The sequence below is a fragment of the Megascapheus bottae genome, chromosome 3, assembly GCF_031878675.1.
Source record: "Megascapheus bottae isolate mThoBot1 chromosome 3, mThoBot2.hap1, whole genome shotgun sequence".
NCBI lineage: Eukaryota > Metazoa > Chordata > Mammalia > Rodentia > Geomyidae > Megascapheus > Megascapheus bottae.
This window is the reverse complement of record NC_143511.1, coordinates 27,262,113-27,330,486: the sequence shown is the minus strand read 5'-3', so window position 1 is coordinate 27,330,486 and position 68,374 is coordinate 27,262,113. Positions and strand designations below refer to the sequence as shown.

The 68,374-nt window shown below is 38.9% G+C and overlaps 1 long non-coding RNA gene across 1 annotated transcript; it reads left to right on the top strand.

Moving 5' to 3' along the window:
• Positions 1 to 23,754: 23,754 nt before the first annotated feature.
• LOC150065101 (uncharacterized) lies at positions 23,755 to 64,092 on the top strand. The gene is made up of 5 exons (XR_016534742.1): positions 23,755 to 23,849; positions 27,582 to 27,710; positions 29,048 to 29,185; positions 60,886 to 60,925; positions 64,042 to 64,092. It is a non-coding gene; the product is annotated as an uncharacterized LOC150065101 (long non-coding RNA).
• The last annotated feature ends 4,282 nt before the right edge of the window (positions 64,093 to 68,374 follow it).

The following is a 68,374-nucleotide window of genomic DNA, read 5'->3' as shown; positions in this document are numbered from 1 at the left end:
GGGAGGGGGCGGGAGGGGGAGTGGTCAGCGGGGGGCGGGGGCGCGGCGGCCTCCGCCCTCCTCCTCCTCCTCCTCCTACACGCGTCCCGGGTGTCCCCGTGTGTGTGCCGGTGTGAGCGCGCGTGCCTGAGCGGCGGACACCGTGGCCGCCGCCGCCGCCGCCATCCGGACGGTTCCCGGGGCCCGGCTGGCTCCCCGCGCGCGTCCGCCCCGGGGCTCACGGGGGGCCCGGGGCCGCCTCTGGTTGGCTCGCGCTCCGCCCTCGCCTCCAATCCCCGGTGCCCGTCCTAATTTCCTGATCCAGGGAACCTGCCGCCGCCGCGGAGGCCACCGCGGCCCGCGTGGCTCGCCGGTCCCGCGGGGTTCGCCAGCTGGTGGGAGCCGGGGGGGGGGGGGAGGAGCGGGGGGGGGCTTGGTGTGCGGTGGGGGGGGGCGCAGCCAGCATCTCTCACCCGCCCTCTCCAGGGCCCCTCGGGTGGGGGGGTTAGCACGGTCCTGGGACCTCTTCTCCCCACCTGGGAAGTCAGGGAAGAAGGGACGGGGAGGGGGCGGGGGGGTATGGGGGGGTGGGAGGGTACCCCGCTTTGGGGCCGGCCCTGGATGTGGAGTTGTTCGGATGCCCGTGTCCGTTTGCGCGACGAGGTGCCATTTTGTTAAACATTAAATGTGCGTGTTTCTTTTAAAGTGTGCGAGAGAGAAAGAGAAACAGAAGGAGGAGAGGGAGGGAGGGAGAGGGGAGGGAGAGGGAGTCGGTGAGGTTGTGGCTTCTCTTCTGCCCTAGGAGACGACGAAAATAACTCCATCTGGGAGGAGGAAGAGGAGGGGGGGGGAATGCTAGTGCGGCTCTGCATTCTGTCATCAGCGATGATAGTTAACTGCTCATTGTAGTTGGGGGGGGGACTGTAATTAAAAGCCTAACCTTTTCTGGTTCGGAGGATGGGACCCCCCCCTCAAAATTCCCCCCCCCGCCCCAGTGGATTTACTCTTCTTGATAATACTTTGTAACATTTCAATTATAAGGAAAAGGAAAAAGAAGCAATGTCAACACTCTGAAAGGACTGATCTTTGTCCTTTCCCTGCACTACACATCTTATGATGCATCTGTGTGTGTGTGTGTGTGTGTGTGTGTGTGTGTGCACACGCGCTTCAGTTTTCTTGCACAGTTATTTCCCTTGTATGAGGTGCATCGCTTCCATGGTGCTTCTGTTTTGTCATCACCTGGAAGAGGGAGAGCAGGGCTGACTGAGCAGTTTCACCTTTTCTATTAGTTTGTATACATTTGTAAAAAAAAAAAAAGTCTTATGTTTTAATCTTGAATGACTTAAACTTGGCAGGTCGCAATGATATCATATCCTGGCTCTATTTTATTTGTGGTTTGCGAAGTCATGGCTTTAGTTCTCCTGGGCATTTGTCAAGGCTAGCCAATCAGCAGGGAGTCACTGATGTAGGAACTTTCTAGAGCCAGGAGACAGCCAGGTAAGGGAGATTTCCGAGGGTACATTTTGATGGATCAGAATGTATCCAGATGGTAAGTGATAACTTCTGTGCAGGTACAGTCTTGTGTGAGAGCTCACGTTGAATACTATTTTGCCCGCTCTTTGGTTAGGTGATGCCTACAAATTCTGCTGACACACGTTGCATGGGAAAAACAATTGAAATTCATGCTGTTTATTATGGCAGGGGCATACTGATGTCTCTCCCTGGGCCTGTGATAAGATGGATAGTCAGACCTTAGATGCATGGTGTCTTGAGTTCTTGACGTCATGGGTAGAATCCATACGATGAGAAACACAGTGTTAATGAACAGTCGTGTGTGTGTGTGTATGTGTGTGTGTTTAATGTTTTACTCAAGAAAGAAATGTACAATGCAAGCTAAACATTGATATGGTACAGTAAGGCTTACCCTTTGACAAACATACATTGTGCTTTCTAGAATAAATAAACTGTTGGTGAGCTTTCTTTGGTGGACTCATCAGACTCTCCTTTCTGATTGGCTGATAACTTCAGAAACCTACTGGCTTATTCTGACTGCAACATATATAATACCAACTCGTGTCCTGGTGCAAAGCATTGGGTTTTTTTAGATGGAAAAGGTCACAAAGGAATATATTTGATTAATCTAGGAAGTAACTAGAAATGAGTTGATTGTGAACGTAGACGGATAGGATTGAATTGACTGGGCTCAGAGAAGTGGATACTACCTGCTTTCAGAGGCTTTCAGGGTTCTTCAGCAACCCTCTTTCCACCTTTGCCACAACCTGCCACATTTGCTTATTTGTTGAAGCAGCAGATACTGAACAACCCAGGGAGCCAAGTTCTAGGCAAGGCAGTGGGTAGGGGTAGGGTGGGAGAGAGAAAAGTCAGCAATTGTGCTATAGCCTATGTATATCACTTTAGCCCAGAGATGACCAAGATTGGGCTGAAAGGTCAGTAAAACTAGGGAACATGGCTCAAATCTGTCCAGCAGCCTGTTTTGAATGATCCATAAATTTGAAAAAGGAAGAACAGGTAATAAGAACTGAATGTGGGAGCAAGGGAAGACAGACAAGGACAGAAAAAGAAAACTTGTCAATCTATGACATAGAGAAAGTGAGAAATAAATCTTTATTATCTTCATCTATAGACATTTTGCCCCCTAAACCTCTAGCACAGCTCTAACCTGACCTGACGTGAGAAAGAGGAAAGCTCATAGTGAGCAGAGAGATTTAAGGCCCAAGGGAAGCAGCATGATTTGAAAACTGTCTCATTAAATAAAATCCCAAAGATCCTAAACTTCATCAAAACTGAATCAGTTTGGGCAATGAGCTTACTGTTTAAATCCAATCACTGTGATCATGGAAAGCCATATGCTGGTTGGTCTTGGTCCTGAACCAATCATTTTTCTTGGTGGAAAAAGTTATGTGTACAGGTGAAGTGGTTCTCGAAGTATGTCCTCTGACTGCAGGCTTCCCTGTTCCAAGGGAACCTATTGGAAATGTAAATTCTTGGTCTATTCTGGAACTTACTCAATCAAAAACATCAGCAACAGTATCAGTGATACTGATAGAAGCTACAATTTTTAACAAACTGGTTTAGACCATCATATCCTACCCATGGAATCTAGAGAAATGGATGATCTATTTCCTTGGATGGTCACACAATTGGAAAATATCGGAATGTAGGACTTCAAAAATGGCATCACAACACTTGAGAAGGTGATACTTTCCCCCATATCCTTCCAGTGCTGCGGCCTCACCTGTATACGAGAGGTACTCTGCTCATGGAGGTTTTGTGTGGTGTAAGGCCAGAACTGGTTTTTGCTTGCCAATTTCCATATGAAGGAATCTAATTTGAAGATGAGCAGACTCTTGAAGAAGAGAAAGCTGAAAGACTCAGAAGCAGAACCCAGACTTGGGAGTCAATGTGCAAATTAGCTTGTTTCCAAAGCCACTGTTCTGTGGAACATCTTGATTATCTGAGCTAATAAATTTCACTTATATCTAACCATACAGGTGACTTTCCTAACTTTACTAACTTTTGCACATTATTTGTATGTTCATCCCAAAGCAGTTAGTCAGCAAGTACATGTTTTGTATCAAATATAATAAAACTGAATATGTATGTTCATAATACAATTGCAAGAGGATTTTTTTCTGCTCAGGATCCAGAGGGCACCCACTGGGTATCTGAAAACCTCCTTGCATTGTATGAATGCAGAGAAAGTGGTGTAGGTCAGTGGTTAAGAGAGTAAGTGATGGGGTTCAAAGCTTGTCCCTTCATTTACTAGTGATGAAAACTTAGTTAAATTATCTAGTCTCTTTCTCTTAATAAGAAAACCTACTTTATCTAAAGATTAAGTGCATTCACAGGATTAAAACCCTTAGAACAGTGACTGACATGGAAGCGAGCCCAGTCATTGTTAGGTATCATTAAGAATTACAATGACATTTTTTGTTGCTCTTGTGATGACCATTATGATCAATAGTTCCAATGTTCAATGATTGGTGAGGAGATCACAGATATGGGCCTAGGATTTGAACAGTGTAAGGAAATGGTTTTCCATCATGACTGCATGTTAAAGTCCCATGTAGAATTTCGAAGGCTGTTAACACTGGTGCTCTTCTCTAGTAATAACAACATTTGGGTATTTGAGAGTGGATCCTGGCAATGAGCATTTTGAGGCTGTGCAGGCGAATCTAATGTATCTGTGGACTGAGCCCCAACTCTACATTCAGCTTGGAGTTCAGTCTTGGAACAGCATAGCAGAAACCAGGATGTCAAAATTTGAGTAAGATGTCACCTTCAGGAAGTCATGGATTTTGTGTTGGCTGTTGCCTGAAAAGCAAGAGCAAATCCCTTGCCAGTGCTCCAGCCCTTGATGCGTGCATCCTTCTCTTGGCACAGCATCTCATGTCCAGCTAGACTTGTCAGCTACATGACAGCCAACGACCCTGGGAGGTCAGAAGCCGGGCATAGCCAGAAACCCAGATGGCATCATCAGTCTCATGCTTCTGTGAATTAATCTAACAACAAGGATGTGTGGGATGCTTTCTGTGGGACCAGAAACATGCCAGGTAACTGGAGGGCATCAGCAAGATAGTCTTTGTGGCTGCTGTGGAAGAAAAGGTTGCTATTGTTTTGTCTGCCTTTTTGACAGGAGCCAGCTTGGGCTTGTGAAGTGGTCATTGACAGTACTTTCTTCTAAGGAAGTTTCTCTCGGATTTGCTGCCAATAGGAAGCGTATTATTTCTGAGGACTATAGCATTCATTTATTGAGTGCCCACTCAATTAGAAGGCATGACAGAGTTGGCCACTTAATGATTCCTAGAGTCAGAAGTCTGGAATAAATAGATAGACGGATCATAGAGTTAAGGGGATTGTGTTGTAATTGGAGATGCCCTTTTGGAAGGAACTGCTTCTTCCACTGACGTCTTAAAGGAGCTTTTTAAGTTTGCTGTTTGTTTTGCTAATGCATGATGACAAAAGTTAGTAGAAACTGGAATTCTCTGTGGAGCACTAAGAGTTACCCTACTATTCCCCAGCCTACTAGAAAAAGTATATAAATCTGATGGATTACTTTTTCTGGGTTGTGTTATTTTCCTATAAGTAACATCGTTCTTTGGGAGACATTACTTTATGGTTGAAAATTCATGGTTATTGACCCAAATTGAAGTATAATTTATGATTAATGACCCATATCAGATTTCCTTCTCTTCCTTCCTTCCTTCTTCCCTCCTTCTCTCCTTCCCCTCCTGCCAGTCCTGGGGCTTGAACTCAGGTGCTGTTCTTGAGCTTTCTCAAGGCTAGCACTCTACCACATGAGCTGCAGTATGTGGTATCGAGGAATCAAACCCAGGGCTTCTTGCATGCTAGGCAAGCACTCGACCACTAGGCCACACTCCTGGCCCTCAACTTGGGTTTCTTTGTGGAAGAAAACTGGAGGCTATTTGGCAGCACAGCTGAGCGGGCAGTGATGAGACAGAACAGTTTGGAAAGTGAGACATGCACCTAAGATTTCTATTACTACTGATGCTCATCTTTCTCTTTCTTAACCACAACACCCCAACATCACTCATGTTCCTCTTTGCAATAAAAATTTAGTCCTTTTCTGCTACAAGATGTGTAAATCTTGAGAGCAAAAACTTGTGATAAAATATATTTTGGATGGATTGAATGAAAAATATGGGAAGAAATTCGGGTTCTCTGTGTGTGAATTTCAGAAATGCTTCTTATTCAAGGCCTAAATGATAGCAAAAAAGCAGTGTTATTGCTAAGTCTTTTCTCTGTACATTTTTGTTGTTGTCTTTTTGTTCACTTTGCCAGGGTCTAAATGGGGACCAAGAAATGTGAAAGGGTATCAATGTATGTGAATTAATGCACCTTCTATCTGGCAAATATCATGTAACCCTTTTATTAATTACAATAAAAATATTTAAAAAAAGAAAGAACAAGAAAGAGAGAGTCAGGATTGGCTGGCATAAAGACTACTCAAAGCACTCCATAGACCGACTAAGAAGGTTCTCTTCCCTCTGTCTCTGTCTGTCTGTCTGTCTGTCTGTCTGTCTGTCTGTCTCTCTGTCTATCTCTCTGTCTTTCTCTCTCTGTCTCTGTCTGTCTGTCTGTCTCTCTCTCTCTCTCTCTCTCTCATGACTTTATAGAACTGGACTGGATGAATGGGACAGTTTCTGACATGTGAAACAACAACAGGACAAAAATTGATAGCTATGTATTTCTTTTATCATGTGAGAAGGATATTTTGAATTGATGTGTTGCCTTTAGAATCGGTTGGAAGCTCTTATACACAGAACATCATTATTCCCTGGGAATAGATTGTGGGCTGCATCTAAGGAGAATAATCCTTTGTCACCAATTTGGAGAAGCTCAGTCGCTATTAAGATCCTCAGTAAGTTTATGGAAAGTACCCCCCCACACACACATACTAATAGGAGAAAAGCCTTATGGCTTAATTTAGCTAGATGAAGTGCAGGCTTAACTATTTGGTAAACTCTCTCTACTGTAAGAAAGTACACTTTTATATAGATTTTGAAAATATAGCTTTCTATGATTTTTTTCCTAAATAGTCATTCTTGAAACTCATGTTATTCTAATAACTCCCTCCCCACACCCTTCCTCACACACATGGCAAACAAATAATGCAAACAGAATGAGAGGAGGTAGCAAGTTGTATTTATGTTACCTTGACTGAGAGCCAAATTGGATCCTCTCAGGTTAAACATAGAGTGTTAAGGATTCACTGAGGAGGAAAATAAAATGATCATTACTCCCTCTGCTATGCTGATTATGACCATATAGTTAAATTATGATCTTGAAAGGGGAACAGAGAAAAGGGGAGGGAGAATATGCAGTAGTTATGACATGTGATCAGATAGATCGTATAGAAATAAAACCAGGGACAGTAAAAAACTCAAAAGGACAAGTTATTTGGAAGTAAAAGGATAACTGTGAAAAAAAAGCTGCAGAAACTATCTGGAGAGAGTATTAGAGAAGAGTCTAATGTCATGACCTCAGATGGTGTTTTTTACAGTACAGGGATATTCCCATTTATTCTCCCTCCAGTACTTTGCACTGATTGTTTGATGTGTGTCCATGGCTCTTTTCATTGGTTGGATAGGCACCAAGGGCATTATGGGAAAAAGAAGCATTTGAACAGGAGCCTAAGGCCCTATGGGAACAAGAAATGGCATGATGGGATTCATGTTATCTTCCCATGGGCTTATGTCTGTTGCTTTTTATTCCCATCTACCTAACAGTTCCTCCTTTGTCCTTCAGCTTTCCATGTGTTCACAAAAATTAAGCCATATCCGATAAAGTGATTTAGTTTCTCCTTTTAAAATTCCCCGTACCCTGCCTTCTGTTTCACTGTCTTAAGAGCTTCAAAAGGTGCTGGCCATGGAAAAATTCATAGAATAGGAGGAGAAAGCTGGCTGGGTGGGATGGGACTGGAAGAGATGTCTTCTTGTGGATATGATATCATTTCCTCTAACCGAGTTCATTTCAGGAGATGATGCACTGGAGAATTATCAACAATATTGCACCAGGGATTATCTGGAAATTGAAGGTAAAAACAGGAACTATTTCATCAGGTCAAATTCTCTTTCAATTTCTTCTGCCTCTGATCTGAGCTGCCTTGAATTTGTCTAATTTTAGATAGACCTGATATCCTGTTTATTAGATAGAATTGCTATTCCATTAAGATCTCTGCTCTTTTAAAAATGTCTTTGGTATCATAAAAAAATAAAGATTTTATTTTCAAATGGTTTCTTTGTTTTATAAATTTTTATTGGAAAAACCTCCTAATTGTATAACCTATGGGTGTAATGTAATGTGTAGGTGATGTGACAGGATGAAATTGAGCTAGTTAGCACATTATCACTTCATTTGCATATAATTTTAAATGGTGATATTCTGACATGTAGAATATATTTTTTCTGGTACTAGCCACTGTTGTGCAGTATTTCATGAAACATATACTTGCTGTCTACCTGAAACTTTGTATCCATCAGAATTTTTATTTTTGTAATTACCAAAGTATCTCTGGTAAGAAACATGACTGGCCATGTAAATATTGCTCAGCTAAAAATACATGTACTGTATTTAGACTTGGCAGTGAATATCATGGCTTTGCAATCAAAGCAGCAAGTTGACAGTTAACTTTCATACACTTACTTGGGTTTGGGGAGAACTCTTGGTGTTTTTCTCTCCAAATGCTCCTTTATTAATTAAAAAACTCTCTTTACAGATATGGAGACCATATTTTATTTATTGGACTTGAACAAGAAACTGTGATATTTGGTGTCATGTCTTTATAATTGCACTGCCAATTCATCTGCTCACCTTTTTCCTGTTGTACATGTTTTTCTTGCAGAGAAAGTTTTAAAATCTTTTCTTTCCCCCCCCCACCTTTTTTAATTGAAAAGGTGATGAGCAGGGAGGTTACAGTTACATAAGGTAATGAGTGTATTTGTCTTTTTAATATATTTTTATTGTAATTAATAGAAGGGTTACATTATATTCACCAGATAGAAGGTGCATTACTTCACAAACATTGCTACCCTTTCTCATGTTTTTGTCCCCATTTCCCTCCCCCCATGTGCATTTGTTTTTGAACACTCACTCCACTCACTCCATCCTTTATTTTTACCCACTTGCCCCTCCTTAATTCCCTCCCCCACCCCCGCAAGAGTCAAGTGAGTATCAACCCTGGGGTTCATTCATCCTTTGTCCTGCTGTTCCTGTGGTTCCTTTTCCCATCCACGTATCGAATAATCTTGTATACAAAACACAGAAAACTAAGAGAAATCATAAAAAAGAAGAAAATAAAAGTACATACAGGACATAAAAAGAACCTCTTATTTCCATATCTGGGAGTTCATGTTGATATGCTTTCATTACATATGGTATGTACTGACCAATTGGGTTATTGAGATTTCCTGTTAAAAATATCATAGACATATTCTAGTTTTTTTTTATGGCCACACCACCTTGAACTTGTCTGATCTCATCAGCATCTTTTTTTTTTAAATGAGTATACTTTAAAAAAATTATGGTAATATATAGAGGGCTTACAGTTACATTTGCCAGATTGTAGGTACATTACTTCTCACACATTGATATCCCTTTTCATGTTTTTTCCCCATTTCCTTCCCTCCTACCCCCTCCCGATCATCTTGTTTTCCTCCCTCCCTTTCCTTTCCTATTAGCAACTTTTCTTTCAAAGGCTCAACAATCTCCAAGCACGGGCATAGAAATCCTCTTTGCCTTCACCCATGTCTATTCCTGATCCCCTGACCTGCATAGACCCTTTTCTGTACTCACCCTAGTAGCATGCAAGAGAGGACTAACTGTGAAACTGTAGCTATTGTGAATGCACACACACACACACACACTCACACACACACATACACACTATACATATACATATATATATATATATATATCTGTATACTTCTTGATGGTTATTTAGACATACAAGTCTCAAGGACTTTCCTACATGGAAAGGACTGCTTTGAACAGCAGTCCTCCATCTCCTGAATAGCTAGAACTACTAGTGTTAGCAATTTTTACAAAGAATAAAATAAAAATAAAAACTAAAGGGAAAAGGGAAAGCAAGGTTATGTAGAGTAAATGTGTACCTGTTTAGTAAAACTTTGGCTGGGAGCTTCCTAGTAACCAGAGCAAATCTCTTTGGGTTATATGGCTTAAAAAGTTTCTTTGGCTGGGAGCGTGGCCTAGAGGCAAGGTGCTTGCCTAGCATGCGTGAAGCCTTGGGTTCAATTCTACCACATAAAAAGCTGGGAATGGTGCTGTGGCTCAAGTGGTAGCATGCTAGCCTTGAGAAAGCTCAAGAATAGAACCCAGGTCCTGAGTTCAAGCCAAAGGACTGCCAAAAAGGAGAATAGTTTCTAAAGAGAAACACAATTATCACTGGCACAGAGAAAAGAAGTTGTTTTCCTCAGTTACTCACAAAAAGTGTATGACTAGCTCGAATGATAGAGTTCCCCAAATGTCCACAGTGACTGCTATCAAACCACCGAGGACTGATTTGTACAACGTCTCTCATTGTCAGCATTCTGTCAAAGTCTAATTGTATAAAGGAAAAGAAATAGCCTCCAGGCAATTGTGCTTTTATTGTACTCATTTTCCACTGAACTTTTGCAGAACATGGAGCAGCACAGAGCTAGAGGTTGCATCTGATGAGCCGCTAAAAGGTAACTTGTCTGCAGATGCAGAAGTGCAAAGCCCCAGGCTTGAAACAGTTCTCTCAGCAGGGCAGAGAGGGCTGTTTCCTTACCAATAGTAAAAGGAACCAAAAAGTATGGGGTCAAAGAGAAAGTCACTCAACTTTGCCAGGTATAGGATAAGTGTATCATGGGGGAATGCAGAGAATTTAAGGAAGGGGGGAAATTAGAGATAATTTCATATATGTCCTCCTCTTCCTCTGCTCTTTTTTTTCATCTTTCTTCTTCATCATCTCCTCATGGGTAATGTTAACACAATCAAGACATGCATACAGGTTCATATCATTTTTCATGTAACTAAGCAGTATAAAATAGGTCATTGTATTTCATGTCATTGAAGTGGACAGACTGCTGTGATACTGTCCTTTCCATAGCTTCAGACCTTCCATAAAGCTGTGTTATCTGGCACATAACCTGAACACGTGGTACTTTAGGAAATCAGGGGAAAGGGCTACCTGAAGTGTTAGGGAATAAATAAAAGGACCGGAGGAGTGATGGAAGGTGAACTTATTTTGATGGAAGCTATGTGACCTCTTTGAGGTTCCCTGCTGAATGTGGGAATGAGAACTCAATTTATGTGTATTTCAAGACAGAACCTATGTGCCTTCTGAAATGAACAAACAAAAACAAATGTGTATATCAGCCCTTTCCTTAAAAGGGGACAAAATAGAACATATGAAAGGACATAATTAGGTGGTACAATTTGACAAGATGATGATGATGATGATGATTATTTCTATTCTTTGCAAAGCACCTTTTCCCGAAATCATTTAAAACTAGTGTAGCCAAGATTTTGTTCTTTTTATTTGTGGAGGCAGAGGGAATTTGTTCATCTGTTAATTACAAAGGAAAACACTAGTGTTTACATTTGAACAAGTCCCTTAGTATAAACACTTCTTATAAATTCACCTTTTACTTTGCTCCCTTTTGTGTTTCTCTCTTTTAGAATTAAAACATTTTGGATCCTCAATAAACCATAGGTAGTTTTAAGTGACCTCTAGAACCTGATACTCCTATTGTTTTTGACCTTGTATGCATTTTTCTGTACCTTTACTATTTTGCTCTGAAATGTATTACTTTTTCTTTGCTCCTTTGTATTATGTGAGATACCAGTAGGAATGGATAAATGAATTTTTCCTAAATTCTGGTAGCTTTCTGCTGTCCAGATGCTGTGGTAGAATTCTATCTTCTCCAGGGACTGTATTCTCCAGGGGCGAATCTTGCTTTTTGTTGTTGTTGTTGTTGTTGTTGTTTTAAATCATTTATAGCTTAGAGATATCAGTCATAGTGTGATTGCTTTGCTCTTTGGCATCCTTAAAAAAGGAGGAAAGAATCAGCTAGAGAATTTTCTTAAACAATTCTTTTTTTTTTTTTTTTTTTTTTTTTTTTTTTTGCCAGTCCTGGGCTTGGGCTGAGGGCCTGAGCACTGTCCTTGGACTTTCTCAAGTCTAGAGCTCTACCACTTGAGCCTCAGCAACACTTCCAGCATTTTTCTATGCATGTGGTACCGAGGAATCGAACCTGGGTTTTCGTGCATGCTAGGCAAGCACTCTACCACTAGACCAAATTCCCGGCCCCAAACAATCCCTTTTGTAATATGATATTATTTCTTCCTAAGCCATTCAGAATCCAATGTTACTTTTACCATCTCAAATCTTCCCTTTCTGATGAATGAATGTCTCTGAAAAGGCACAGTGAAATTAGAGACTTTTCTGTTGACCTAAGGAAGCAGCGGGATCTGAGAGGCTGTTTTCTGCCTATAGTTAGGAAAGCTTCTGCATTACCTACAATTCAATTAATGAAAGGAAACAATCAGAACATGCATGTTTGGAATTTTTTTCCTCCTCTCCAACACTGTGAATTATCTAAATTGCTAGTTTCACTACTTAATATTAAACTAATCTAGGAAACTCTTTGATTTGATGGACATGGCTGTTGGTGCTTCAGTTCCAACAGGCAATCAGTCACCAAGAGGGGTGTTTACAGGTGTTCCAGAAATGTACAGGCAGGGGCCGGGAGTTTGGCCTAGTGGTTAAAGTGCTTGCCTAGCATGCATGAAGACCGAGGTTCAATTCCTCGGTACCACATATAGAAAAAAAGCCGGAAGTGGTGCTGAGGCTCAAGTGGTAGAGCTCTAGCCTTGAGAAAGTCCAAGGACAGTGCTCAGGCCCTGAGCTCAAGCCCAGGACTGGCAAAAAAAAAAAAATGTACAGGCAGTTCAGGCATCCTGTCATGCAGAAGGTCAGTTTCCTCATAAACCAACTCAGAATTTAAGTAATGGTAAAATGTGCTCTCATTTCTCAACAACTTTCATTTTAACGCTCCAGAAACACTTCAGTGATAGACTTTATGAATCCATTTAAAGTAACTGATGGGTGATCAAGTTCTTGTGATCCTGTGAATATCAGAATTCACCTACTGACTGTAATTATCTCCTCTCCTTCGGAGAGCTGGTGGTACCATTTCTCCAATAACTTCTCTAGATTCTAAGACTTTCTGTTTCTCATTTATGGCGTTTGAAACTATTATTGTTATTCTTCTTTTAGCTCCAATACTTAGAACCTTTCAAAGAAGGGGGCTGTGTAGCCCTTTACTAATGGCTCACAAAAAACCCCCAGTGCTTTCTTTTCCTCCTTCATGATCTCACCCCTTCCTTACTTCAGATGTAGCCCTTCTACCTTCCATCCTTCTCATCATTATTTTATTTGCAACTTTTGGCTTATTTTTGATGGACACAAATCTAGAAAAAAACCATACAATCAACATTATAAACATTCAGCTTTTGTTTGTGATGAAAAATGCAAGCACTCTTAGATAAAATTAGTGTTTCTGATGTTTAGATCCTGCCCTCTTGTCTTTTCTAGAGGTAATCCCTAATGAAAAATCTGAGAAGGCCAAATCTCACAGAAGGCTCTGGGACATTGATTTTATTAGACAAGTTTAGCATCCCTAATTCAAAGGTTCACCACCCAAAATGCTCTGGAATAGACAACATTCCTAGTCCCAAGAATTTTGCTTCCCAAGCATAACTCAGCCTGTGTTGTTGAAGGGGCTGTGTGCTAAATCTGGGGCATAGATTGTACAGAGGCCGATTTAATAAACATATCTTATCCAAATTGCAAGGGAAAGTGAACAGATTGGGCACTTTGCAGGGGTAAATGTGTGAAGAAGAATCAAGTGTAGGAAATCTTTACTGACAGTGATTCAGAAGGAGACTGGCAGTTGTGAGCTAATGCAGTAATGTGGAGTACTTCCTCAACTGGCTCTAACGCCTTTATTATAAGTGTAGTCATTAATTTACAGTCCTGTTTATGAGCATCATCCTGTTTAGATCCTTCTAGCCTTCTTTAGCTTCTTACCATTATTTGTTTTTCTTTCTCTTTTTGCCTTGAGTTATAGGTCTACTCGGCATTGTTTCTCATGCAGTATCCGGTCATCTTGTTCTCTCTGCTGGTGAATTGTAGTGCGACATAAATGGGGAAATGGAAAATATTGATCATCCTTGTATGAAGCCTGCCAAAATTTTTCTCCAGCCCTTCTCACTTTCATCAAATACTGGGGAAATAATATGGTGTGTAATAAACTCCAACGGGCATAGAAGATGCAGGGTTCGTGCTCTGGATTGTATTTGCTGGCAGCAGGGGGGACTCAATTTTGACTCTGAAATGATGTTTTGAAGAACAACTCTCTATTCTCATGTATTCCAGTTTTAGCTTTCTTAGTTTTGCAAGCCCACAGTGATTAAATTTGTGATTGGTGACAAAGAGTCATCGCTTTTCTAAGTTAGGTTTAGAGTACCTGAGGACTGTTTATTTCCTCTCCCTTTCAAGATGTTTTTTTGTGGGTCATGGGGCTTGAACTCTGGACTTGGGCGTTGTCCCTGAGCTCTTCAGCTCAAGGGTACTACCCTACCCCTGAAGCCACAGCTCTACTTCTCATTTCCTAGAGATTAATTGGAGATAAGAATCTCATGTTTTTTGTGCCAGGGCTGGCTTTGAACAAAGATCCTCATATCTCAGCCTCTTGAGCAGCTAGGATTACAGGTGTGAGCCACACGGCCCAGCTCTCAAGACTTTTTTAGAGGAAAAAAATCATCCAAATAATATAAATAAAACCATCCAAACAAAACAAGGCCAATATAAAATTCTTCCTCACCCTCCTGATAATGAAAAGATACTCAAATTTCCAGCCAGCCTGTTTGGTAAGTGCCTCATTCTAATAGTGGCAAGAATATTGGGCCAAATGTCATATCTGGACATCTGGACATCTGGACACTATATTAACTCCAACACCTACTAGCTGGAAGGAGAATCATTCAGTTACTATACACTTCACTTTCTTTATGTGCAAAAGTAGGCTTGATGAAACAACTGTATTTGAGGTGTTGAGATAAGTAGATCTAGGGTTGTAAAACGTGTCTAGTAGATGTGGTGGGCTGTAGTTGCTATTTTTCCTCTGCCTCTTCTTCTTTGCCCACCCTTTGCCTTTTCCTTCCATAGTGGTTAATAACAGCCCTAAGAAGGCTCTTTGGGTTTGACCTTGGCCTCACTTATTCTTGTAATGTCGCCCAGGACAAACCCTGCTACCCGATGAGGTTGTTTCTGAGAACTGATGGTATCAGTGGTATCCACGTTCATTTAAACATTTAGCATGATGCCACAAGGATAGTGCATGTCCAGTGATTCTTTGACATTCTAGCACGATGAGTAAAACTTTCTCAAGGATCAAAGTCTTTGATCTCCACTGAATTTGGATGAAGCTGATAGAGTTAAGCAAGGGTAAGGTCAAATACTGAGGAACTTCATAAACTTCAGATGTGTAATTGGTGTGTGTTTGTTTGTTTTCCGAGAAGACATACTGTCTCAACCTATTCATTTAATCCAAGTGGAGTCTTACTCCAGTTCTGAGATCCCTTTCTTCGTAAAGGCACAGGCCCTCAGTTTCCCAGGATGAACAGATAGAGGTGCTCTAGACTCTTCATGAAGCAGCAGCTAAGTGGGCTGGGAGGAAGAGTGTGATGCTCCTGAAAGACACTAGCAGGTTCTTCCCCCTCCCCCACCCTCACCCCAACTTCTTATACTCTTCTCTTCTCTCCCTCCAAAGTAAAAATTGACTCAAGAGGAATCACTGCTTGGGGTATAATCCAAGTTGTTTTAGGCTTGGTGGAAATTAGCTGATAATTGTTGGAAATCAAAAATAGGACTTGGTGGGATGGTGCTAGGGAAAAACCAGAGTTTAAAGCAAATGAGACATGCTCAGAGACAAATGGTTCATTTCAGTAAGTTTGCTGAGATAATTTTCACTTAGCTCCTTTGCTAAGACTTCCTAGGATCCAATCAATACCGAATCTATTGGTTTTGCCCTTAACAAATGGGGACTCTCTAATCACCCTGGCTCTTAGTTTGACTTCTTTCTATACTAATTAGGCTGAGCCTAATTAATACAAGTGACTATTCTTCTGTGTGTCCCATGGAAATGATTCCATCCCTTTCCTCTTGTGTATTTGAGCTTCATGATTGAACAGCCAAAGCTCAAGGCTGGCTATCCCAAACCATTGAGCAAGCGTCTCTCTGCGGTACCCATGGCAAAAAGCAAGAGGTTCTTACCCCACAGAACTAACAGCAGCATGATCAGGGTCTCTTCCTAAATCAGAAAAGAAGTGAAGGCTTTTTTTCCCCTCTTCTGTCTTTTCTGTAACAGCTAGACTCTTGTTCATGACCAACTGCTCATTACTGCGCATTTTTGGAAACACTTTAAATTAGGAGGTTATAGAGTCATTATCCCCAGTCACCAAAATAGCAATTAACTCAATAACCATGACATCAAGCCTACTTCTTTCCTTGAGGAATGTAAAATTGCAAATCAGTGTTCAGTGTGTTTGGCTCAGCCATGAGCTGCCACGAAACAAACTTAAATATTGCAAGTGTAAAAACCATGACTGTTACAGGTCAGGGAAGAAATGAACTCTTTTTGAAGAAGATCATAGAGAAAAAGAAAAAGAAGGAGAAACAAAAAGTGTCCATGTGGGGAGATTATCTTTGCAAATGAAAATCTACAATTTTTCTATGCTGTTTATTGTATCATGGATTACTTAGTATATTTAAATATACCAAAAAAACATTTATGGATAAATTTTTCCTATGAGATTAACAGTTTTGCAACTACAGAATAGAAAATTGGCCCAATGTTGTTACAAACACTGATTATAGTCATACTCCTTTAAAAATTACATAACCAGAATTAAATTATATCTTGTGTAGATATAAGAGCTAATTTTATGAAAGAGCGACAGAAACTGTTTTAAAAAAATATTGTGAGCCCAGTGCTGATGGCTTATACCTGTAATCCTAGCTACTTAGGAGACAAAGATCTGAGGAACATGATTTGAAGCCAGACTAGCCAGGAAAGTCTATGAGATTCTTCTCTCTAGTTAACCACCAAAAAACAAGAAAGTGGAGTTGTGGCTCAAGTAGTAGAGGCCCAGCCTTGAGAACAAAAGCTCAGGGACATGACAAGGCCCTGAGTTCAAGCCCCAGGAGGGAGGTGGGGGGAGGGGAAAGAGAGAGAGAGAGAGAGAGAGAGACAGAGAGAGAGAGACAGAGAGACAGAGAGAGACAGACACAGAGACAGAGACACAGAGACAGACACAGAGTCACAGAGAGAAACTAAATTTGGGGCCAATGTCACTGAAATGTGGATTAAAATTTACATTTTCCCTCAAACTAGAAGTTCTTCTACTCATTTAACATGGAGCAATTAAGCTAGGATTTTCTAATCAAACGGGGACCCACAAATGCTAGTCAGAAAGTTTTGGAAAGGAATATTTACTGATCAAATAATTAATTGGCATAGAGATAATTTGTGAAATGCATTAAAGTATAAAGGTGAACCTTGGGTCTTGGAGTGTGGCCTAGTGGTAGAGTGCTTGTCTAGCATGCAGAAAAGCCTGGATTCGATTCCTTGGTACCACATACACAGAAAAAGCTGGAAGTGATTATATGGCTCAAGAATAGTTAAGGCTAGTGCCCAGGCCCTGAGTTCAAGTCACAGGACTGGCAAAAAAATGAACCGTTCTTCTGTAACCCCAGTCTGCTATTACTATTATGGGAAGAGAGAGCTTTAATGTATTTATTTATTCTTCTGTATGTTTGCCTCTCTCACATAATTTGACTTAATGCCATAAAATAGACCTTTGTATCCTACTTTTATTTCAACCTTATTGGGGGTTTCTCATTTTTGAAATTTTTCTTTTTTTCATATATTTTATTGTAATTAATAGAAGGGTTACATTATATTCACCAGATAGAAGGTGCATTACTTCACAAACATTGATAACCTTTCTCATGTCTTGGTCCCTGTTTCCCTCCCCACACCCCCTCCCCTCACCTTATTTTCCCCCCTTCCCTATCCTATTTCAAATAACCAAGTAAACATATATATAATATATCAGATAACAAGGTAAAATACTGTAACCATATAAGATAACCAAGGGGCAGCAAAAGAGATGAGAGATAATATAGTACATTAAGGACAACAATCACTATATGGCTTTTGTTTCTATATCCTGGAGGTCCTTTCATTTAACATCATACTATATAGCCTTATGTATCTAGGTTTTGCTCTATTGCAAATCTCTGCTAGGAGAGTCCAAGGTTTCTACTGATTATGACAAATGAGGGAAACCATTGAGCCTATGTTCCTTTGAGTTTGGCTTACTTTACTTAATATGATTTTTTCCAAGTCTTTCCATTTCCTTACAAATGGGGCGATGTCATTCTTTCTGACAACAGCATAGAATTCCATTGTGTATAGATACCACATCTTGTTGATCCATTCAACTGAGGGGCATCTGGGTTGGTTCCATACCTTTGCTGTGGCAAATAGTGCCACAATGAACATTGTTGTGCTAGTGGATTTAGTATGTCCTTGTTTCTGGATGATTGGGTAAATGCCAAGTAGTGGAATTGCTGGGTCATAGGGGAGCTCTATGTTTAGTCTTTTGAGGCACTGCCATACTGCTTTCCATAGTGGTTGAATGAGTTTGCACTCCCACCAACAGTGTAGTAGTGATCCCTCCTGGCCACATCCCCTCCAGCATCTGTTATTAGTTTTCTTGATCCTGGCCATTCTAACTGGAGTGAGGTGGAATCTTAGAGTTGTTTTGAGAAATTTTTCTTTGAATTTCTTTTTCAGGTACTGGGGGTTGAATTCAGGGCCTCAAGCTTGATAGGCAATCACTCTACCATTTGAGCTACACCCTCGTTCTTGATTTTTATTTTGTTTTTCAAATAAGACCTTATATTCAGTTGCCCTAGGTTGACTCTCAGCTGTGATCCTACTACATTTGCCTCCCAAGTAACTCGAGTTACAAGTTTATACAACCAGCCAGGTGCCAGTGGCTCATGCCTGTAATCCTAGCGACTTGGGATGCTGAGATCTGAGGGTTGTGATTCAAAGCCAGTCAGAGCAGAGACCTTTATCTCCAATAAACTACTCAGAAGTGGTGCTGTGGCTCAGGAAGTTCAGGGACAGTGCCCAGGCTTTGAGCTTAAGCCCCAGGAATGACAGAAAAAATAGGTACATAATCATGCAGGTTGTGTGTGTGTGTGTGTGTGTGTGTGTGTGTGTGTGTGTGTGGTATGTTCACTCACTGCACACAGGTATAGCAATTCTAAATTTTTGACTTAGGACTTGTAATGTTTGCTAGGCTTTGAGTTTATGGTTGACACTTAGCATTTAAGTCATACCTCTATTCTGGCATTCTCTGGTTGATTGGAAACACCATCTGGTAGACTGTTTTGTGTGGGCGGACTTCAAATTCTGATCCTCCAGGTCTCAGCTTCTTGAGTAGCTAAGATTACAGACTTTGAGCCACTAGTTCTTGATCTAGGTCCCACTCTGAAAAGATTTTAACAATGTGTCAGACTATTTAATTATGCTCTTATTATTGGATTTTTTGACTAATAGCTGATATTTCCATTGAATATTTTAGTATATTAGCCTTTGAATCTCTGCCAATTTCTTTAAGATATATTCTTAGAAAGGGAATCAATTTATTTAGCCCTCTGTCATATTGCCAAATGTAGTTTAGACAAATAATATTAACTTTCCCTCAGTAGTATTAATGTGTACTCCAATCCTGAATTTTTCTTTAGTTTTACATTGGAATCAACACAGAGGGTATAAACAAACAAATAAGCCATTTCTACCCTAAGACAATTACATTGGATTTACTGGGAAATTAAAGGAGTCAAGGTAGCTGTAAGTTTAAAAGCACCCAAATGAGTCTAGCAGATATAAAAGGTTCAGAACCACTCCTTAATTGAATAAATGAAAACTATCCTACTTAAAATCCCTTTTGGTATCAAGGCACATTTCAATTTAAGTAGTATATATTTGGTTTATTAGCATTAAAAAACTTACCATAAGATTATAACCTTGGCCAAAATACTTTGACTCGGTTGGGTTTTCAGATAGAGCTGAACTTGTGTATCCATTATGGGTTGGTTCCATCATAACCCCAGGATGATTATCAAGTCCCTTATATACCATAGTTCACTATTTCCATATAATCTTTGCACAGCTCTAAATTTTAAGTCATCTCTAGATTATAATGCCTAACACAATCTAACTATGTATACATTGCTGCTATCCTATACTATTTAATGAGTCATGACTGCCCTCTTTCCTAATGTGTACATGATTAGTAAAGAGGATATATATGTATATACATGTATGTATATATATATATATATATATATATATATATATATAATGTTGCCAGTCCTGGGGCTTGGACTCAGGGCCTGAGCACTGCCCTTGCCCTCTCTCAAGGCTAGATCTCTACCCTTGAGCCACAACACCACTTCTAGCCTTTTCTATGTATGTGGTACAGAGGAACCCAACCCAGAGCTTCATGCATGCTAGGTGAGCACTCTACCACTGGGCCAGGCTCCTGGCCCTTTCTCTGAACATCTGTCATGGAATGATGGTTGTTTTGCTAAAGTGGTTCCCCTAGATATTGAGGCATGATGACTATACCTGTGTAAAAGTCATTCCTGTTCAAAAATAGCATTCCCTCTTTACCAGCTTACCAATTTGTTTTTAGAAAAAGCATTTTAGGGCCTTTTACATTTAAAATTTTTCATTTATTAGCTTTAAAGCTGAAGTTCTTTCAGAGACAGTGACTTTCAACTGGCTTGCTTCTCTTGACACTATTCATTTACTTATCAAATATTTCTTTTATTAATTTTCATTATCAAGACATATATTGGGGTTTCTTCTAGATCTTAGGAATGGCATCTTCTTTAGCTTTGTTTTCTATAAAAAAAGCTTTGAGTTCTATAACTTCTTTGGTAAATAAATGTACTGAAAAAAAAACTGTACATAGCCCAGCAGTTTTGATAAAATGTTCACTGATACTCCCATCATGCTTTGGTCTTGCTTTAGGTTGAATTATTTCAGAGAAACGCTGTCCATCCCACCATTATTATAAGTTGATGTGCAGTTCTATCTCAGGCCAGGTGCTGGTGGCTCCCATCTATAATCCTGGCCACTCAGGAGGCTGAGGCATGAGGAACATAGTTCTAAGCCAGCCCAGGCTGAAAAGTGTGTGAGATTTTTACCACTAATAAATTACTCAGGAAAAGCTGGAAGTGATGTTTTGGCTCAAATGGTAGAGAACTAGCAAAAGAAACTCTTGAACAGTATTCATGCCCTGAGTTCATAATAGGTGAAGAAGAAAAAGAAGAAGACGAAGAAGACGAAAAAGACGGAGAGGAAGGAGAGGAAGGAGAAGGAGAAGAAGAGGAAGAAGAAGAGGAGGAGGAAGGAGAAGAAGGAGAGGAAGAAGAGGAAGAGGAAGGAGAAGGAGAAGGAGAAGAAGGGAAGAAGAGGAAGAAGAAGAAGAAGAAGAAGAAGAAGAAGAAGAAGAAGAAGAAGAAGAAGAAGAAGAAGAAGAAGAAGAAGAAGAAGAAGAGGAGGAGGAGGAGGAAAGAGGAGGAGGGGGAGGAGGAAAGAGGAGAGGAGGAGGAGGAGGAGGAGGAGGAGGAGGAGGAGGAGGAGGAGGAGGGGGCAACAACAGCAACAACAACTTAGCAACAATTTAGGTTCTTGTGCATGCTAGGCAAGTCCTCTACTATTAAGCGACATTACTAGGCCTTGGATGTTTTTTTAAACACAGCCTCCCTATGTACTTTACACTGACTTTAAACGTGTAATTCTCTTGCTTCTTCCTCCCGAGTACTAGAATTACAGTTGTGAACAACCAACCCTGCCATTCCTGGAAATATTTTCCCATGTATGTAAAGTAAGAGAAGACAATATTTCCTTCTGTAAGTGATTCTGCCTCAAAATTGGTTGTTGGCTATTCATTAATATGTTCTTAAAGGCTATTGCTTATTTCTTTTTCTCCTATTCACCTCTTCTCTTTCATAGTAACTCTGCATCTACCTCTCCAAATACTCAAGATCTCATATTCTTTTGAAGCCAACAATATAATATGGTAAAATTCTTTCTACTTATACATAATCTAAATTCTGTTGAGGGCTTTGGGAAAGAGGTTCATGTGCTGTGATGCTAGAATCCACTTTCCTAACTTGTTACCTTGAACGAATTTTGTGGCCTTATTACCATGAGGAAAGGTACATGATGAAAAAATTAACTGGAGTGGGTTCTGTCCTTTATGAGCTGTTAAACCACACTAATCATTGACCACATACAGACTTCTTGTCTGAGGATATGCACCCTTACTTAAGTCTATGTTAGAAGAGTTGAGTTTTTTTTTTTTCCTTTGCGCTGAAAACATTCCTAGCTCACCTGAGTTCTGGTCAATGTTTTACAATTAGCCATTGACTCCAACTGACTCCCTGTAAGGACTTAATTATAAAGGTAAATGCTAAGTAGGACAAGGCTCAAACATCTTCTTTCCCTTTCCTTGTCTTTGCCCTTGTGAAGGTGGTCAGAATTGAAGAATACCTGGGCTAAGAGCTGGAGAAAATCATTGTTTGTTCTTGTGAGTACATTTCTGACTTACACGAATAGGTCAACTTACTTCAGCCTACATCTACTTACCTTTGATGTAATTAGAAACAAATAGGGTCATTGTCCGTACCAGATTCTTCAAACTTTCAACTTTGAATTGGGAACCATCAAGCTCACATCGCAATAGTTATTTGTTTCCCAGAGTCATTTTTTGTAGATTTCTCTTCTTTATAATTCTGATAAGATGAAGCATTGGTAACTATTGCCACTTAAACACTGTTTTATTAAGAAAATATAATACTGGCTTATTTTCTAATACAGTATCATATTAGATTCTAAAATTAAAACATTATACGATTCCAATTTGTATACGATTTCCCTCTCCCTTAATGACTGAAATAGTTAAGGTAATGAATGTGATCTGAGGTTACGTATATTTATTCCAGGCTTCCAAAGGCTATGCTAGTGCCTTAATTGGTTCTGTTAGAGTGAGCTTGGAGCACTGAGTATGCAAAGCAATTAAAACCTTGTGGCATTTTGTATCCATCACTGAAGCACCATAAATTTTTGATTGGCTATGTGATGTTCATATTTACCGAATACAAGCAGTTATGATTTATTTGTTCATCTGGGGCCTGGCCAAGAAAATGCAGATACTCTGAGGTTAAAGACAAATATATCAAATGTTCAGTCAGTGCCACAATAGCTATGTGTTGAACCAAGTTTTACAGCAAAGATAAATTTAGCCTTTTACATCTGTATAAACAACTTCAGCTTTATCTATTTCATGATTTTTGCTGACAAAATTCAGATGGGTTTCACATTGTTTTCTGTCTGTTCACTTTTACTCTTACACCATAAAGGAATTTATAGAACTTCTTAGTCTCTTGCCAGTGCATATTTCCCAGTCATCCTAAATGTGTGGAACTGAAATTCTGAAACAAAGGCTTGGTTTATTTGCAGTCCCAAATCCCTTAGTCTATCTCCTTGTCCAAGTGTAATGTGCGCCAGAGTATAGAGGCAGTATGAAAAAGAGCCTTCCTGAGAGGTAACTAATATTACTTACCCATTGAGGCAGCCTTTACATTGGCTTGTTATATGAGTCTAGTTCCTTCTATTGGAACTGAGAATGAGCATGGGAAGAAGGGAGCCTTGTACAATGTTACTTCCTCGCAGAGTGCCCAGACAAAAGCTGCAAAGGAAAATCTGATCAAACCTTTGCAAAGCATCATATGAGATTTAGTGGTCAGCTTTTCTGGAGAGAGTGCTTACTTGTAAGAATCTTTACCTTCAATTCAGCTTCCTTTATGGAAGACAGCTGGGTACAATCTTCAGACTGCTATCTTAAAAAAAAAAAAGTTGTGTACCAAACTTGGAGTTTGGATGCTGTCCTTTAGCTCTTTTGCTTAAGGCTGGCTCTCTATCACTTCAGCCACAGCTTTGCCTTTTTGCTGTTCAACTGGTGATGAAACATCTCACAAACTTTTCTTCCTAGGTTGATTTCAAACCAAGATTCTCAGATCACAGACTACCGAGTAGCTTGGCATGAGCCATGGGTGCCTATCTTAGCCCGCCATCTTGATTTTTAATACAGAAGAGCTTTGTGTGTTACATTCTGCACCCAAACTTGTAGGTATATGCCAGGCATGCGTAGGGCTAAGGAATAGACCAGGTCTCTGAAGCATCATGATGTGGGTAGAGAACATGCCCCTTCTTGACTCTTCCTAATTTTCTATAGATGTTTTGATTGGATTGAATTATTCAGAGGTGAAGTTTTTTTTTTTAACACAGACTTGATTCTAGAAACCAGCTTTAAAACCCTGAAAAAGATCCAATCTTTGAAATAACAATACTCCAGTAGCAAAGGGTTGTATTCTTTCATGCCCATGTCTAGGTCTTGAATACAGTTCTCTCTGCTACTATTGGCACAGACAACCCAGTGTGTGATAAGGCTCAATAAAACCTACATAGGCCTCAAGCGATGAGAAAAAAAAAAAAACTAGGAAAATAAAACCCTACAACCCAACAACCCTTCAGCCATAGAAGCTAATTGTTGCTTTTAGTTAATTGGGCCAATTAATTCCACTCTTTTCAGTTATACAACTATATAACAATGTCAGCTGAGCTGCTTCTGGAACTGTAAACTGCTGTAACGGTCAGGTACTCATAAATTAAAACTCGCATTGTGCACAATTAGCATCTCTTCATGATCTCATGGCAGCCCTGGAGAGTGGGTAAGGCCTTCCTGCCCCTATGATGAATGCTACTATTCATTCCCATTCCCAACATTTTGATAGCACAAACATTTAACAAATTTTGATGTCATTTTTATTGTAAAGGTGATATATAGAGGCATTATCTGGGTTGATTCCATATCTTGGTGATGATAAAATGCACTTGGAGCTCAAAAATTTAATCCCCAAATCATTAAACAACAATCCAATTAATAAAGGGGTAAAGACTGAAGAGAGACTTCAAAGAAGAAGCAAGAATGGCCAATAGACTCATGAAGAGATGTTCAGTATCTCTGGCCATAAAAGAAATGCAAATCAAAACAGCATCAAGATTCCACCTCACCCCGTTTAGAATGGTCATTATCAAGAAAACAATAACAGATGCTGGCAAGGATGTGGCTAAAAGAGAATGCTACAACACTATTGGTGGGACTGTAAACTTGTTCAGATACTTTGGATAGCAGTATGGCAGTTACTCAAACGACTAAACCTTATGACTAAACCTTAATGACTAAACCTTATGACCCAGCAATCCCGCTCCTGGGTATTTATCTAATCCACCACAAACCAGGCCACATTAAAGTCACCAGTGTAACCATTTTATTATAGAGAAAGGTAAATTATCTAAAAATAGTTTGAAATGACTTGGTCCTTACCTTTTACTTTTTTTTCCTTCAATTTTGATATACAATTAATAGAGCAGTAGATGGTATGTAGTTAAGATCTTGGGAAAAACGATGTTCTAACATCTCAGTTAAGCACTTCAGAAATGTCTTTGATGTTATAGTCATGAATATTCGTGATGAGTGTATTTCTTCATTCTTTACAGAAGAAAGAATGTTCTTGGGAGGTCCTTGTGTTTTTGAGTGCAGGACTTCCAACTTAGTAGGGAGCATGCCTAATGCTTGAGCCAGAACTCCAGCCCTTTTTGTATGTTTAAGGTAGGGTTTCTCTTGTTTTATTTTTTTCCTGAACTCACCTGTACTATGATTTTCCTATTTACCCTTTCTGACTTGGAATGGCAGGCATGTACTGCTATGAGTGGCTTTTTCTGATGGTATTGGGTCTCATGAATGTTTGCCTATTGTGAGGTTTATTATAACCCTCTCCATCTTCACATCAGTAGTTAGGATTACAAATGTGAGCAACTAGTTCCTGCTGATAGCCAAATTTCTTTAGAATGCTATAAGAAATATGTTAGACTAGTTTAAGCTGTAAGCATAAGACATATATTTAGCTTTTTCCTTCTGAAGACTAAAATTTTTATGATATAATAAAGTTTATTTTGAAAGGAGTTAGGACAGTATAATTATAAAATAATTCGAATTTTTCCTATAATAATTTTAAATTTAATTTTTTTCTCTTTAATTTTGTTTTCAGTGGCTTTACCATGTCTTGCTTAAGAAGTATATTTTTTATCTTGCTCAGAGCTCAGAGATGGCCTTGAACGTATAATTTGTTGATTTTTCATTATTTTGGAAAAGTCTCAGCTTTAGTGTCTTTCTTTCCTTTGCCTCCACTATTTTACAAGAATCTTTTCTTTTCCCTACCTTCCTACCATTTTTTTCCTACTCTTTTGTCTCTTTGTGCTTTATGCTGAGATTTTAAAATTTTCTCTGATCTTCTCCAATAGTTGTAGCTCCCCAAATCTCTTTATCTGAGCATAAATTACTCTAAACTGATTCAAATCTTAATTCTGGTTACTTGATTTTCTCAATTACAGATTTTTTTCTTAGTTCTTTTCCAGTTTCCTTAAAATAATTGCTATAATGAGCCAAATTTATAAGCTGTCTTTCCTTTGTAGAAGTGAACAAAGTTTTGTTTCCATGTTATCCATTTATCCTTGATAGTCATGCCATACTAATGAACATTTGAGAAACTCAAGAGCCAACTAAGATTCACTTTGGATTGGTATAGACTCCTTTTTTTCATATCAAATAATTATGTCATTTCTTTTTTTCTGTTTTTATTTATTTGTTTATTTATTGCCAATCCTGGGGCTTGAACTCAAGGCCTGATCACTATCTTGGACTTTCTCAAGGCTAGAGCTCTACCACTTGAGCCACAGCACCATTTCTGGCTTTTTCTATGTATGTGGTTTGGAGGGATCGAACCTGGGTCTTCATGTATGCTAGGCAAGCAAGCACTCTACCACTAGGCCAAGCTCCCGGACCCTGTCGTGTTTCTTAGTAAAGGAAAAAAGTGTAGGAGCCCACAAGTCCCACCATTTAACAATCAGAGTTATTTAAAGTTTATGCCTGGTTGTTCAATATCTGTATTCATTCTGGCTCTATTTCCACTACCTGCTATTTCTGCTGTCTTTGTTCTTGTCTGCTTGCTACTATTTTATTGTGTTTCAGGGATTATGCTGAAAAGTCATTTATAGAAATAATTTGATGCCCAGCATAATTTCTTCATGCAGAGAGGGTTTCTGTTTTCTTTAAATTGCCTAGTGGCTCTTGCATCAGGAATCACCATAATCCAATTTCAAGGATAAAGATCACTCAAACCTGAATTTCTACAAGAGCCAATCTACTTCTCATTGACACATGTCAGGGTGACCCTGGCACTTATACCGAACTCAAAATACAATGTTCATGTTTTGGTCCCCCCTGACACTGCCAAAAGTGTTGTTTACCCATTTGGCTGCCTTTTCTTGAACAGATAAAAGCTCCCTGAGGAAAAACTCAAACCCTAAACCTTCACTTCTGTGGCCCAGTTTACAATGTGGTTGGGTACTTTCTCAGAGCAACCCAGTGGTGTGATAACATTGCAACTTCCAACCTAGCCCTGCTTGGCATAGAATATCTTCACATAGTTGCTGGAAATAGCAATGGTTTTGGATGCCAATCCAAATTAATGGTCTCATTTTGGTCTTTTATAGCTATTTAATACTAGGCAAAAAGCTTCATGACGTTTGTCTTCCTTATCAAGTCAAAGGACTTTTTGAGTTTTGTCTTCTGAATCTAGGTAAAGAATTTAATGAGTTTTGCTTTCCTTGTTTAGAATTTAACAAGAATAGTGCAGTGTTTCTCAGGAGGCTATGAACATTGAGATGAGTGTGTTTAGGAAGCTGTCTTACTTGCACTAACATTTCCTCCACTCAACTCTTCCCTTTAACTCCTAGACTTTCCTTGCACAAACATTTCCTCAACTGGATCTAAGCATCTATGATTGAACAGGCTATAAAACTTTCTAGGGAGATAGAAGACATCTAACTACACTTCTACCTGGGAGCTTTATGCTGATAAGACAGGTAAAAGAGTCATGACATTTTTCTTTCTTGTTTACTGTTTTTATGTTTCACTTTCCAATTGTCACTCTGACGTTCTGGCAGCTAGCCCATACAATATCTGTATTTGCGATACGTATTACCATACATGACGCATGTGGCTGGGCTCCAAAGGTGGAAGTTGAAATGAGTAAATGGTTCCTTTATTTGTCTTATTACCTAATTTCCATTCTCTTTCCTTTCGGACATCCTGGAACCCTAGAACAGAACTCCTCTCTCTCTCTCTCTCTCTCTCTCTCTCTCTCTCTCTCTCTCTCTCTCTCTATATATATATATATATATATATATATATAGATAGATAGATAGATAGATAGACAGATAGATAGATAGATCTATCTGTCTGTCTGTCTATCTATATCTGTGTGTGTGTGTGTGTGTGTGTGTGTGTGTGTGTGTGTACATGAAATGACAAGTGCCTCATCAGAGCCTTATTCACAATGAAAAATCTTTAAAACTTCATCTTCTAGGACTGGGAATGTGCCTTAGTGGTAGAGTACTTCCTAGCATACATGAAACTCTGCAATTCATTCCTCAGTACCACATAAACAGCTGGAAGTGGTGCTGTGGCTCAAGTGGTATAGTGCTAGCTGTGAGCAAAAGAAGCTCAAGGACAGTGCCCAGTTCCTGAGTTCAAGACTTAGAACTGGCAAAAAGGAAAGGAAAGGAAAAGAAGGAGAGGAGAGGAGCCTGCATCTTCTAATCGGGACCTTCAATAGATATTTTTGAATCCATTCTACTAAGTGCCTTACAAGCCATTGTTAAGCTATGGGCTAAAAACAATAGAAAAATTGCTCATGGTTTCCCCATAAGCTCTTAGCTTCCCATACCTAAAGCAAATGCTGAAATTGGTTAGGAGTCACATTATTTACTCTGAGGATAATACTCTTTGCAGTTTATGCTTATCTTGTCACCCAAACACAATAATAATGGTTGATGTGAGCTGCATACTAATTACTTTTATTATTTCAGAGGTTTTATTAGCAACAGTTCTCGTCTGCTCTCAAATCCTCTCATACTCGGAGAAAGGACTAACATCTAAAAATGTCATCTTAACTATATCCCTAAAGACAAAAACGAATAATATAATAGGCATTTCTGAATGCTCGCCCCCACCAAATCTTTTAACTGTTTATATCATAGCATCAAAATTTCTAAAGGGAGCCCTTGTCTCTTTAGATTTAAGAGGACTGTAAGATTTGTGACTTATTTAGATGTGAGGGAAAATTGAACACCTTTCTTCTCCTTTTTCTTAAAGGAAACAGATTATGCCTGCATTGTTAATTTTGTTAAATAATTTTCAGGTATCAGCAGTCTAGAAAATTTCCAAATGCCAAAATTGAACTTGGAGCTGGAGTGTAGGTAATGAAGACCCTGAATGGTTGAAGGATACCCATGGACCACATTAAATATTCACTTCAAGCAAAATGAATATTCAGCAGGTGAGTAGCACCGTATCAGAAATGGAAATGAGAGGGAAATGTCACTGTGGCTCAAAGTGGTAAAGCCTTGGCCTTGAGCAAAATTGCTGCGGGACAGTGCTCAGGCCTTGAGTTCATGCCCCACCACCACAAAAGAAAGAAAGAAAGAAAGAAAGAAAGAAGAGAGAGAGAGAGAGAGAGAGAGAGAGAGAGAGAGAGAGAGAGAGAAAGAAAGAAAGAAAGAAAGAAAGAAAGAAAGAAAGAAAGAAAGAAAGAAAGAAAGAGATGGAAATGAAATCACCCTATGGGTAGTCAGCACAGACTGCCATCACAAAATACCAGAAAGGACCATAAATCTATTGGGTGCCAGGGACTTATGCCTGTAATCCTAGTTACTCAAGAGGCTGAAATCTGAGGATCCAGCTTTGAAGCCAGCCTAGGCAGGAAACACTGTGAGACTCTTAACTCCAGTTAACCATCAGAAAACTGGAAGTGGTGTTGTGGCGCAAAGTAGTACAGTACTAGCCTTAAGCAAAAGAGCTCAGGGACAGTGCCCAGGCCCACAATTCAAGCCCCATAAACCATTAAAAATGATAATAGTAAAATAAAAGACCATGAACCTGTGTCTAAAAGAATAGGTATTTATTTCTCACAGTTTTAGAGGCTGAAGATCAAAGTTCCCAGTACTGACGAAATCAGGATCTTGGTGAGGGCTCAGAATTGATTAGCTCATGACAATCTTCTTCTATGAAGTTTCATTCATATGTGGGCATGGAGACAGAGCAAAAGAGAGCTTGCAAATTTTTCCCTTGTGTGTTCTTGTAATGTCTCTTCATTGGAGCCTTAGCCCTCATGGCCTCATCTATCTTGCTTATTTCCCAAAGGCTCTAAGCAACATACCATCACAAGGTCAGTTCTATGAGTGAATTCTAACATGACACAGACCAGCCCATAATACCCTGCTAATTTCACATGCACTACCAGCACTCAAAAGAGAAAGGAGAGCTGAGCACAGTGGCTCATGCCTGTAATCCTTGCTACGCAGGAGGCTGAGACCTGAAGATCACCATTCAAAGCCAGCCCGGGCACTAAACCTCTAGAAAACAGGAAGTAGTGCTGTGGCTCTAGGGTTAGGGCGGTAGCTTTGAGCTGATGAGCTCAGGGACAGCCTTCAGACCTAGACTTCAAGCCTCATGACCAACAAAAAAAAGGAAAGGAGTTGCTTGACAGTGAGACACCCAAGAAAAGCTGATTTTATATATATATATATATATATATATAAAATGTGTAAAATCAAATATATTAAATAAATATTATATATACTTAAATATATACTAAACATTTAAATATATCACATATAGATGTCCCATATTATATAAATTATAAACATATATTAAATATAAAACAATTATATTTTGAATATTTAACAAATATATATTATATATATTTATATAATAGATATAATATACATTAGGTAGCTGCTTTAAATACACACACACACACACACACACACACACACACACACACACACGTCTTTTAATGCAGAGACCTGTGTGTCTAGAGAAGTCAATAATTCCAGAGGGTATTGTGATTTCTAATGACTGAGGTGAAATCATTAAGAACCATCTTTAGCAGAGGGTGCTAGTGGCTCATCATCTATAATCCTAGCTGCTTGGGAAACTGAAATTTAAAGATCACAGTTCAAAGACAACTCAGGCAGGAAAGTCAATGAAATGCTTATCTGCAGTCAACTACCAAAATACAGGAAGTGGAGCTGTCATTCAAGTGGTAGAGCATTAGCATTGGGCACAAAAGCTCAGGCAGCACCCAGGTCCTGAGTTCAAGTCCCAGGAGTGGCACGCACACACACACACACACACACACACACACGCACGCACGCACACACATACCCCAGAACCATTTTAACTGTTCTTTATGTAAAAGAACAAAAGAGATGTCAACGTATTTCGAATTATTTTTGTCGCTATACCCAAACTATCAATGTATGTTTGTGTTGCAATCCGTCATTTGAAATAGCTGTGGAATTGCTTTAAAAAAAAAAACTTGATTCATCTCACACATTAAAGGACATTTAGTACATGTTTTCAAGAGTCAGTTAATGGGATACCATTATCAAAGAACGATTTTATATTCAACTGAATTATGCAAGAGCTGTCAAATTTTAATGTTCCTATTTAAGTCATTCAAAAGAATCCATTAGGTTCATTGCTACCAAGAACCAGGATTCAAAAAAAAATCATTGCCATATTTTCTTACCCAAGCATTCTTTAAAATGTGACAAGTCTAAATGCCCTTTAATTAAAAGATGATAGTAAGGATTGGGCTTTTGCAGAAGAGAGTGCATATGTTTGACCACAGCTCGTTTACCTGGGCCAGAGTACCAATGGCTTTCCCATTTGTCAGCTCTTTTATTTTCAGTGCCTGCTGTCCTATTAATAGCCATTTGCTTGTGATTATAATAGTCTATTCCTGCCTGCCATGCTTGCCAAACAGTCAACATCCATATTGCCAAATACCCAGAATGCACAAAGATAATTGGCTGCAGTTCCCTTTATCAATCCTAACAATAGAGATGGTTCTGCCAGTGGGACCATAATAATTGGTATCTCTTGGCCAGGTCTCTTTCCCTTTTCCCCTCCTGTGGTATTTTGTAAAGAACAGTGAGCCTGTGGTTCTACAATTCTCTTTTTATATATGTTTCTATATCTAAGAAATCATATTTGATTGATGTATCTCTTCTTTAGCTATATTAAAACCTTTAGGGCTAGTCTGCTCTTGCCTTGATGGCCTTGGTACTGGACTGTCATGTTAATGTGATGTTGAGATGTTGATTGTCTTCTTCTAAATTCTTATTTAGAGTTGGTGATAACCTGGTGCAATAAAGCTCCCCTAAGTCTATCATTCACTTTTTCCTTCCTTCCTTCCTTCCTTCCTTCCTTCCTTCCTTCCTTCCTTCCTTCCTTCCTTCCTTCTTTAATATCTTACATTTACATCTAATCTAGTAGCAAATCCTGGCTTGTACATTTCCTTCTCTAGTCTACCACCAAGCTAGACTAGGGTTCTAATCTTACTTATGTCAGAATTACCAGTCTGTCTGTCCCTTCCTTCCTTCCTTCCTTCCTTCCTTCCTTCCTTCCTTCCTTCCTTCCTTCCTCCCTCTCTCTCTCCTTCCCTCCTTCCCTCCCTCCCTCCTTCCCTCCCTCCCTCCCTCTCTTCCTTCCTTCTTTTCTTACTTGCCAGTCCTGGGACTTGGAATTCAGGGCTTGGGTGCTGTTTCTGAGTCTCTTTGTGCTCAAGGCCAGTGCTCTAGTGTTCTACCACATGAGCCACAGAACCACTTCTTGATTTATTTTTTTGAGTAGTTTATTGAAAATGAGAGTCTCATGGACTCTCCTGCCTAAGCTGGCTTCAAACCACAATCCTCAGATCTCAACCTCCTGAGTAGCTAGAATTACAGGTGTGAGCCACCAGCACCTAGCCTTAAGGCCTGACATTCTTAGTCTGACCTGCAATAGATTGACTGGATCCTCATTCTTTTTTATTCAGTACAACAGCCTACTGCTTTAACATACAAGTATGTTTCCCTTAAACCATCCAGCTGCTTTCCATGAGGGAATGACTCCAAAGATAGACAATCCAAAACAAGGACTCCAGTCAACATCCTCTGCATTTCATCTTCTCTCTTCCCCTACTCTTTAGCTTATTGTCTGTCTGCACATATAAGCTCCACCAAAGTTCTTCACAGTTACATCTCTTGAACAGTGGCTACCACTTTCTATGCCTTAGATACGTATATGCTATTTGATGCCGTGGTTCCTTGACTAATCACACACTGCTTCATTTCGGGCTTAGATGCTATTGTTGGGATGTGATAAAGTAAGAGAAGCAGGCTGAGAAACTACCATCTGCACAGGAGGAGGCAAGGTTGAACTTTGAACTTGGGTCTTTAAGATCCTGTGTCTATGGTGTCACACTTTTAACCCCTTCTAGTGATGGGAAGCTGTATGGCAATATTAGTGAGTGATGGGAGGTGGTATCTGACACTTGGCCATTGATGTTCAAATGGTAGGACAGAATCACTAACTAGAGCTGATTTCATAGCTGATTATGATTTCCTTAGGGAAAAAAATCTAAGTTGTAACAAGATTCCTTGGTTAGTATGGAGAATATGGAGCTGAGTTTTCTGTTTTCTTTAGACTCTCTGCTCAATAAACAGGTAGAAGACTGTCTGGTTAGTTACTTTATTGTTTAATTTATCACTCCTGGAGGTTGTTTCTCATTCTAGTCTTACAGGGGATTGGTTTCAGGAGCCCCTGCAAATATTAAAAGCAGAGGATAATCAAATCCCTTAGAGTAATGCTGCAGTATTCGCATTTGACCTGTGCATATCTTCCCTACACTTTAAATCTCTTGATGATTTATGGTGCCTGATGAAATATGATGTCTTTGGTATAGTGTTTATACTGCATTGTTTAGGGGAGAAGTCTGTTAATAATCAGATGTAACTCCAGTGTGTGTGTGTGTGTGTGTGTGTGTGCACGCACATGCCTGTGCCATTACCAGAGCTTACACTCAGAGCTTTTTTAGTGTGTGGCTTTTTTTTATTGTTTTTGCCACACTGACAGTCTAGTTTGTATGCTGATTCATTGGATATAAAGTCTTGCGGACTTTTCTGCCAGGTTGAACCTGTACCTTGAACCTCCCAGTCTCAGCCTCCTGAGAAAACTGGGATCAAAGGCATGAACCAACCATCCCTGGCTTTCTCTCAAACATTTTTAGGCCTTGGTTGGTTGGATTCATGGATTTGAAACTACTGGATATTGAGAGACAACTGTTTTTCTGGTCTAGTGCCCAGAGACAGAAAGCAAATAGGAAGATAAATAGATCCAATTCACTTGTTCAAGGATCCAGCCAATCTATTGCAGGTCAGACTCAGAATGTCAGGCCTTAAGTTTTCAGCAGAGTGTCCTTGTCAGTGGCTTACTTGCCCATCACAGGTATGTCTGGCTGGTGGAGGACAAGAACAACACCAAGGACTAATCAAATCCCCACACCTACTTTTGTTGATGTCTCCTAGACTGCATTAAAGGAAGATATGAGGCTGAGTGAGTCTTGAATATGGTGTGTTGGCAATGGGTGGTTATCTTAGCCTTAGAACTGGCTGCTACTATGTGTTCCAGTAGAGTTCACCTCTGAAGGACAGCTGTCTCGCACCTTGGTACAGGTTTGGTTTTTCACTTATGTCTAGATAACTATTTGTGACCCTTCTCCTGTTTTAACTTGAATGGTTACAAATGCAAGTCTTGTGGAAATACCAGGAAATGCCTAAATATTTATTTAAATTAACGGTATGACTGGCCCAATATGAGGTAGTACCTGGTAATATTCCTTGAAGGCAAATATGATTCCAGAGCATGAAAATATGAACCTAGCAGAAAGCATTTTTCCACCTGGAAACATCCATTTCACTATATATTTAAAGGGGAAAAAAGCTAGTAAATGCCAGTTAGTATAGATGCTGCAGGTAATATATAGATCCCAGATTGAGCCAGCTTCCTTAGTCTTCCAGTAGTTCTAATGACTTCTCTGGGATGTTTCTGTTTCTGACAGCTTTCAAGAATTCTAAAAGGAGGGATGAAATCTTGAGATAACTGATTATTCAAGAAGCGTTTTAATTACTTGAGCAAAGATGCAAAGAATGAAGTTCATGTCCCTCCAATAGACAGGGGCATTATCATAGAATACATGTAAAGACCTTCTGTTCTTGGCCTTAAAAATCTATATTTATATTGTATAACGTGCATGCATTGTGTGGCCCTCTTCCCACTTTTGCAAAGTGCCTCAGAATTTGGAGATAAGGTCTTCACAGAGAATTTAAATGAGGTCATTACATTGACAGCTAATTCTCTTCTGGAAAGGAGATTAAGACATGGATACAACAGGAAAATTATGCAGAAGACACAGAGATGATTGTCTTCTTCCTCAAATCAACTCTGTCAACAAACTTAATCTTAGATAACTTGCTTTTAGGACCATGAGAATTCTTTTTCTGTTGTTTAAGCTATCTGGCCTGTGGCCCTTTGTTATGATGATGTTCTGTCATAGCAAAAAATGATTCAAAAAGCTGAGGCTGTAGCTCAGTGGCAGAGCAGTTGCCTCACATATGCAAAGCTCTGGATTCGAACTCCCCTATAATTGCAAAGCAAAGCAAAAACCTCCCCCAAACCATTAAGAATACATTAAAAAACGCAAAGAGAAGAACTTAAAACCTGCACAGAAGTATCAGAGAAGAAATCTTCTCAGATAGTAGATAATTCTGGATTTTCTCAAATCAGTGTTAGGTTGAAATATAATCCTGATTTGTTATATAAATGTGAATTACTATATGTTCCTGTTAGCTATTCCATTTGGTGGACATTCTTTAATGATTCTGGCAAATATCAAAGATTAAACAAGGTACAGGAAAGTCAGGAAAACTTAGTATGAGTTTTTCCTCAATAGGACTACTTATGAATGGCCAGTACTTTAGTGAGATAGGTTTCCTACTGGATGTATTAATGTAGCATCTAACCTATTGGATAGTTCTTCCAGATCTCTATTCCTAGAGTCAATGAACACATTCATACTGAGTACATCCAGTACTTAAAAACAAAACAAAACATTTCTTTTGTTTCAAAGTCCTCTTTCTAGTTGGCTTTTTCCATTTTTCTCCATGAATGACTAGATGTAGACTATTAACACAACATTTGAAGTGGTTCCATTCAGCTCCCAGGAAGTCATTCAAAAAACATGTCATAGCAAATCAGACTTTGTGTTTTACCCCTGACCTGCAGTGTTATCATCTATCTGACTCAATCCCAGAAGGGAGAACCACCTCCCATGACCTCTTCCTCTGGATTTCAGGCTGTAAATAGGTGCTGGGAGCCTGCCAACTTCGGTGACTGTGGCTCACAAGGGACTGACAGTTCCTTACAAACATTACACAGCTGTAAAATTATTATGCCACACAAGGTGACTCAGAACATCTCCCCCACTTTAAAAGGGAATATGAAAAATGTCACCTCCTGGTTATCACTATAATATAATTAGAAAGCTCTTCTTCTCAGCTGACTGCCCAGAAAAGTTCTCAAAGAAGCCAAATGGGAAATCTGGTTTAACTAAAGGCACTGAGGAAGTTGGAACAGAACTTCTGGAGATGTTAAATCTAAGGTTGTAATAAAACACAAATGATGTTAGAGATTAGTTAAGATTCACTTGTGTGTATGTGTGTAGGAGAGACAAAGTCAGAGAGAGTTATTATGAGAAATTTGTTCTCATGATTATGAGCCTTTCTGAAATCCAAAGAGGAGGTACAGATTGGGAACCCTGTGTTTCTATGCTGCAATCTTAAAGCAGAATGTCTTCTTTCATGGGAAACCTCAGTTTTGGAGCTTAAGACCTCCAGCGGGTTATGTAAGGCCCACTTGCATTACAGAGAATAATTTGCTTCACTTAAAATACACTGATTGTAAATGCCATCCGCATCTAAAAATACCACCACAGCAACATCTAGACTAGTGTTTGAGTAAACAGTAAGAAGTTATCATCTAGCCAAGTTGACACATAAAACTAACCATCACATGGTAATAACTGAAAGATGCAATTCAGGTGACAGATGTAGCTCAGTAGTAGGATACTGGCTTAATATGATGATAATGATGATGATGATGATGATGATGATGACAGCAACAACAATAATATCAATAAACAAAATAAATCTAAAAATTTAGACTTATACTGGAGAATAAGAATGCTAAGGAAGGTAATTTCCATAGCTGACAAAACTTTGCTTGGATTCTTTATTTGGTCTCAGTCTCCTTCTCCTCTATCTTTCAAGCTTGAATGCAGTTCTACCTTATGGAACAACACTAAAGTAAGAGAAATAATAATTCATATTAAATAATGCCCCAAAGTATTTTCTCTAGGATGTTCATTTTGTGTGATTCTCATCATGGAATCAAGGATGGAAGAAGATCTCTATAATTGGGGAAGTTTCAGAAACATGGCTTAAACCTCTTTTGAAAACATTATCACCACTGATTAGATTTTGAAGTCTTGAATCATCCACCCACCAGTGGCTCAGGCCTCTAATCTTTGTTACTTGGGAGACTGAGATTTGAAGATAGTGGTTGAAAGACAAACTGGATGGGAAAGTCTGTGAGACTCTTATCTCCAATTAACCACTTGGAAACCAGAAGTGGAGCTATAGCTAAAAGTTGTAGAGCCTTCAACAAAAGAACCCAAGGACAGTACCTAGACCCCGAGTTCAAGCCCTCTGACCACCACAACCACCACCAACAAAAATCCTGATCCAAATCTACCAATTTACATTTCTCAGGCACATATGGACATGAGAAATGTTCCCTTTTTATTCTTTATAAAATGATCCTCTACAATAGAAATTTAAAAATATCTATAAGTCTCCCTGACATTATAGATGCCCAGTCTTTAGTTTTGATATTCTGTCCATCTGGTCACTTGGCACTGGAGTGGTTGTAACAGTTAGCTCTGTTGTAGAGCATTTTATCTCAGCTCCTGGTGGTTTAAGTAATAGCTATTTATTATTTTCCCAAGTCAACAGTTCAGGAGGTGATTCTGCAGATCTGGGCTCTTTGCTGGGCTTACTCATGCATCTGTCATCAGCTAGGGCCGATTGTCTCAGCCTGGCCTTGACTGGGATAACTTGTCTTTATTTCATGTGTCACATCCTGCTCGTATGCTAGCCTGAGATATCATCATTGCAGTGGCATGGGTTGAACACAACAAATGGAATCATCCAGGCAAGCACGTTTCCGCATTTCTGCTGGCATCCTGGTTCTGATGACTTGGTCAAGCTCTGAGTAAAAGGGAGAGGGCACCAAAAAGTCACAGAGCAAAGAGAGATTGAAGCCACTGGTAATATTCACCTAGCACAATTTTGTTAAAGGGAAATCTGGGGAATACAGAATGGCACCATCCACCACAATCATAACAAAAGAAACCACTTTGTTTTCTTACTGCTCTAGGGTTTAGAAGACTACAAGTAGGAAGGGAGGCTTAGTTTCTGGTGAGGCATCTCTTCCTATATTGCAAATGGCTGCTTTCTCTCCTCCATGTTTACAAAAGCTCATTTTTTTTTTCTTGGTCCATTCACAGGGAACAGGGAAGGAAGATAGGAAGAGGGGGAGGGAGGGAGGGAAAGTTTACTTCCCTTTTATATCCTTTACCTATCCGAATGTCTTCATGTAATCTCTAGCATTATTAATGGCTCTGTTTCTGAGTTCATTCCCATGGGGTAAAGGGCTTCCACTTATGAAATTTGGGAGGGGGGAGGGGAGAACACTATTTAGTCTTTATTGGGAACCATTGTTTTGGACTATTATTGAACATAATGAAATGCCCTTCCTACTTCTGGCTGCTATTATGGGCAATCTCCCAGGTTTAACTGGGCTCCAGAAGTTACTCTTCCTCACTCCTTCAGCATGGCAGCTCTGTAGCTATCCTAGGTGGTTCAAATAGATCCTTGGCTTTTTTACCTCATGTGTTCTGAACATATGAATTAAACACTTATTTTGAAATGATGAACTTAAAGATGAAAATATTTTGCAACCTAAAACTTGGGGATATCAATTTAAATAATCAAATAATTTGTGCTCACTTAGATTTAGATGTTATGATTAAAAGCAAAAAATGAGCCAGTTTTCTCATGCCGTCAAGAAATGCATTTCCACAGAGGCATATATTTCTTATCTTCTTTACCAATAAGTCCATAACTGATTAACATTTGAATTACAACGCCTTTTTGTCTTGGTAGAACTATAAATTAAAGCCTTTTATTTTCCTAACCGCATGTGTACTGTAACATATAGAACAAGGCCCAGTGAACTGAGACCCACAGGCCAAATCCTGCCTACTTCCTGTTTTGTTAATAAAGCTTTATTGGAACACAGCCCTGAACATTTGCATATGTAATATCTCTAACTGTTGGGGGGCTACAAAGGGTGGAAATGAGAAGAAACCACATGCTCTACAAAGTCCCAAATATTTAGGAAACATTAGCTGACACCTGAACCATAGTAAAATCTGAATTTAAATCCTGGCTCTCCAGCATCCAGGTGTGGTTTTGTTTCCTTGTTTGTAAAATGGTGGTGATGGTATCTGTTTCAGAGGGATATTCAAAACAACACATGAGAATGTAAAGCTCTGACCCTAGGATCAAGACTTACACATCCAAGCGGTATTTTTTGTTATTCACTGAGCCATGTACAGCAAACTAAATCTATAATGAAGAGTTTTTAAAAATAAAAGGAATTTATAATTAAGAAGGAGAAACGATGGCTAATTAAAAAACTGGCCGACTCAATTCAACCGTGGTGAGCCTGTCTTTTCTAGGGTTTGTAGGAGTTGTATTGCTCTGGGAAATATGTCCAATGGGAAATATTGAACAGTGGCCAGAATTGCTTGGCACTAAACCATTTTAGAAAAAATGTAGAACTAACCCACGGTAAACTCTGGCAACTTATTTGATTTAGTTTATAAACAATTAGTGGTCATAACAACTGACGTAGGATTTAACAGTAAACAGCCTCTAAGCTGTTCCTAAAAATAGAAGCCAAAGGAATTAAGTTGTAATTTTAGGTCTGGTCATAGCCTACCAGGTTTTTACTTTACAATGATCTATCTCTATCCTTTGTTGGACTGAGTCCTGACGAGCAATCTGTTTCATGGAGTCAAAGGCAACTAAATCATAGATTCAATTCCTAGTTTTATTGTTAACATGATTCTCTCCTGTAATCGCTGACTCTACCTTTTGCCCTGGTCAGCTGTAGCGAATAGGCCCCATGAGAGGATTAAGTAGTATTACAAGTGGTTGGGAAATCATAAATAGTACAACCCCAACGGAAAATGTATCCGGTGATGAGTGGAATATTGGTACCAACATGTGTGAAGGGAAGTTTCTAATCCAAGAGAGAAGGGCAGTGGAGGTGATTCCTTAGTCTTCCTGGGAGTTATGTGAGGTCATTGGCAGTGAGTCTTCCTATAGCAGTTAACTCATATAGTTATATGGCTAACGCTGAGCAAAGTAGTCATAAAGAATAAACTAGGTGTTGAATGAACAGTGACAAGTGTGAACAGAAACCTCCTTGTCTCCTCTGATTGCTGTTAGAAGCCTCTTCTCTGAATTCAAAAGGAAATATAAATAATCATTAACCTGTGAGCATGATTGGAAAGAATCATCAAAGGTGGTGGTTAGTTGAGACAGGAAAAGACTGCTTTGTCACAGTAAATTCAAACGTATTTTCTTATTTAGATATGTAGTATGATTTGTTATGGGGGCAGAAGTTTTATATTGTTAAAAATTGTGTGGATAGGACTGTGATTTCCCATATATCCCTATGTTTATCCATGTATAGTATTCTCCACTATTATCTCACTCTTAAATGGTGTTTTTTTTTTAAATTGATAAACCTTCTTTGACACATTACTATCGCCCATAGTTTACCTTAGGATTCATACTTACCATGTACATTCTATGAGATTGGACAAATACATATTTAACCCATGAAGCCACTGATATTTTCACCATCTCTAGCATTTTATCTTCCAGAAGATCATAAAGCTGGAATCGTATGGCCATGCTCAGACGAGCTTCTTTTGTTTAGTAATATTCATTTGGGTATCCTCTTTGTCATTTCATAAATAGATCATTTCAATGCTGAATCATACTCCATTTTTCTGGGCAAATGACAATTTATTTATGCATTCACCTACTAAATGATATTGCAATTGCCTTGAAATATTGCTAATTGTGGATAACAATGCTAGTAATGTGGACGTGCAACTTTCTAGGTGGACAAATAAGTTTAAAATTGCTTTTGGTAACTATCAAGAAACACGAGTGCTGGATTTTATCATGTTTACAATGTTTAATTCTGTCAGAAACTGCTAAGCTGTCTTGTAAAGCAGTTCTACTATTGTACATCCCCACCATAAATGAGTGCGTTCCCTTTCTTCCTATCCTTATGAATCCTTGGGTGCTGTTAATGTTGTAGATTGTAATCATCCTAATAAGTGTGTACTATTATTGTATTTCAATTTGTATTCCTCTAAGAAAAGAAGAGCTGAAGAATTTTTAAATTTCCATTTCTGGGAGTTCATTTTAGTAAGTATTATTTTATAGGATCAGAGGCACATAGGCATTGTGTCTTTGTGTTCCTCCCCTAACAGTGTCTTCCTTTGATCTCACTATGTGTGAATGCCTAGAATTCTTAAGATTGTTTCCCTCTGTTTATTTACTTACCATATGTATGCCTTTTCTGGTGAAGTATTAAGGTGTTTAGATCATTCAAAAAATTAAGGTTTTGCTGGTGCTGGTGGCTCACGACTGTAATCCTAATTACTCAGGAGGCGGAGATCTCAGGGTCATGATTTGAAGCCGGCCCTGGCAGGAAAGTCTCCGAGATTCTCAGCGACAATTAACCAGAAAACTGGAAGTGGCACTGTGGCTAGAAGTAGTAGGGTGCTAGCCCTGAACAAAAGAGCTCAAAGATGGTGCCCTAAGCCCTGAGTTCAAGCCCTATGGCCAACTCCCTCTCTTTCCTCCCCCAAATTAAGTTGTTTTTCATTGTTGAATTTTAAGAGTTCATTGTGTGTTTTAGGTAACAGTTTTCTTTTTATTATTACAAATGCTTTTAGTAAACATTTTTCTCTTGATTTATAGCTTACAGTTTTACATTTTTGACAATGTATCTTACAGAGATTGTACCTTTGGTATTTTAACTTAAAAGTTATTTTTAAACCCAAGGTTACTCAGAATTTCTCCCATGCTATCCTCTAGGTGTTTCAGAGTTCTCCATACTATTTAGTATCCTGATTTCCTTGATTATTTGGTAGTACTGGCAATCAAACAATAGTCTCTCATATATTAGGCAAGTTCTTTATCACCAGGTCACATCTTTAGCTCTTGAGTTCATTTTTATAAAATAATTCTGTATGTGGACATATTTTTTACTTTTACTTTTTGCCTCCACTTATACTTGTTCAGGCATAGTTTATTGAAAAGTCCGTCTCTCCTCCACTGTGTTCCCTTGGCTTCTTTCTCTAAGATCATTTGTCTGTCTATGAATCTATTTTCAGATTCCTATTCTGCCTTATTGATCTCTTTCTCTATTCTTTTGCTTACATTATCTTAAATCTTAGTAGATTTGAGTGTTAATAGCATTAGGCTTCAACTTTTTTCTGCTGCTTTTAATATTGTTATAAATATGAGCTATTCATGTCTAATATTAACATTAATATTAATGTTTAATATTGGTTATTCTTTTTTGTTTGTGCAGACAGTAGGGCTTGAACTCAAGGCCTTATGCTTTAACTCAGCTTTCTTGCTCATGACTAGCTTTCTGAAATTTGAGCCATTCCATTCTTTGCTGGTTAACTGGAGACTTGCAAACTTTTTTTTCTCAGACTAGCCTTGAATGGCAATCCTTCAGGTCTCTCTCTTCTAGAGTAGGTAGGATTACGTAGGTGAGCTACCTGGCTTCTTGTATAAATTATTCTTGGTCTTTCATTTCTTCACATAAACTTCAGAATAAGTTTGTTTGTACTCACAAAATTTTATCTTGCTGGTTTGATTGAAATTATATTGATATGACAGATGAATTTAGGAAGCATTTATAATATGGATTGTTTTTCCATTGAACTAATTCTTTCTGATAATCACTGTGAAAAGCTGATAAATCTCCAGGAAGTATATCTAGCAAAACTATGAGGTATCCCCATATAGAAGAATCCTCCTGGAGTTTTGTACAGTTAAGTTGCCTCCTCCCATGTTTGTATAAAAGTTCTGCTCTAGTAAGTTTGATTTTCAGTAGCTACTTCTCTATTCCCTTTATTTGAGGGGAAATAATTTGTGCTGTGTGTGATCACACTTCCTTGACGAATTTAAGAAGAGTTCTGGATTTTTTTCAGTTGGTTCAGTGTTTTATTTAATAACAGGATGGAATGCCCACTTCTAAACTCCTTCCTTACCTGCTAGGTCAGATCACAAAAGCATCCACTAGATGTTTAGAGAATTCATATGGATGGTTCTTGCACAAAATTCTCTAGTGTTACACAATATCTTTTGTTCTGTCTTTGGATACTCTGTTGGCAGCCACTCTGTTCTGTGAGAATTTTGGCAGTTCTTTCACTTTTTTCCCCCTTTTGCTAGTTTTGCCTATATCTGGAGAGCTCTCTTTTTTGTTTTTCCTTCTTTTTTCTATTAATATTTTTTGCCAGTTCTGAGGCTTGAATTCAGGGCCTGGGTACTGTTCTTGAGCTTTCTTAAGGCTAGGGGCCTACCACTCGAGCCACAATACCACTTGTGGCTTTTTCTGTGTATGTGGTATGGAGAAATCGAGCCCAGGGCTTTGTGCATGCTAGGCAAGCATTCGACCACTAGGACACACTCCTGGCTCTCATTTTTTTTTTTTTAATTTCTGAGTCTATAATGTTCAAGTGAAGATGGACTGTTTTTCCATTCCTGTCTTTTATTGTCTGGTGACAAATGGCTAGATAATATGTCTTTTGAAAGGAAAGAATTTACTTGTGTTTGTAGCTCTTGCTTACCTTGCTAGTAAACAGATAATAACAACATATATTTTCATTGTGGAAGAACTATTTATCTGGTGTAGGAAGTTGAGCAAAAGCAAGAAATGTGATAAAAAGAAATGTAATTAGCATAATCATACTACCATCACTAATATTTCATTCTATTTCTTTCTAGTTTCTTCATATATTAACACAAGGACACACATAAAGTTGTCCATTAAAAGTTCTGTAAAACTAAAATGTTCTCATCTATAGAGCACTTACTAGATATATTGCCATGCATTTTATGTGCACAAATTCATTTGATCATTACTAAAGCACTGTACATCGTGATCTTAATTTCACATGGTAAAAATAATGAAATAGGACTTAGGGAATAAAGTTACTCCACCAACATTAGTAGAAATGAAAACCCAAGAAATTGTTCTATTAATATTGGATCTTACTAATTAAATTGACTTTATTAGTGAGCAGAGTGCTTTAAAAACCTAACAAGTCACTGGATTCTGCTCAAATAATTAAATGTACACTAATTATTATTTAAGATGAGGAAACCTAGATTTCCTAACAAAGAAAACAAAGAACCTTTCTGCCTCACACAAAATGGAACAGAGAACAATGGCCTAGGCAAACAAACTTGTCGTGCAAAAAAGGGACAAAGGATTCACACTGAACTTCCCTCACTAGAACCCAGAAAAGAGCTCCTTGCTTAAGGAAGGGTGTTAGTTCTATTGCTTTTCTTCAACTTTCCCGAAGTTTCCTGAATGGTATAAAATGAAAAAAAAAAAAAGTTCTCAGCTGACTTGGCAACATCTGACACATTCCACTTTTCCTTATAATATACAGATGATTAAATATATAGTGTTTTATTAGTAGTCTGGATGTTACATACAATCAGCATAGCCTGTATATATTTGTTCTTATGTGAACGGTTATGTCTTTTAAAACAGTATTCTACCAGCTCATTATCACAAATTCAACAGCACATTCAATTAAAACAAATAATTTTCATATGAAAATGCTCATCTTCGATCATTATAGATGTGTGGTTTTATTGGCAGCTTTTCCATGTCTCATAATTCTCGATGGTTGAGATATGTTGACATTGATCCCTGAGTGTGTGCATTTTGGTTTGTTGGTGAGCTTCAGGTAGCACTGTTGCAAAATTTCTTCAAATCAGTGTGATTTGTTTCATGAATTCCTATAAAATGTCAACACTGTGGGCAGAAATAAATAAGCATCAGAACAGTCGCTCTTTTGAGCAACAAGATAGCCAGTCTTTCTCTGTAATTCCATCTGACATCTCTCTTCTGAATCCTTATGTCATTCATTTTCTTTACTATTCTTCACACATCTAATTTCTTCCTTGAATCCAGTTACTAAATCCATTAGGTAATGGGAGTTTGGAACTCAACTTGTTTAGTTATCACACTACTCAGAAATCAACAAACACTCATTCTTAATTCTGCTTCACCCAACCAGCAATTAGTGATTCAGTGTTTAGATTTGGGTTTAAATTCACAGCGAACATAATACAGATAATTATGATGTGCATTTCTTTATGTGAATGAGATAGTTACATTTAGGTCAAAAGCCTGAGTGTTTCTTTGTGAGATAAATATAACATCTGTGTATATCCGAGATTTACAACTTGATAGCTACAGTCCTTACAATGAACATTTTTTATGTGTTAAGTGGGCTTTTAGAATTGTTCGAAGGACTGAATAAGCCAAAAAAGTATAAGAAACAAAGGTCTGGTAGGATTAATATTAATTAACTATCATGACAAGTGAAAAGATAATAGTTTCTCACTGTAAGTAGAGGTAAATCAACCAAGAGTGATTTCTTACCTCACCAATCCCTAGAGGACATCTGAAAGCAGTTTTGATTGTTGCATCAGAGAAGATAGATTGTTGCTAGTGGATCTTGTAGGTAAAGATGGAGCTAAACTTTCTATAGTCTGTATGAAGACTTATCCTTCTCAAAATACCAATAGGACCCAAACTACTTTTTTTTTTGCCAGTCCTGGGCCTTGAACTCAGGGCCTGGGCACTGTCCTTGGGCTTTCTCAAGGCTAGAACTCTACCACTTGAGCCACCACAACATTTCTGGCTTTTTTCTATGTATGTGGAACCAAGGAATCGAACCCAGGTCCTCATGCATGCTAGACAGGCACTCTACCACTAGACTAAACACCTGGACCCCCAAACTACTTTTTAAAAAGCATATTTTATGTTGTCATAATTAAAGGTAAATTTGCCATCTGATTCATACAATGTGAAAGTAACCTCTCTAATCATCATCAATGTAGTCTGAAAAGGGGATTAAGAATATTTCAGTTTTATTGGATTTGTGGTGATCAACTGAAATATTGTGTTTAATTTTTTTTGTGTGTTTAATTTTTATAAAAGAATATACATAGCCCAGGGCCAGTGGCTCAGACTTGAGAGGCTGAGATAGGAGGATTGTGATTTAAAATCAGCTTGGACAAGAAAAGCCTTGAGACTCTTATCTCTAATTAACCACTAACAAGCTGGAAATGGATCTGTAGCTCAAAGTGGTAGAGAACTAACCTTAAACACATCAGCTCAGGGACAGTGCTAGGCCCTGAGTTAAACCCCAGGAATGGGGGTGAAGGGCTGAGAAATACACCGTGTGATTATAGATTCTAAACTGTTGCCTACATTCTTTTTGCTTTTCTCATTATTTCCCTAAGAATGAAAATTTAGACACTTTACCTAATTACCTTTCCCTTGTGAAACTATGTTGTCTGTCTGTTTATGCAATTGGCTAAAGTGGCAATAATTTGAAGGGCCACAAATCACTTTGATATATATGTTTTGGGTCCTTCAAGAATCAATTTTTGTCCCTTTGGAGAAATATTGTCAACCTTGAAAATGCATATACCATATAAAACAGGAATGAACTGAAAGTTTTTCATGATTTTAAAATTACTTCTTAACTTAAATATAGCTTTATATCACCTATTCTACGTTTGAAACCATATTGATGTAGCAATAGGAGGTGCCAGAATAATGCTATTGATATAAAATGCTCATACAAATGAATGCAAATTTGAAATGCAAAAATAAAATATGACTGTGGTCAAAATATTTGCCAAGTAAGAAAGAGGGTGGAAGTCTTCTTGAGAGGCAGCAAATCTAAATGTAGGGTTATCATCAGGAGACAAAAGAAAAGATTTTTGAGGCATTCAGACAGAAAAGTAACTGCTGAAGAAAGAATCTAAAGGAGGCACTTAGAATTTGTTTTAAAGGGGCCAAGTTACTACAATAATCTTGGTAAAAAATTAATCTCGGTAACTTCTGTGTTGTTTGAAAACAAACAATTATGTACAAGTAACTGTGCAGAATTATCAAGCATGTCACCACATAATTCAATGCAAATTGGAAACATGAAGCCTGTAAGTTAACTATCGGTGATCAAATCACAGGACTGGAATCTTTTCAAATTTATATCATCCTCTGTTTGTGTCCATTCTGTTTGTTTAGCAGGAGGCTCCTGTCTGCAATTGTCGCCTTATCCCTTAGTAACATCTACATAGATTCTACTCTTGTCAGCTCAGCCTCCCAACCCCTGATCAGTTCTGGTGGCTTCCACTTCCTGGGTTTCATTTCATAATTCACACATCAGTTTGGTATACTTCCACAGTGTTCTGCTGGTTACCTCTACACTTTTAGTTCCTTTCCATTTTTTACTTCCCCACATGGACAACAATGGGGAAGAAATGAGCCTCACTTTATGGGTGAGACTTGGGAGAGGTATATGTCTCCTCATCTCTACCTACCCACCCTTGAGGTCACAGCAAAAGTCAGCCCAGAATTCAGGTTTTCAGATTCAAAATCAGTTGTCCTATCTATTCCTGATGTGTGGGATTACCTAGAATACCTGATATATTATCGACCCTATGCTCCTCCTCTTTCTCTCCCTCCTCCTCCTCCTTCTTTCCTCCCTTGTTTTCTTTGCAGATAAATGGGTAGATGATGGTAAATGGATTTAAAACTGCATTGTAAAGTTTATATTGTTTCCTGATTATTAATATCTGAGACAGCTGGAAATAAAACTTTAAATATTGTCAGTCTTTCTGCAAATGCTTTCTCATAGCTCCAAATGAGAGTTAATGTTGACTCCACAGTATTAATGTACTACATGTTGGTCCCATATAGGACTATAAGATTTTAAGCATGTGCTGTCTGTGTAAGTGATTATATATAAATAGAGATCTAGGCATCATGCTGCTTGTTATATTTCCTAAAGATAGAATTCTTTGCATTATTTTTTCTCTTTCTTTTCTGTGGGTCATGGAGCTTGAACTCTGGGTCTGAGAGCTGTCCCTGAGTTCTTCAGCTCAAGGCTAGTGCTCTGCCATTTGGGCCACAGTGCCTTTTCTGGTTCTCAGGTGGTTAATTGGAGATAAGAGTCTCATGGACTGTTGCACCCAGGCTGGCTTTGAACTGCGATCCTTAGATCTCAGCCCCCTGAGTATCTAGGATTACAGGTGTGAGCCACCAGTGCCCAGCTGCAGTAATTTTTTTTATATCCATGAACCTTCCTGGCTTGAGAGTATGGTTGGCTCTTAACAAATGCCCACTGAACAAAGGAAGCATTGTTTCCATCCTTTTTCATGTGTGTTTCCTACCAACTGCATAACAATTTGCCTTTCTCTGGAAAATGAGAACTGGTGCTGGCTCACTCTTCTTTGAAATCCTGCACTCTCTCACTCTGAGCTATGGTTGATTGACAGGGTTGAACACCTGACTGTATCTGAACTAAATTTCTATTTTTAAGATCAAATGACTGGAGCCGGGAGTTTGGCCTAGTGGTTAAAGTGCTTGCCTAGCATGCATGAAGACCCGGGTTCGATTCCTCGGTACCACATATAGAAAAAAGCCGGAAGTGGTGCTGAGGCTCAAGTGGTAGAGCTCTAGCCTTGAGAAAGTCCAAGGACAGTGCTCAGGCCCTGAGCTCAAGCCCAGGACTGGCAAAAAAAAAAAAAAAAAAAAAGATCAAATGACTAAGGATCCATCTATATGTAATCATATGAACACAAGAGCTGGTAGTTACAGAGCCATCTTATAAATTCAAGAGTAGAAAAAGCCAGTCTTGTAAGAGAAGAAGCTGAAGCTACTGTACAGAAAAGAGATAACAGAATACAGAGGGAGAATCTCTAGGGATTTCAACCCATTCCCCAGTCTGAGTTGAATTTCTGCAGTTGAGTTCCCCAATATACCTATATATTCTTACAATCAATTTCCTTCAGGGTAGAAATTCACTGAAGTTAATTTTACCACCAGTATATAAAATGTTCAGATTTCTCATTGTATTGAAGGCAATTTTACTAGGTAGAAAAATTATATGGGGGAAATACCCAGTAGTTCTTTTAAAATTATAAGAACTGGCTGCTGGTAGTTCATGCTTGTAATCCTAGCTACCTCAGAAGGCTGAGATCTGAGGATCATAGTTCAATGATAGCTCATGTAGGAAAATCTCTGAAACTCTTATTTTCAATTAATCACTCAAAATGCCAAAAGTAGAGCTATAGCTCAAGTGGTAGAGTATTAGCCTTGAACAAAAATAAACAGTGCCTAGTACCTGAGTTCAAGCACTACGACTAGCACAAAAGAATTACAAACAGAGTTGGTTGGTTGTTTTTTTTTTTTTCCAGAGTATCAAAGCACATGTGTCCTATGTACAAGTCCTTGGTTTGACCAAATGCATCATTTGGGAATCTTGCAGTATTAAGAATGGATTTGTAGGATTGTAGGATAATGCTGAGGGCTTCTGCACATTGTTACATTTGAATCCATAGAAGTTTAGCTGTCTTTGAAAACTAAATGAGAGCACAAAGATAGACAAGTATTTAAAAGCCATTGACAACAACCAGCAATAAAGAAAACCCCCAAATAGTTAAATAGGATGTATGAGAAAGCTGAGTTGATGTGTCCTTAGGTTCACATTTTCTATAAAACCCTTTGCCATGCCCTGGGTATTTTTCCATATACTGGATTTTCAAGTCTGCCTCAATACTGTAATAGCCATGGAACATTATTTCTCATGTAATTCTGGCAATGGCTTTTTGTACATAGACTACTGTTAGCTACTTTTGCCACCAGTGATTTTCCTCACTGTGTCTAGAGTGATTCTTTGAAATTCCTAGCTGTTCCTATTATCCCTTCTAAATAAAACTTCAAGTAGCTTACTTTGCTTTTAACAGAATTTGTCTTCAAATTAAAAAAAAGTCTAAAATGCAGAAAATATCAAAACATGCAATTAATTACATTGCCATAATTTATTTACACAAAATGAACTTATAACCTAGTTCTTTCAAACACTTGGTTGTTAAAATGTCAATGAAGAAGATGGCCTGCAATTAAATCCAGTTATTTCCAAAGAGTTTCGCAAATGCCATCCATGAAACAAGAATAAGAATTCCAGTAAGAACACATTTTTCAGGAATTCATTCCATTTTCCTTTTCACGCAGCAGGTGTCCTCTTATTTGCAGCTGTTGGATGTAACCAGTGAACCGAATACTTGAAACCAATTTGCTGGTTTGAAAGGTTGTTATTGATTCTCACAGCATGTACACACTTTAAAAATTTCATTGTTTAAGTCTGTATGTGAGTGATTCTTGCCTTATAATACTTTAAGTTCAGACAGACTGGGTAAAGTATATGGACTCTGTTAGCTTTATTTAGACAAAGTGGAAAAAAATATTTAACTGCTCTGATTATTGCCTTGAGTTAAAAAAATACCCGTATACACTTCTCAGGAAATGTCTAGCTAGGTAAAGATTCTTTCAAAAAATAAACCTGGACATCCTGGCAATGAAATTAAATAAAAAGCAATAAACCTGGGCTTTGCTTTGACAAATACTGATGAGAAAGAAATTTTTGTGCATCGTGAACAGTACCAGAAAGATAATGATGATGACTGATAAAACACAAGTAGATATATTTCTGTTTGAAATGATAGCTGCTTGACATGTTCTATGGTTTTTAGAATTGCAAATGTATTCTTTGACTATTAGCATTATGATTTCATGACCTAAATGTGTAATCCTGAAGACAGAGGCAGGTTCCACTACAGCAGATGAGAAGGCTCATAGGAAAGGATTCTAGGCACACACATTCACTGAAGGATCTGCCAGCCTTGAGGACAAAAAGAAAGCTAAAGGCCCAGAGTTCAAATCCTAGTTTGAGCACGGGCGCGCACGCACACACACACACACACACACACACACACACACACACACACACACAGAGGAATATATGTCAGATGATGGCTGAGCATGTAGTTCAGTGCTAGACTTAGCTATATCCATGTATAAGGACCTGGGTTTGCTCTCTAGCACTAGAAAAATAGAAAAGAAAGAAAATACCCTAGATGAGGCAGGCATGTATTTTTTTTTTTTTTGCCAGTTATGGGCTTGAGCTCAGGGCCTGAGCACTGTCCTTGGACTTTCTCAAGGCTATAGTTCTACCACTTGAGCCTCAGCACCACTTCTGGCTTTTTTCTATGTATGTGGTACCAAGGAATCGAACCCGGGTCTTCGTGCATGCTAGGCAAGCACTCTACCACTAGGCCAAACTCCCAGCCCATATATTTTTTTGTAATTAATAGAAGGGTTACATTATATTCACCAGATAGAAGATGTATTATTTCACATACATTGATACCCTTTCTCATTTCTTGGTCCCCGTTTCCCTTCCCCCCATCCCCACCCCTCATCTTGATTTCCCCCCTTCACTATCCAATTTCAAATAACCAAATACCCATTTATCCAATATATCAGATAACAAGGTGAAATACTGTAACAATATGAGATAACCAAGGGACAGCAAAAGAGATGAGAGATAACATAGTACATTAAGGACAACAATCACTCATTATATGGCTTTTGTTTTAATATCCTAGAGGTCCTTTCATTTAGCATCATATTTATGGCCTTATGTATCTAGGTTTTGCTCTATTGCAAATCTCTGCTAGGAGAGCCCAAGGTTTCTACTGATTATGACAAATGAGGGAAACCATTGAGCCTATGTTCCTTTGAGTCTGGCTTACTTCACTTAATATGATCTTTTCTAAGTCTTTCCATTTCCTAACAAATGGGTCGACGTCGTTCTTTCTGACAGCAGCATAGAATTCCATTGTGTACAAATACCACATCTTGTTGATCCACTCATCAACTGAGGGGCATCTGGGTTGGTTCCATATCTTCACTATGGTAAATAGTGCTGCAATGAACATCATTGTGCTAGTGGATTTAGCATGCCCTCATTTCTGGACGGTTGGGTAAAAGGCACGTATTTTTTATTCTTTCCCTTCAGACTTGGAAAGGCGGGTCCCACTGCACTCTAACTACCCACTTCCTCACTCTTTCATTAGAAATATTATTATTATTCTCGGGAAGGTTCATTCCAGCAGGAAGTCTTCCATTTTGAACCAATTGAAGGAATATTATTAATGGGAGGAAATGATTTATTGTTCCCAATGATCAGTCATAAAATGATCATTTTGAGTGAATTGGCTAATAAATCCATGCCCCAAGGGAGGGCTTTCATTTGTGACAAGGAAACTTTCTTTTTGCTTAATTGGGAGAAATATCCCTGACCCATACCTAGATTGGCTTATGGTAGGAAATAGGATCTGTGGGCATAAATTGGCTATATAAAAAGGCTTTACAAAAAATTATAAAACTCCTTAGGGTCTGATCTTGGAGGTAGTCAGTGGGGAAGGGAAACAAGGCATTATTTTTGGTTAAACATCTGCATCACTGGCTCTTGTTTATTTTTCAAATTTTTATTATTTTTTTAACAAAATAAATTATTTGTATTTCAAGTCCGGTGGTTGATAGAAAAAGGCTATCATATGAACCAGAAAAAGTTAACTGGAAACAGATGACTCTAGAGTCAGTCCAAAGGCACCCATGAGAGGGGACTGAACAAAAGTCTTAATGCCCAGGGGAAGAGGCTGCACAGCCAGGTAGACAGCAGTACAAGAAGTGTCTAATTTTCTATTATAAATATGAGCATGTGAAATTTGTCAAGCACAGTTTCAGGTTCCACCTTATGTGTTATCATTGTCAGAGACCGTGTGTCAGTCACACTAGCTGTATACATCATGTGAGTTAATCGCTGTATCTCCAAAGTGTTACTTGTGTTGGCTATTTGAAGCTTGAGATCCTTTTGTAGAATTTCTTGAGGGAAAACTCCAGAGAGTCAGCAGTAACACAAAGCCAGAGGCAATGAGAGTTCTCATGTTTTAAAAATGCCAGTCCTGGATCTTGAACTCTAAGTCTATGTGCTGTCCCTGAGTTTTTGTGCTTACTGCTAATAAGCCACCCCTTGAACCATAGCTCCACTTCTGGCTTTTTTGTGTGTGTGGTTAATGGGAGGTAAGACTCTTACCGACTTTCTCACCAGGGTTGGCTTTGAACTGTGATTCTTACATTTCAGCCTCCTGAGTAGCTAAGGTTACCGGCTTGAGCTACTACCAGTTCCCAGGCTGAGAGCCCCATCTCCAATGTCAGGGTCACCTCAGAATTTGACCTTAAACTCAGCCTAGAGCATGTTACCTGAATGAAATTCTGAGACACAAGAAGAATAAGAATAAGGATAATCATTACTATGAAGGAAGAAATGGACTGTGCTCCTCCCATCCCAAACACACACACACACACACACACACACACACACACACACACACACACACACACACTAAATTGAGTGGGTGTGGGGGCAACCCTGTCACAGATGTTTTTAACCAGATTAACTGACACTCTACATACACCCCTGCAGCTACCCCTGCTACCCCTGCAGCTACCCCTGCTTCTCCCCACAGCCCATGTAGTATCATTTATTGTACCATGAGGAAAGACATTTCATCAGAAATCAGAGTAAACAAGGCCTCCAGCCCTAGCAGAATGAGCTGTTTCCAGATGTGCTGCTGGGCCAGTGAGGGGAGGGCTAGGCTGAAGGAGGAAAAGAGAGCTGTCAGTGGTGAGGTGGAGAGGAGGAGGGGGCGTCAACAGGGTGAAGGGGATAGGAAGCACTCAGATGCTGGTGGTCCTTCTCTCTCTATGAAAGACTCCACACCTCACTCCCCAGATAGGTCTGTGATGGATCACAGCAAGCCCTTGGTTACCATGCTTTCCATAAAGTGCCCAAAGTGATTGCTAAACCTCAGAAGAAAAGTGGCCAGACCAATATGTATGCTAGTGTTAAAAATGAGTCTTCTGTGCTCCTAAGTGCCACATGAGAAGTGAGGAAGGCTGACCTCCAGGGTTTTCTGGAGGCCGGGCAGAACAAGTCTTGAGTTGGGGAACAGCTTCAGAGTTGAGATCAACTAGGAGTAAAGACATCTCAGTCAAGGCTGGTGGAAAGACAGCATGACACAGAGAATGAGGTTGGCCTCTCTCCCCTGGCCCTGGGACCATGTTAGCTAGGGCCCACTGTGTGGCTACCATTTTCTCTCACTTAATTCCTGAAATGATATCTGCAAGATTAGCTATTATCCTGTTTTACTGGTAAGAAAATTCAGGCTCCCCAAAGTTTAATCTGAGGGACTCAGAATTATTGTCACGGATCACCTTTATGAAAATTGGTCTAATTTCTTATGAGCAAAGCCATGTACCTTCTTTCTTTCCCAAACAACATTTTCCTTTTATCAGTACTTATTTTTGTGCTGCTAGGATTTGAACTCAGGACTTTAAGCTTGTTAGGCAGGTGCTCTCATATTGAGCTATACGACGACTATCTTGTATTTTGCTTTTTCTTGTGCATTCAATGAACTCTCCTTCATGGGCCTTTGCTTAAACTGCTCCTCCTTTGCTTGTGGCTCTTCTCTATTCTTTTCGGCATCTTCCCCATCAACCAAGGCATAACTTCAATTCCATCTGTTTCCAGACATTTCCCCAGCTTTCTTCATTATTTTTATTTATCTACCTTCTATTCCTTCAGCATGTCTCACATTCATTGGATGACAGGTGCTTGGTTAAGTTTTTGTCAGTTGCTGAGTTGTGAACTCTGAAAGTGTTTTGTCTTATATATCTACAGCAGCCTCCATGAATTGAGCATCCTGGCTTGGCAGGTAATTCGGCACCTGATATTATTACATAATAATGCAGCACTTAGCCTGAGACAGATGCATGAAATAATGTTTTTGTTTTGGTTTGGTTTAGGTTCTTTTGGGGATTGAATTTGGGGCCTGACCATTGTCTCTGAGATCTTTTGCTCATGGATAGCACTTTACCACTTAAGCCACAGTTTCGTTTCTGGGATTTTTGTTTGTTTGTTTCTTTTTTAAATTAATTGGAGATAAGAGTCTCTGAGACTTTCTTGCCCCTATGACTTCAAACCACAAATCCTCATATCTAGCCTTCTGAGGACTGCAGCTATTAGCTTCTGATGCTATGTAAAAGAATTCTTAAGCGATGAAACATTGTGATGCTTAATTGTGAGAATGTCTAACCTAATGTCTTTTCTTCATGGTTTTCTTTTTCTTCAAGTTCTGCTGTTGTTGTTGTTTTCTTTGTAGGTCATGGGGCTTGAACTTGGCCTGGGTGTTGTCCCTGAGCTCTTCAGCTCAAGGCTACTACCCTACCCTTGAGTCAAGCCCTAGTTCCTGTTTTCTAGAGGTTAGTTGGAGATAAGAGTCTCAGGTCTTTTTGTTCCCGGGATGGCTTTGAACCTTGATCCTCAGATCTCAGCCTCCTGAGTAGCTAGGATTACAGGCATGAGCCACTGTGCCTGGCTTCAAGTTCTGTTTTTTTTTTTTTAATGAATATAAAACACTCTAGATATTTTCAGTGAAAATCCATAGAATGCCTACCTACCTTCTATTGTATTCATGTTGTCATACTTATCCACCCATGTATTTCTTTCTCTCCTCTCTCTCTCTCCCTCCCCCCCCTCTCTCTTTCCTTTCTTCCTTTTTTCTTTCTATAGTCATGGGGCTTGAACTCAGGGCCTAGGTGCTATCCCTGAATTCTTGAGCTCAAGGCTAGTGTTCTACCACTTTGAATCACAGTACCACCTCTAGTTTTCTGGTGGTTAATTGGAGATAAGACTCCCACAGATTTTTCTGCCCAAGCTGGCTTTGTTTGAACCGTGAACCTCAGATCTCAGCCTTCTAGTAGCTAGGATTATGGGAGAAAGCCACCAGAGCCTGGCATCTATGCATTTCTTAGTCCACCCTCTCTGACTTCCAAACATATCCAGTGTTTTAGAGACTTTTGGGATTAGATCTGAGCTTAACTACCGTGTTCTGTCTCTACTTCCTGTGTGGTTTGGAAAGTGTTATTTAACCTATGTCTGTTTCCCTCTTTGCAGTATTGATATGGATATGGATAACAACAGATATAGGCAACAATGCCTGCTTCACAGAGTGTGGTGAAAATTAAATAGTATAATGTATATAAAGGGCTTGGCACACACAGGGCAATAAGAAGAAAAGGACATCAGAAATATGTCACCTATTAGTATTGATTCATGTGTCTAGTGATCTTGCATCTAATCTCTTCTTTAGGTCCCAAAGGAAAAGCAATTCAATTGGTTCTGCACAAAGGATCTCTGGATCCAGGACATGAGCCGGAGTCTATCTGGTCTTTGTGTGAAGGAGGCCATTAATTCCCTGGCACAATTAAAAATCCACAAAGCTAATGGTAGAACTTTAAATGTCTTCTTTTACCTGGATAAAGCAGGTGATCTTATTCTTGTTGAATGTTCAGAAGAACATAGTTGCAAATAGGGATGGTTAAGAGGAAATATCAAAGCACTCTGCAGCCATAAAAACCAGCTTCTAAGACTTCAAAAGAAGGGATTTGCATATGTTCTGACTACGAACTCTGATTGCTGCAACTCTCTACGCTAAGGAACCGTTTCTTGTGGAACCATCTTTTAACTAGGTTTTTGCTCCTGGTGAACCTGCAGTGTCTTCTAGAGTTATGGCTAAAGAATGTAGATCTTCTCTGTGGCTTCAGAACAAGTGCTCTTTGAGCATTGTGGGGTTAGTAAAGGAAATCTCATTTTCCCCATCTCCTGTCTGAATAGTCTCCATGTCCAGTCATTATTTGTTTATCACACCTCTGTTATGGGATGGTGTGAATGTTGTGGTTTGGATAAAATTGTGGTTCATCGGTAACAGTAATTCTCTATGAAACACTTAAAATTGGACATCTTAATTTCAAATTTGTGTATGTGTGTCCCAACAGAGTTGTCCACAGATGAGCTGGCAAATGCCCAATTTCCTTCTCTTCCAGATGCTTTGTGAAATAAATGCATGCTATATTGCTCTGTGTAACTAAACTACAAGTGCCTGCTTCACTCTAGACCTACCTTTTAACCTGAGAGTTAGCATTGCTGGGTCTTGTCATAGCCCACTGGATTCTACACTTTAAAATCTCCACAAATGACTATATTTCACATCCAGGGTTAAGAACTGTCTCTTGATGCTAAAAAGCGGAATAGTTCTTCTGAATAACAATGGTGCGAGTTGAAGCCTGTCTTCTTTTGTGAGATACAAAGTCTTGATTGAAATTTTTCATCTCTTTCTTTTCAGTTGGTGGCATCCAATGAAAAACTAAACGAGATGAAAAGATTCCAAAATAGAGCAGGTGGAGCATAAAATAGAAATTAGAGGCAGTGCATAGGGTCATTATGGTGACTTAGACTAAAGAATTATTAAGAGAATTTATTTCTGCCAGACAGAAAGTAGCACTGTTGAGATTGGTAGGTAAAGAGTAGAACCTGAGACCAAAGAGGCAGACATGTAAAAGGGACATAATTGTATTTCAGCAATTTTAAGAATCCTTATTTTACATTTGAACATTCCAAATATCTGCTGGGCTGGTGCCAGTGGCATATGATTACCACTGCTCGTAGTGTACAAACTTTCATTTTTCGTTGCTAGTCATGATAACCCCAATGGATTTAACCTCTCATATTTCAGTTGAAAAGACTATGTATAGATTATTTACAGAAAACTTAAATGCTGATTGTTGTCTGGGAAACTACTTTTGTCACCTGCTGGCTAGATTTTTAAAATTAATGTGACACCCTAAAAGCATGTTGATTATTAGTTGCTTGGAAGAAGCTTCCAGCTAATAATGGAATGTATTTCAAATAAGTGCTGCATTGTTAAAGGCCTTGATGACACTGATATGAATATCATATTAAAATTGGGAGCAAATATGGCCAGTTCTAAATTGAAAAGTGACTCAGGAGAGCTGGATTCTATAAATAGAAAGGAGTTTGGGGTAGAGTGTAATTGTAATTTTTTTGTCTCTTACTGATCCATAATATCAAGCTTTTTTCTTTTTTCTTTTTTTTACAGTCTTGGGCTTGAGCTCAGGGCCTGAGCACTGTCCTTGGACTTTCTCAAGGCTAGAGCTCTACCACTTGAGCCACAATACCATTTCTGTCTTTTTTCTATATGTGGAACTGAGGAATTGAACCTGGGTCTTTGTGCATGCTAGGCAAGTGCTCTACCACTAGGCCAAACTCCTTGTTGCTTTTCTTTTTTTAACTGAAGCTCTCACCAGCCTGTCTCAGCACTTTACAAGTGTAGACATTTTTGTTATTTGTGTTGGTGTTTCCAGAGAAGAATATTTTTTTAAAGAAAAAATTCAATTAAATAGTATTCTCTTCTTTACAGTTTACCAAGTGGAATTGAAAAGCACCTATAAAACTTGAATGGGGAACTAGGAAAATACCCATAAATATGGCAAACTCATGACTCAGTTTCTGAGACCTATATAAAAAGATAAACCATTAGATATTTAAAGAAAATAATGTGCTTTTAAGAAAAATGTTTAGATTTCATTAAAAGGGACCATTTTTTACTTATTAGACAGTTTTTAAGAATTTACAAGGCAAGTACACAGAGGCTTTTGGTATTCTTCTTTTCTTTTTTTTTTTTTCTTGTTTTTGGTGCCTGGGGCTTGAATTCAGGGCCTGAATGCTCCCCCTGTTTTTGTGCGCTCAATGTTAATATTCTACCACTTGAGTCACAGCTTACTTTTGGCTTTTTAGTGATTAATTAGAAACAAAAGCATGACATACTTTCCTGGCTGGCCTAGGTTTGGACTGAGATCCTCAGATTTCAGCCTCCTGAGTAGCTAGAATTACAGGTATGAGCCACTGGCACCCAACAATCAATATTCTTTTTACCAGATCCATCTGGGAACATTTAAAACAAAGGAATCACTATTGAGTTAGAATTGGGTGAGAGGGAAAGGGATATTTAGTTTAACCTGATTTGTCTTATAGCATTATAATATTGCATTCCTCTGGGACTAGAGGTTCCTGATAAACATTCATTTTCTCTAAACCTGAATACTGGGTAGTATACCTTAGTAATGTACAAGCCCATCCTCCTTTCGCATATTACCTTTGGAAATTTGAAGAAAGCTTTCAAACAAATCTTAGGCTGTTTTGCTCTGTGGCAAACATCCCTTTCTTTAAAACATTTACCACCTAGAGCACTAGCTGTGAGCACAACAGGACTTTGAGTTCAAGCCCCAGGACTGTCTATTCTAGACTGAAAATTTCAGTGGTAACGGGAAGAAATTAATGAATGAAATGAAGTGTATGTGTATTCTGTATATGTGTGTGTGTGTGTGTGTGTGTGTGTGTGTGTGTGTGTGTGTGTGTGTGTGTGTACATATGTGCATGTTGAGAAGGACTGTGCAGGAGGCTGGTCTCATAAGCGATGCACTTCAGGAATATAGTTTAAACCTTCCATGTCTATCTTACTTGCGGCTGATCTACAAAAACTGATTTAACTTCAAAAAATAGTGCTTGACAAATACAGCCAGTATAGCCAATGTACATTCTGTAAAAATATGAACTATGTGTGTACTGAGGTTCGAGATTGGGGAGAATGGAAGGGATGACGTTGATCAAGTTGCACTGAACTCATCATCTGACTTATGGAGTGGTACCCTCTTTGTACAGCTACTTAAAAAGAAAACAATGCTCTGGGAAAAATAAGATTAACCAGTATCTTTTCTTTGAGATTCTTTATCTTTCCTTTTTTTTTTTTTGGTCAGTATTGGGGCTTGAACTCTGGGCCTGGGAGCTGTTTGTGAGCTCTTCAGCTCACACTTGAGCCATAGCACCACTTGTGGCTTTTTCTGTGTATGTGGTGCTAAGGAATAGAACCCAGGGCTTCATGCATGCTAGATAAACACTCTGCCATTAAGCCAAACCCCCAGCCCTGACTCTTCCTCTTTCTCGAGTCAAAGTAAACTATTGTGTATCTGGATTCTTTAAAAGTAGTCAGAATCAGTGTAGTCTGTCCAGGAACCTTAGTTTTGACCTTTGTTGCTAAGCTAACAATCTCTCCTCAAAACACTTCGATTAAAATAGCGTATCCTATTTAGTTAAATTCTTTATTGAATGTAGTATCTAAACGTAAGCTGACTAACAAATGTTAGAGCAACGCTCTCACCATCCGGTCTGTGGACTTTACAAGAGGCATCAGTAACTTCCACCAGACATCACTCAGTTGGCTTTCCTTAGGCTTGGAGCGGAGGACAATCCTCAAGGCTCTTGCAGTGCTTGCTGTAAGGTAGAAACCATCTTCCCCAGTGGTACTTGCACTGATGATTCTATGCCTTTGTCCTTACTGACTCTCATGATGCTAAAATTCAATCCACCATCCCATCTCCTCATTGACTTTATCATATTTTATAGTCTTGCTTTTCTGTATCATCTAAAAATATTGGCTTAAAATGTGGCACAGAACGGTGCTGTGGCTCTTTGGCTCTTTGCAGCTTGCTCTCCACTGGTATTAGGGAGATCGGTTAACATCACACACTCAGATGAAATATCACTCAGGCTATTTCTTTCTCTTTTTTTTAAAGTTTTGAATGAAAATTATCTTGGAAGAACTTAGCAAATAACCTTTGAAATGTCAGCTGTCTGATATTGAATGCCTTTTCCTGATAAATACACCTAGATCCTGGGTATAAGTAAATAAAAAATAAGAAAAGAGAAGTAAATTAAAAAAAAAACTAATGTAAGTCTGATGTGATTTTTGCCATGACTCACTGCTGTTTTTTCTCCCTTTTTAGCTTTCAATGGGACCTTGAAAATATCTGGCACAAAAAGTAGGTAAGTACTGCCCAGAATGGCTTCAAACTGAAATTCTCAGATCTCAGCCTTCTATGTAGCTATAATTACAGGCATGAGCTACCAGTGCCCGGCCAATTAATATATTTTTGATCCAACACAATCTACCACTGGAAAACATACAAAGATCTTCCTCATGGCTCTTTTTTATGGGAGAAAAATGTCTATTTCTTTACACCTGTCAAAGACATCTGCTTTGGGAAGCTCTATACACAGATTAAAACCATGCCAGTGTATCAACTGATTATTTGCTAATCATGTAAATACCATGGCTGAAGTAAAAACATGACTGAGGCTAGAAGTGGGATCCAGATGCAGAAAGTGCCAGCTTTTTACTGTAACTAATTAATTAGGCATCAACTTTAGGTCTGGTGATTGGTCCCAGGGTGTTAAGTTGAAATGTTACCAGCTGCTGAAGAGATCCATCTCTTTCAGGAAATGTTCTCTGCATCAAATGCAAGAAGAATGAGATATAGAAATTAATTTTCTAGGCCACTACAACTAAGAACACTTATAAGAAACTTATGGGAAAATAATATTAAGTGGGCATATTCATAATAGATCCGAGTCTGGTCAGAGTGAAGTTTGGGGGGGGAAACCCAGATTTGGAAGTCAGACAGAGCTGAATTCAATCCTGAATCGCCCCCCACACTCCTTTTCTAGTCCTAGAAAAATCACATGCATTGTACCAACCTGTATGAGTTTCTTTGGATCTAAATGCATAGGTGACAATGCCCATTTTGGTAGGATTTTTTTAAGAGCTCAGAAGCAACACACAGGGTCTTTTTCAGCCTTCAGAAGTGACAGCTCATGGCATGTGGAGAGTTAGCGTGGCTGCTGGCAGTGAGTGATTGATTGGGATTTGATCACCACTAGGCTACTACTTTATCTCTTTCATTTTGGGCCAAACCCTTAACCTTTCAGAGCATTCTTTCCCTGTCTCTGATGCACCAGGGGTGCCTGTCACTCTGACAGAGATGAGAAATTGGACCAGCCTTATGATTAGAGCTGTGGGACATGATAAATGTCCAGTGACAAGAGGGGAGGAGATGTAGTTAGCCATCACCAGCGGCGTCCCCTGGAGGAATTCTTTTTCTCCACCCCAATTCTCTCCTCTCCATAGCAGACTGGTAGTGAGGTATCCAACCCAGGTCTTCGTGCATGCTAGGCAAGTACTCTACCACTAGGCCAAACTCCCGGCCCTAGTTGTTTCTATTTTTACCTCTTAATTTTTACATTTTTGGTTTATTATAGCATATATAAAAAGTTGGTTGGAAGTAGAGGTTCCTGAAGTGGAACGAGAGCGCAGGGATCAGAACTTTCTAATTCTCTGTTCTTCAGCCCTCACAGGCTGGTACCTTCCTCCATCCTGCAAGGTGGCTGCTTTATATCTGAAACAAAAGGAGGTTTACTACCCCCTTAAAGACTGAAAATGAGGACCAAGAGAGTGGCCTAGTGGTTGAGTGTTTGCCTAGCATGCATAAAGTCCCAGTTCCATTCCTCGGTACCACATACATAGAAAAAGCCAGAAGTGTTGCTATAGCTCAAGTGATAGAGCTCTAGCCTTGAGAAAATCCCAAGGACAATGCTCAGGCCCTGAGTTTAAGCTCAAGACTGGCAAAAAAAAAAAGTTATTCCCTTGGGGCTGGGAGTTTGGCCTAGTGGTAGAGCACTTGCCTAGCATTCACAAAGACCCAAGTTCGATTCCTTAGTACCACATATATAGAACATGCCAAAAGTGTTGGTATGGCTCAAGTGGTAGAGCTCTATCCTTGAGAAAGTCCAAGGACAGTGCTCAGGCCTTGAGTTCAAGCACCAGGACTGGGACAAAAAAGACTGGGAATTATCTTTTTGCTTTTTGGGGTGGGGGGCATGGTAAGGGAGGTTGGGAAAATAGTGTAGTATGGCACCATTTAGTGAAAAGCTAAGCAGAACAGAGTTCTCTTCCCTTCTACAGAGTAATGGGATGTTCACTAAATTAAAAAGATTCAAGAAAATTTTTGCAACTGGAAGACTTGCAATCTGCAATCATTTTTTCATATTTTTTACTGTAATTAATAGAAGGGTTACATTATATTCACCAGATAGAAGGTGCATTATTTGACATACATTGATACTCTTTCTCATGTCTTGGTCCCCATTTCCCTCCCCCACCCCCACCCCTCATATTGTTTCCCCCCCTTCCACCTCCTATTTCAAATAACCAAATAAGTATATATACAATATATCAGATAACAAGGTAAAATACTGTAACAATATGAGATAACCAAGGGACAGCAAAAGAGATGAGAGATAACATAGTACACTAAGGACAACATCACGCATTATATGGTTTTTATTTCTATATCCTGGAGGTCCTTTCATTTAGGGTCTCACTATATGGCCTGATGTATCTAGGTTTTGTTCTATTGTAAATCTCTACAAGGAGAGCCCAAGATTTCTACTGATTAGGACAAATGAGGGAAACAATTGAGCCTATGTTCCTTTGAGTCTGGCTTACTTCACTTAATATGATTTTTTCTAAGTCTTTCCATTTCCTTACAAATGAGACGATGTCGTTTTTTCTGACAGCAGCATAGAATTCCATTGTGTATAAATACCACATCTTGTTGATCCACTCATCAACTGAGGGGCATCTGAGTTGGTTCCATATCTTTGCTATGGTAAATAGTGCTTCTGCAAACAACCTTACTTTTATTTAAAGAAAAAAAACAACATTGCCACAGGTAGTAAAATTAGGTATTATGAATAATTTCTAGAGAAGTTTGTTGTCCTGAATTGGCAGTTAGTTCCCTACAGGTTTGTAGGAAGTGATAACAATGTTCGTGAACACATGTATTGCCAGTGACATATATACAAGTAGGAAAATAATTAGTACCTTATAGTATCCATCTTATCGGACCCATGACAAACTTTCTCTAGTTGACAAGAAAAAGTCACAGCTCCCCTAGAATGTTGAGTCAGTTAGTAATTGGAGAAGCAAAAGGCTTTTCAGAGGGTTTGAGCCATGTGTATTTCATCTCTTGGGTTTTTGGTAATCTTAGAGGTGGTCATCATATTGGGAAATAATGGTTTGGGATTTTTGTTTGTTTTGAAAGCCACAGATGAATTCAGTGACTTTTTCCATGGAAACCAATACCTGATTTTGGAACACATTTTCATCATGAGTCATTTTATAGAAGCGATACAACTAATTCATTTTTATGAAGCTTTTCAAATGTCACATCGCACATATTGCAGATCCGAAGTGCTCAAAGAACTAACAATAAAAATAAATTTAAGATGTTTACTTGAGTCTAATCCAGAGTGTACCTGATAAACGCTGAGTCGAGTCCCATACTGAGCTGAGCACTGGTGGTTCATGCCTATAATCCTAGCTACTCAGGGAGCTGAGATCTGAGGCAGTTAGGGTAACCTGGGCAGGAAAGTCCATGAACTTTTACCTCAAATTAACTACCAGAAAAGTTCATGAGACTTTTATCTCCAGTTACCAACTAAAGAAACAGAAGTACAACTACGATTCAAGTGTTAGAGTGCTAGCCTTGAGCAGAAATTTTCAGGGATGGCTCCCAGGCTCTATGTTCAAGCCACATCACACACACACACACACACACACAAGCAAGATGTAACCTTTCAGATTTCTGATTGTTATGTAAGATGTCCAGGAATGGATCTTCACTTATTAACTCTAGTGATTTCTTTGGGCCTCAATGTCCTTATCTATAAAATAGGGATTCTGTGCTCCATAATCTTTGACTTGTATTCTGAGTCAAGAATTTTCCAGATGAGAAAAATAGAGTTAAGAAGTGATATCATGGTACACTTTTCTTCAATTTATAAATAAGTAGTTAACTTCCAGTCTTATAATATCCAAAATGAAAATCTAAAAAGTACTATATTGGGAAGTTGAATTTTATTTTTGTAATCCGTCATTAAAGCACCATAGATTCTTACTCAGAAATAGCAAACATATGACATACGTACATCTCTCACCAGATGTGTAAGAGACATTAGTAATCCATCATGACACTTTTGTCTCCAAAGTTTAGTTAACAGAATGTTAAAGATAACTGTTATCACTTAGATTAAGTAAAGCTTATTTTCCATCCTTATTCCAATAATATCTTTGAAGTGCTTTCCATGGTGATACTTCAATAGAAAATGAGAAAAGTTATTGAGGGTTAAACTGCCAAGAAGAGAAAATTCAAGAAAGCAGTTAAGAATAGGGAGAGATGCTCAAACTCATTGATACTAGGAAAATGCAAAATAAATGCACAATAGGATATCATGTTCCATGTAGTGGATTGGAAATTAAAATTAGGAAGCTCGATCATGTGTTTCTTGATGGGGTTATAGACTTGTGTAGAAATTTTAGTGGTCATAAAAAATTAGATCTAAGTTTACTTTTTGAGACAGCAAGCCAAATCTACTACCACATGCACGTCACAAAGGAGATATAGATGCCCTAGTTTGCTTAGGACAATGATAGTAAAAAGAGAGTGTCCTGGTAGAATTATTAATGTCACCCATTATATAAATATCACTCCCAAGGGTGTTTATCTTCTGTATGATGATGGTGTGCAGCATGTTTTGTGATGGGAAGGGTAAGAGGTATTTTGTGGACCAAAGAAACTAAGTGTATTGGTTTCCTGCTCTTCAGCAAAGGGAACTAAGGAACTAGATGTATTCATGGGTGTTTTGACCTCATAGTTGTTCAAAACAGAGCTGGATGGTAAAACACATTGAGGTTACCTTTAACATTTTCAGAGAGTTAAGGCACACACAAAACTATATATTCCATGAGAACACTTACCTTCAGAAGGTTAGAATGGAATGGGAAAATAGAATGGGGGCTAAATAGGAAGAAAGAATGAAAATAAAAGGGGTTTTTCTTAAAAGCCATATAATGAATGATTGTTGTCCTTAATGTACTATGTTGTCTCTCATCTCCTTTGCTGTCCCTTGGTTATCTCATATTGGTATAGTATCTCACTTTGTTATCTGATATATTGAATTTATTTGTATTTGGATATTTGAAATTTGATAGGGAAGGGGAGAAAACCAAGATGGGTAGGGGGTGTGGGGGAGGGAAATGGGTACCAAGACATGTGAAAGGGTATCAATGTATGTGAATTAATGCACCTTCTATCTGGCAAATATCATGTAACCCTTTTACTAATTACAATAAAAATAAAAAAGGGGTCTTTCTTGACCAGAGAAGCTAGTGAATCATTGAGAAGTTTGATTAATTCAGCTGTAGGACCTGAAATCAAAAGTAAGAGTTCTATCAAAATAAATGAAAATAAAGATTTTTTTAATAAAAAAGTGTCCCAGAAGTACACCATGGCTTTCTTAAAAAAGTAATGTTTATTATTTTTAATTTTTTTTAATTTTTCTGCCAGTCCTGGGCTTAAGCTCAGGGCCTGAACACTGTCCTTGGATTTTTCTCAAGGCTAGAACTCTACCACTTGAGCCTTGGTACCACTTCTGGCTTTTTCTAAGTATTTGGTACCAAGGAATTGAACCCGGGTTTTTGTGCATGCTAGGCAAGCACTCTACCACTAGGCCAAACTCCCGGTCCTTATTTTTTAATTTTTATTCTCTTTTGAGGTTCCAAAAAGCCACCTTTAGGCCTGCTTACATAAATACTTTATATGGAATGAAGTAAATATCTAATAAATATGTTTATTATTGTGTATAATAAATATTTAAATAAGGAAGCTGAAAATAAATATGGAGGTAGGTAGCTAAGGCAAAGCCAAGGTAAGGTTAATATCTAAAACCCATGCCAAAAAGTTCTATGAACTTGCCAGAGATGGGTCTCAGATTTGGCATTAAATTGTCCATCAGGCAGCACAGATAAGGAGCCTTCACATGTGTACTTCTCATTGTTTGGAGGAAGTACCATCACAAAACCATTCCAAGTACTAAAAAGCAGCATACATTTCCCATTATGAATTCAGAGAGAAATTCATCCCTTGGGCTCATATAAGGAGGGCACTGTGTAATGGAACAGCGACCTAGAAAACTAATTTCTGCAAATAGACTCATTCCAAAGCCAGGCTGAAAAGCAAAATGTTAATTTCTTCTAATAGACTTTGAGCTCCTTGGAAATGACCAGGTTTCAGTGTCAGATCATTTCAGAAAAGATTTTTTGTTGTTGTTGTTGTTTGTTTCTTGTTTTTTTTTTTTGCCACTCCTGGGCTTGAGCTCAGGGCCTGAGCACTGTCCTTGGGTTTTCTCAAGGTTAGAGCTCTACCACTTAAGCCTCAGCACCACTTCCATCTTTTTTTCTATGTATGTGGTACCGAGGAATCGAACCCAGGTTTTCGTGCATGCTAGGCAAGCACTCTACCACTAGGCCAAACTCCTGGCCTCAGAAAAGATTTTTTTAGTGGGCAATAAAACCCATGTTTCACAGATATTCTGGATTTTGAACCGTGGGGCTAGAGGTACCTGGACAATACAGCAGCTAATGAAAGGAGGAAGAAACTAATTCTCTTTCCAGATTCCAGATATGCCATTGTCTCTGTGCTCCTAAGGAAGGATGAGAGATAAGAGAAAGTGTTTCTCCATCTCTTCCCGAAACAATTTCTGTAGCAATTAAAGTTTTATGGATGGAAAGACAAACAGAATAAATGTTGTAGAGATCACAGAAGGTAAATCTACTATGCAGAAATAGATGGCATCCTAAACATGAAATCAATACAATAATAGAAAATAATAGAAGAGTTTACTAGTAGATATATGTGGAAGAAATCTACCCTGAAAATATCTGGTGTGGAGGGGGAGGGGACATAGGTGTTAGGGGAGTAGGGGCATTGGGGTGTGTGTGTGTGTGTGTGTGTGTGTGTGTGTGTGTGTGTGTGTGTGTATTGGTATTGGCATTGGGGGGAAAGCATAGGCATTGGGTTTTGTGTGTGTGTGCATGTATGTATGTGTATGTGTGTGTATATGTGTGTGCATACATGTGGGGATGTATTCATATGTGTAGTTAAAGTATGGAAGGAGAGATTTCTGGTAACATCTAATATTCTAGTTTATTTTGATTTTGGATCCAGAGTAGAATTTCAGGTTCTTCGAAGCTTGTTTTAAATAACCCCTTAGCCCATCCAATTATGTTTGATTTTACATTCACTAAGTGAGCTCTGCTTATTAATTCACTTTCCGAGACCCTGAGAAGAGGAAGGATGGTAGATGTATGCCAAAGCAGCTGCAGTTACCTCCTTTCCCTAATCCAAGCCCTGTTCCCTCAATAAATGTGGAGACGACCATGCGCTCAGTGAGCCTAGGTCGAAAGAAGTCTTCAGTGCTCCAGTTTCTTCTCTTCCTTTCTCTCTATCTCTCTGTCTCTGTCTCTGTCTCTGTCTCTCTCTCTCTCTCTCTTGCTTCCTCTCTGCCCTACTCACCTCAATTCTACACAACCATGAT